Here is a 64,459-nt window from a genome sequence, read left to right as displayed (position 1 = left end):
GCGTTTAACAGACGTGCATTATTTCATTTAATCCTCAAAACAATCCTCTGGTTTCTTATCCCCATTTTACAGAGGAGGAAAACTGAAGTTCAGAGAGCTGAAGAAACTCATCCAGGAGTTTTGACCCCATTGCCTGTTGCTATTTTCTTCTTTATCACTGTGGAAATATCTGCCAAGGTTAACAGCTAGTTGTGGAAGGCTTTTGTAAGTTGGTGGAAGTTAATGTTACCAGTGTTTCCATAAGGTGGAACAACTTGGTAGGGAGGGAGGAGGCAAGAGTAACGGGGTTTTATCAATTGTAGAGTTGTTCTGTGCTTAAATGGCAAACGTTGTAACAGCCTATATTCCAAAAATGTCTGTGTTTATCCTAATTTTACAGAAAACGAAGGAAGGAAGTGGTTGGTGGCACAGAATGACTGAGTCACTGGCAGCATTCAGGGCTGAGCCCCAATTCCTTAGTCCTTAGATCATTTCTGTGCCCTCCCCAGGAAGAGATACCTGATTAAAGGGAAGAAAACTTTTCCTCTAATAACACACTGGCCTCACCTAACTCCCCGCATCTTTAATTAATGTGTACAAAGCACTTTAATCTACCAACATGCTAGTTAATTAGACAAGGATTATTATCCCCCTCTTTCTGAACCAAATGCAACAGAGAATCCATTCTGACCGTCTTAATTTTGGGTGAATAATAGCCCTATAAGCTTTCTGGTTATGTTCTTTTTTTTTAAAAAAAGAAACTTCTTAAATTTTTGTCTCATATTGTGTTAAATGTGAATGCATTTACCATGAAGTGACTTCATAGAAGTTAAACACCTCTGGGTGAAAAGTAATTTAGGCAACTCCTGTCTTTAAGGAATTCAGATCAAGAAAAAAATCCACTTTGATAAGTGCTTCCCAGAATTTGTTGTTCTTTTGGCTTGGTTAAGCTTTTATTGTGTATCTTCTCTTATAGGTGAAGAAGAAATAAGAAGGAAGCAATTGAAGGATGATGGGATTAAGAAAGAAGAGGAAAGAAAAAGGCCAAAAAAAAAAAAATTGGAAGGAATTGAACAGGGAAGAAAATGAGACTGAGAAAGTTTGTGCCAAGAGGCCGTCGGGAAATAACGCCAGCCCCCGCGAGCACGTAGCAAATCTTTGTGGGAATTGTGATCAGCTGGCTGTCCTGCGGGCTGGTGCAAACCTGGCCAGGGATCGGCTTAGCTACCGGAGCACAGGCTGGCTTCCTGTCCCCAATGTACCCCTTGCCTGGGCACCGTTGTGCCCACCGAACACACATAAAGGGACTAAAAGGTAAGGAAGGACACCAAGTGAGGTTTAAAAAGAAATGGTTTAGAAGGGAATCTAAAGACAGTTCTCATGAAAGTTCTTAGATCATGTCCAGAGACAAAAAAAAAAAGAAAAAAAAGAACAAAGAAATATCTGGAGGGCTTTGTACATGGTATTGTTATTGTTTTTCTATTTTTATTTTTTAGAGACAGGGTCTCCCTCTGTCACCCAGGCTAGAGTGCAGCGGCCTGGATCACAGCTCACTGTAACCTCAGACTCCTGGGTTCAAGCAATCCGCCAGCCTCTCAAAGTGCTGGGATTACAGGTGTGAGCCACCACACTTGGTTATTGCTGCTTTAAAAACCCATGGAATTTACAAAATTTCACTGCAAATTCACTTGATGTTTTGATAAATGTCTTCTGAGACTGGTCCTTACTAAGAAAATCCTGATACTACATGACCCCAAAATATTACACAAATGTCTTTGTGAGCTTTGTATAAGTTTATAAAGTAAGCTAAAAAGTTAAGCTAAACATATATTTTTATTTTATAAGGGAGCAGATTAATTACTGTATTAAAAGACTTCAGAAACTGTAATATCTGTGATGGCCACTAGAGGGAGGCAGACAGGAAAGGAGAAAGAATGGTCAGCTATTAATAAAAAATGTTTCGAGTTTTCTTTACTGAAAAATCATAGCAGTTTAGGTCTGAAAAGGGAGATGTAAAAGGCATGATTTTGATTTATGCCTCTTCCACTTAGGGGATGTGTTATCTTAAGCCAGTTGTCCCTTTTGAGTTTCAATTTCTCAGCTGTATAATGTGGCTGTTAAAAAAAATTATTTTAAAGTTTATCTGAAAAAGTAATGGATGAGAAGAGTTGAGAAAATTATGAAAATAAATAAAAATATGGGAAATTGCCCTATTATTGGAAAATAGTAGAAGGCTGTAATTATGAAGCATATCATAGTAGAACAATGTAACCCAGGAAAAGACACTGTGGACTGTATTTATTTTTATTTTTATTTTTTTATGCTTCTTACCGTAGAAGATGGAATCAAGACCGTGGACTTTAATATGTGATAAAGGAGTCATTGCAAGTGAGTGATAAAAGGATGGAGTGTCAGTAAACACACCTGAGGAAACCAGAAATTTGAAAAGATAATCAGCTCAAGCCCTTACCTTTCATCACATGCTGAAAGAAACTGCAGGTACGTTAAGGAATTTTAAAACTACAAGAAAATTGAGGCAAATATTTATGTGCAAATATTTATCTCAAGATGAGGAAAGAAAAGAAATGGAAAAATTAGGCAGGAAATGCCCGTTAGACCAGATTACATTAAATTTTAAAAATTCTCACAACGAAAAATATTATAAAAAAATACGAAAAGGTACACACACCAAAAATGCCAAGCTGTTAATACAAAACTATGCATAACAAAGCTGATGGTTAATATCCTTTTTATCACTTTATATCCAACATGCAATAAATATTTGGTAGATGGACTGAAGAAAGAGAAGGAGATTGATGCATTGCAAGGGGAACTTATTTGTGAAGTTTCTTGACTTAAAGAAAAGAGAAATAGTTATTGTATTTCTACAGGAGAGGAAATAAATTATGACCTGGAGGTTTTGGGTGACAAGTTTAGAGAAAGGCTATAAAAAGATAATGAAATCATTTCACACATCCAGCAAATGAATGATGTGCTATGTTGTCCGTATTCCCAGGTGATATTTTGAAGGAGAAACATATTTTTTGTTTCGTTTCATTGTGGAAGAAAACAGTAAGTGGTATCTAAGTTTAGTGATAGGAGTTTTGAAAGAGAAGCAAAACTCCAGAAGGTCTCTGGTGAAAAACAAGTGTTGCTTGTACAAAATTTAGGAACTGTTAAGTGACTGAAGTTCAAATAGGAACAGAGGGTGATGAAGGCCCATTCATCACTCTTCATTCAAAAATGATCTGTTGTCTGTTATGAGCCAGATATTACCGGGGGTAAGGTCTGGGGCAGGAGTGGGGAAACTTTTCATGTTGGAAGGCCACATGAATTTAGCTCTAATCAAATAAGGCCAAATTCGAGAAACTTTAATTAGATATACTAAAAAATGTACATTATTTTGTAAAAATCTAACTGCTATATACTCAATAATTTCAAAAGATGAAAACTGTGTTAATTTTAAAGTTAAACTTTTAATGACTTTGATGTGTCTGCTTTTTGTTGGAAAGCATTTGAATATTTGATTGCAGCATGGAGGTCCGTAGTTTAAGTTGATCCTCTAGATGGGTATCAGTCATTGTGACCTTAAGGGCGTCTTGATTTGGGTCAGGTTGGAGAATGTAGATTCACAGCAATGAGTGGCTGAAAAGCAAGAAAGCATTTTTTGGGCATGTTGCCGAAGGTGTGGATATTCTATTGTATTTTTCTCTATTTCCATTGGATCTTTCTTAGCATCAATGACTTTTACAATGTTATCTGCTGAGAGCTCAATCAATTCCATCTGTAGTAGGTGCGTTGGTGATATCAACTAGGTGAGGCCGAAATGCTAATTTGAGTGTGATGTTGTGATTCTCAAAGTCGGTGAACCTTTCATTGTATTCTCTAATTAATAGGTCTATAACAGCTGTGTATTCTTCAGATGATTTGCATATATCATCCTGCTCATCAGTGACCTTTGCTAACTAGGGAAAATGTTCATCCAAAATTTCCCTTTGAAGAAGTGTTTTGGAAAAAGATAGCTTTTTCGAAATGCTTGGCGTTCTTGCCTCATGTCATATATAGACTTAGTTTTACCTTGCAAAGAAATATTCAAGTCATTTTGATTTGACATGATATCACACAGAAATGCTGCATTCTTATAGAAATGTTCTTTCCATAATTCACATTGCTGATTCTGTTCTTCATAAAATTTAACTGTCTGTTCTCACAGAGATAAAATTTTGGCTAACACCTGTCCCTGCGATAGCCAACACACTTTAGAATGATATGGCGAATCCACACTGAATACCTACCTCACCATTCAAAGTTAGCACGTTATAAAACTGACGAAACTGAAGATGCCATGTTGCATTTGCAGGAATATAGTTAACAATACTTGTAACTTGCTGCAAAGTGTCACTTAAATAGTAGCTTTAGCACAGAGATTTTGCTGATGTAAGATACAATGAAAAGAAATAAGAACAGCTGGATCTGTTAATACATTTTTAATCTGTACAGTAAACCCTTCATGTTTTCCTGTCATGGAAGGTGCATCATCTGTACAAACACTCACTAAATTTACCAAATTTAGTCCAACTTCACGACATTTATCTTGAAAGCTGTTGAAGATATCAATTTCTGGTGTTCTGTTTGCAAGAGTTCCCAAAGCGAATAACTCTTTGTAGCAAAGAAAAGCTTCTGTTATGACCCTAATGAAGTATAAAATCTGCATCGAGTCAGTAGTATCAGCTGAGTCATCCAAAGCAATTGAATAATATATATTTTCCTTTTGAAGTATTGCATGAAGTTGTTCTATTAAGTCGAAGGCTAATGCATGCTGACAATCAGTTGTGGTTTTCCTTGAAAGAGGCAGTTCCTAATTTGAAATGTTATCAGGGTCTAAGCATCCTACAGCTTGGACAATGTATTCTTTCACTATTTCTACATCACTAAATGGCTTCCCTTTTTTTCCCAAATATATAAGCTACTTTATAAGTTGCTTCAGTGGCATTATTTCCAGGTCTTATTGCTGCTTGAAAGAATTGTCTTTGATTTTGCTTTTCACCTTCTAATTTCTCTAATACAACCTTTTGTGCCTCTCCCTCTAATTTAAAATATTTGTGGTCCTTACAAGTGTTATAATGCTGATGAGCATTGAATTTCTTTGACATTGATATTGCAGTATCACCAAGTAAGCAAATCATTTTATCTTTAGCAGAAACAAGATAATATTGCAATTCCTGATCCTCATGAAAAAATCTGTTTTCTTCCTTCAGCCTACTCTTGATCTTTTTCAACATGATGGGCTGTTAAGCAGCCAGAATTAAAAAATACTATTGAGCTGTGCAACTAGTCACAAAATCCACTGCAAAGGCAATCACAGTGCACTGTTGTCAAAAGCTGATAACACACTGGCGTATTCGATCCCCATAAACTCTCACCAACCAGCCTCATGCGCTAGTGGCGCCGGTCAGGCGGGGGAAGTTAGAACTACTCATGTTCTAATTGTGCTGGTCAATCTGGGAGGATTATTTAGTTCAAATTTATTTTATTCTTTGGTATTTTAAATATGTTCATTTTAAAAATAAAAATATAAAAAACAAACAAAGATGTAGTAATAAAAATGAAAGGATTTGTTCTGTAACATTCGGATTCAGGCAAAAGTCCACACTTAAGGACCTAGTCGGCCACATGTGGCCTTAAGGCTGCAGGTTCCCAACCCTGGTCTAGGAGATACAACCATGACCGGTGGAGATAAGGTCCCCCGTCTACCTGGAACTTATAGCTCAGAGGGGCTTGGGGCGGACACAGGCAAGAATCACATGATAAACCTGTTAATCGTCCATGTGTATTCTATCCACAGATAGAATACAAGTGATTCTGTAAATGAAATAACAGGTAGGGTGAACTGCATCCCCCCAGCGGTGAGCCTGAGGGGCAATTGGTGGTTAGCATTTGCCTGGAGGACAATGCTTTTTGCTTCTACTGATCTGTTTGGCTTTGGGTTTACAGATAAAGTATACAAAGCTTGCAGGATTTTGAAAATGGCCTGGGGACCCTGTGGTGTCTGGGGAGACAGGATAAGGCAGCTACTAAGAGAAAGAGGCTCTTAAAGGAGGACTTGGGGATATCATCATTTAACTTTCTATAGCTTCCGCCTCGCCTTCTGTAAAACCTACATTCCCCCTGGGTGCTTTGGAAGTAAAACTTGTGTTCAGGAGATTTAAATATGGGCTGAAACTGGCCTCAGGTGAGTGCCAGGTAAGAGCAGGGACCCAACAAGGCCCAGTCCTGTTTGAGGTCAGACATACAAGGTGCCACACAGGAAAGGGAAGAGGAGCGCGGTGGGTAGAGGAGGTGACACTTGTAGTTCGCGCTGCCGTTCTGGGAAGTTATATTGTTGTCAACTCATTTCAGTTAAAACATTTCATAATACCAGATTTCCAAGTCTGAGGGCTGACATTTTCTCATACAATTCAGTTGTGACTCAAGACGTAATCTCCTCTCCAATCTGGCCCTGAACTTAAGGGCGTTAGTTTCCTGAATTCTGAGTAAGCTCTTTCCCCCGTGTGCAGAGGTAGGATAGAAGAGTCAGGGCAGGATAGTTGACCGCTTAGTGTGACAGTGACACCCAGGTGTGCCCTTCAGCCTTACAGACCCAGCAACCAGGTTCCCGACGGGGTCCCTTAGATGCGACCAGCCTGCCACGCACTAGGTCTCCACTGTATTTCCAAGTTGCAATATGGGCAGAGAGGACGGTGGGGGACTCTTACTGACAATTCTTGGAGAAGCTTAACATATTTTATTTCAGTTTCCAAATTGGTAAATAGAATTTTTAGAGGACGGCAACTCTTCCTACAGAGATCACGACAGGAAAAGAGAGGGGAAATCGCACCAGATGCTACCGTGGGCTCCCGTTCACCGTCAGTAATGAAATGTTAGGTGGGGCCTTTCCTGTTGTCCTAAAATCGCAACAGGGGACTAAACCCAAGAGCCAAAGGTACTTACATCTCCTACATTCCAAGTTCAAGAAGTCACCAGGAGCCAACCACATCTCAGGGCTTGCTGACAGCCACAAGTCTGAACCGGCCCTTCCACCCAGCTACACCCCCGACCCCACCAGAACATCCTGAGCTTTGCAGGCAGCATTCAGGGCGGAGGCTACCCCCCCCCCCACCGCAACTCCCAGCAGGGGAAGGGAGGAGGATGCATTCCTTGTCCGGCTACCAGGATAAACTCCCTTCTGATTATCTCGAAGTCAGCCGATTAGGACTTGGCATCTGCATTTGCCCTGCTGCCCGCTGCTGTGACATGATCATGGAAGCGCTAGGCTATGACACGTACTCACAGGTTCCACCCACACTCCAGGGAGAGGATTATACAAGGGGGAGATGCTAGGGGCAGGAATCGTGGTGGCTGTTTTAGGATTCTGCCTGCCACAGAGAAGGGATTCCTTTAGTCCCTGAAGCCAAGTAAGGAGAAGAGTCCCCAAATGATCACTCACCCAGATTGGGTTTCAGCAAGTTGGGGATATTGGCATCACTCAGTAAGGTCCAGACCCCACAGATACCCTCGGGCCACACGGAGCCGAGCTGGGTAAGAGAGGTCACAGGGAACATTCTGGGAGCCAAGGAGGATGGTACCATATCTGATTCTGTCTCCTCCCTACTGAGGTTTGGGGACAGATTTGTAAGACCTGTGCCTGCTCCCAGGCTGTGATATCACAGGAGTGGTCCATCCCGTGGGGGTTTGAAGGGCTAGAAGCGCAGGAAGCCTGGGAAGAAGACAGGGCAGCTCCACCCACCCCGGTTCTCCAAGTCCCTCCCAGGGCATGGAAGAGGCCCTTTGGTTCCCAAGCCTCTGCATGGAGGGACAGAAAGTTATGGGGGTAGGGGGCAGAGGGGTGGGGGCTGATGGGCCGGGCAATTGAGTTTGACACGGAAATTTCCAAATGCCTACAGCCAAATCTTTAAAACAAATTTTTTTGCTGTAAATATGTATATATAACATAAAATTTACTCTTTTAACCACGTTTAACACATTAACTGCCATGTGAGTTGTATTTAACTCACGCTAGTTTCGAGCCTGGGGCCTCGTGAAGCATTTGTAACTCACACTGCACTTTAGCTCCAGCAACAGAGCCAGACCCTGTCTCAAAAAAAAAAAAAAAGCAAAAACAATTAGGACTAAATCTTAAATACAAAAATGAGAGTGGTCTATAATCAAAAATGTTGGAGAAATGACAAATCTGGCCAATCTGATCACTGATGTCCTGCCACCCTGTGGAAGATGGGAATTCAACAGAGAATCAGGGACAGATACTGACGCAATAAAATCATTTGATGTCTATACCCCCACTACGCTGAGAGTCCTGAATAAACCAGTTATTGGAATAAAGTAATACGTAAAAGGGAATTTTTTTCCCCTTGGCTTTTTCTTAAAATGCTCACTAACTTTGAAAACGATCCACGTGAGAAAGTAGCGGGGGCCAGATATATTTATTGCTTTCACCATCTCATCTTGTGTGTTCTCTAAAGTCCTGCCATCTGGGTTCTGTTCCCACCACTGATAGGACCCTGACACGAAGCCCGCAGTGGAAGCCACCACGCCTGGCTAATTTTTTTCTATGTATTTTTAGTTGTCCAGATAATTTCTTCCTATTTTTAGTAGAGACAGGGTCTCGCTCTTGCTCAGGCTGGTCTCAAACTCCTGACCTCAAGTGATCCTCCTGCCTTAGCCTCCCAGAGTGCTAGGATTACAGGCATGAGCCACCTTTCCCAGCCCCAACCTCCTTTCTTAAGCTCTTCAAAAGACCTGGAGACCCTCTGTCTCACATGTCAGGGGTATAATAATAATAGCAGCTTCTATCTTTATAGCATTTCATAGTCCACAAAACTCATTCACACACATTTAATCCTCACAACAGTTTTGGAAGGCATTTTTTTTAAACATTTATGTAACTTGCCCAAAGGAAGGTATTATTATTCCCATTGCACAGATGAGGAAACTGTGGCTGGAAAGGGTTCAATGACCGCTCAGGCTCACTCAGGTAGTGATCATGCTGAGCCTACTGCGCTCTCCTCTCCACCGTAGCCTGCCTTTCACGAGTCTGTGGTTACCTGGCACTGCGATGTCTTTTTTACCCATTTGCTCTCTAGAAAGCCACTTAAGGGATTTGTGCTCATACTGTTGACTATTTTCAAGGTTATTAAATTAGTATTGGGAAAAAGTATAACCTTTATGAGAGTTTAAGGAATAGTAATAAACATCAGAAATACGGAAATCTCATTAGAAATGTGGAAATCTCACCTTATTAAATATTCATCTGAGTCGAGACAGCTGAGGAGATGCTTAGGGGGAAGGCTACAGGGATGATAAAAAACAATAAAATAGAAGCTGCATCTCCGAGCTAAAGGTTGAGAACTACCTCAAAATCCATTACGATTTTGATGGAAAGCATCAAAATTTTTCTCAGGTGTTCCATAAAGAATTACTAAATGCCAAATACGAAGTACTGTTATAAACGTATGGAAAGATTCCGTGCTTCCATCTATCAAATGAATCCCAAACAGAATAATTCCCTGAGTGAAGCCAACATAGGTAAAGCATCACTTCTTCCCAAGACAGACTAAAACCCTGCGTTCAAACAAAGCCACCGAAGCAACAAAGAGATTGTGCTACAGGATTCGTACTACCCAGACATCATCAAAATCATTTTGCACGTCCTTCAGTTTTCTCTGGAAGCCCTTAGCCAGAACTGTCGGAAGTGACAAAAAAAGGTAGTTGAGGCCATGCAGGTGGGAGACAGAGCTGGCCCTGGAACGTGGGCTGCTTCTCTGTGACTCTTCCAGGCCGAGCAGATGCGCCATCCTTGGAGACCGTGTGTTAGGGCAGGGGAATAATTATCCTCAACAGAGTATTTGCCAATGCCCATTTGCAAGCAACTCTTTGAGGATATTGGGGATAATAGATAGACAAACATATTTTCGTAATAAGTTTGATGTCTTTCATCAGTTCCTTTCCTAAGTTTACTAAAAATAACAAAATTAACTCATTTAATTTTCATCGACTTTTCTTTTCTCCTTCCTCTCCTGGGAAGATGCATTTATGAGCTCCAAGGAGAAACAGGCCTGGATAGATTCATAAATTGAAGAGTTCAAACAAGATCTGATTCTAGAGCCCAATATGATACACTAACTAGCAAGAAGAAGTCGTCTAATTTAATAAGTGGGATGACAGAATCAAGAATAAGCTCTTCTAGCTTACATGGTGTTAAAAATTGTTTTAAGAAAACCCATATGTTTGAAACACTTTTAAGTGGGCAAAAATAATTTTTCATTTCATAAGTGCATTCATTAAAATGTACCTTTAAATAGCGAGCCCCTTGAGTGCATTGAGAAAATTCAGGTTGCACGTAAGTTTTGAAGGAATACTTCTTTCTGTTGTTTAAGATGAGCTATGTCTGGAGATCTGGACCTAGAGTATTTTTCACGCTTGGGTCTCAAAATGTTTTTCAGACCTTAATTCATTAACCAGAGAACGTTCTATATCCCACTTTCTGAAGGGGAAACTGAGGACCCCGGAGAACCAGGACAAAGTCGTGGTTTCTGATCCCAGCTTTCTTCAATAAAAGACATTTGCACATTTAGCAACACTGCCTGGCAGGTGGGGTGGCTATGAAAACTGTGTATTATTAAAACAAGACAGCGATACAGTAACATACTGTTTCTTTTTTTTAGTAAAATAGTTTTCATTTAATCGAAATGAGCCATCCACAATGGATTAGGGGGAAAAAGAGTATTTCAATACATATTTTAAATATATAAGGCTCCGTCTTCTTGCTCAGCGAAGAGATGCCGTGGGGCGGCATTGGCTGCATATCTTTAAATGAGTGAAAAAGTATCTCGTAACCGAAACAGGAGGATCAGGGCGCGCCAAGGTAGTGTGACATTTCAGCACCAGCCTGTGGCTGGCCACCTTTTCTGGGTCTGATCGCTATCCGCTGACAGCATTGTTTGCTATCTCAGGGCCTTCCACTCACGTCGCCCAGGCTTGACTTCCAGGAACAGCCAGTGCCATGCTCTGGGGAAGAAGCCTCCTTGGCAGCCACTTCCAGATGGTTCCACGATGACCCAGTTCTCATAAAAGTCAAACTGCGAGAGAACTGGTGATGAGGGGCTTGAGGTGAAATGCCCCAGGCCCCCTAAATACTGCACTTCAGAGAGGGGTAGAGAAATGACGAGAAATGACCATGAATGTTGCAGATGACACCACAGGACAAGGACATAACGGGAGATTCTGGAGAGAAACGCTAAGTTCTGAGTCACTGATGTACCGCGATGTTGCTCCTTCAGGGGGCCCACAGGAACTCAGGGGACACTCCAAGTGGCCCAGAGCACGCACATCTCAGAGGAGACAACCTATCAAATGGTGACTGCTCCCTAAATGCTGTCCCTTTCCCAGAACAGCTCAATCGTCATTTTAGCCAGGTGCTGAGGAGGGAGAAAGCCCGAGCGTCCAAGGCAGTCGTGACTAGCGGACATGGCTCATGGTCAGTCCCGGGGATGATCAGTGCCGCTCAGTCCACTCATCGGGGGACCGAGGGGACCAGAGGACAGCACACGCCCAAGAAGAAGTTTCTCTGGGGAGTCCCAAGTTCTCTAGCTCAAACAGATGAGCCTCGCGCATATTTTTAGGAGTTTCCAGAGAAGGAGATCTTACTGCTTTCCTTCCTGGGGAGTGGGAGAGTCAGGGGTGTGTCTGTGAAATACGGTAGCTCGCCGGAAGCTGTTTGGGGACCGCCCTCGGTCCTGCTTCTGCAGGTGTTGAGCAGTGAAGGCACACGCCCGTTTGCTGCAGCCACTGAGCGGAGGTGACAATATATAGAACGTACCTTGCATTAATACCTTCCGGACTCTGAGAAAAGTCCAGTGTCAAGGACGGTGGGCGAGGAATGGCGTGGGGTGTGGGGGGCAAGAAGCCCCCCTTTCCAGCATGAGGGTTGAGCTTTGTGGTCCCAGAGCCCGAGTGTAAGTCACACAGCTGGGGACGGACAGGCTGAGAGGCCTTGTGTTGCTCCTGAGTTGGGCCCCAGAGTGACGCACGCCATGAATACCCGCAGTGTGTGGGAGAGGACAGCCGTGAGTAACGCAGCACAAACCTGACTAAAGGCCATTCTTTCGGAAGGGGATGCAAGCTGGGTGATGAAACCTGACCTGGGACCTCCAGGATCAGCCTGTGGCTGCCGGCCTCGGGCTTCTGTAATTCCGTGACTCAGCCAGGAGAGGAAACAGGACTTTGGTTTTGATTTCTGCGGTGGTGTCCCTGTCTTCCTTTAATTCTGAGATGCTCGAATTGACAGCCACACGTTGGTGGCCTTGGATGGGAGGTCTCCAGCTGCTCAGGACATCACAGCGTGCCCAGCACCAGGGAGGGCCACCCCGGTTAAGGCTTCCCAGATGCAATTCACACTGCCCCACACGGAACTCAGTTCTAATTCTGACATGTGAACACACTCGCGAGTTAAATTTGGAGGCGTTGGCCTCCGAATTTAAATCCGCTGTGTCCTGCCTGATGTTTTCAGGAAGACTTCAAACTAGAAAATCCTGCCCCAGGCAACCCTGTCTTTGAATAAGGTAAATGAGAAACGGATTTAGGGACGGTGTTTCAGGAGAGGAGTTAGGACGTTAGAGGAGGCTCTTTCTAGCCAGGTGCTGTTATGGGCTGAATGGTGGCCCCCAAATTCATATGTCGGTGTCCTCACACCCGGTACCGGAGAGCGTGACTGTCCTTGGCGGGAGGGTCTTTAAAGAGGTAAGTTCAAATGAGGGCATGCGGGTGGCCCCGATCCAATCTGACTGCTGTCCTTACGAGAAGAGGAGATTCGGACACAGACACACACCCAGGGACAACCATGTGAAGACGCAAGGGGGGACAGTTGCCTGCAAGCCAAGGAGACAGGCTCTAGAAGAAGCCAACCCTGTGGACACCTTGACCTTGGACCTTCAGCCTTCAGAACTATGAGAAAGGGGAGTTCTGTCGTTTAAGCCACCGGTTTGTGGGACTTTGTCACAGCAGCCTGGGCAGACCCACGGTACAGGTGTTTCGGGGGCACCTGTCGGGGATCGGGGACTGGAGCAAGGGTGCTGAGGCTGAACGGTGCCCTGACACAGCCGGGGCTCACGCATCCTGTCCTTGGTTAGGGAAAAGGGCTCAGAGGGTGGGGAATTGGAGATGATCGTGAGGAAGGCTGGACTCGGGTGACATAGGAGCCACTGTGCCTCTCCTCCCTCCGCCTGGTCCCCTACCCTGCACGTCCTTCTCTATCTTTTCATCACTGCCGGACTCGTTTCTCAACAATCAGGGCTCCGGCTGCCGAAGATCTTATCACATCCCTCAGGAACACAGGCAGCTTATTAGGGCGACCTTGAAGACGGAAAAATACCCGTTCCTCTCCCAATAACCTCCGCCGCTGGAATCTCGTCGCGGTGGTGGGGAAAGGATGTAGGGTAAAGGCCTTTCCGAAGTGATTATATCACTTTGGGGACTGCCTGCTCTTTCTGCTCATAAGTGGCCTTGGAGAGGTGAAAGATTTAAACGGCCGAAAAAACAAAAATCACATGACCCCGAGTTTACAAATCGCACAGAATCCCCCCACATAGACTCATATGCCGGATGCAGTCCTGTCTCTTACTCGGTCTCAAATCTTGATTCCTCTCCTTCTTGTTTCTAAAACCTTGAAAGAATCAATGGCCCAATCTAATTTAAAGGTGGGCTAATCCCGGAAGTTCTGCTGTTCAGTGGACTCCGTGTCCCCTTAAGTGAGTTATTTTACTAGTTTGTGTCTTGATTTCTCCCAGTGCAAGACTATAATTATGCTGCCCGCTGCCTCCTTGCTCCAAATGCTGGCAGGAATATTTAAGGTAAAAAAAAGGTTCAGGTGGCCGGGCGCAGTGGCTCACGCCTGTAATCCTAGCACTCTGGGAGGCCGAGGCGGGAGGATCGCTTGAGCTCAGGAGTTTGAGACCAGCCTGAGAAAGAGCGAGACCCCGTCGCTACTAAAAATAGAAAGAAATTAGCTGGACAACTAAAAATATATAGAAAAAATTAGCCGGGCATGGTGGCGCACGCCTGTAGTCCCAGCTACTCGGGAGGCTGAGGCAGTAGGATCGCTTGAGCCCAGGAGTTTGAGGTTGCTGTGAGCTAGGCTGATGCATCCACGGCACTCTAGCCTGGTCAACAGAGTGAGACTCCGTCTCAAGAAAAAACAAAGGTTCAGGTTCTTAGTAAGTATTGGATGTGTATTTAGAGCCAACGTACTTCTTCCTGTAAGTGGGAAATACAACGACCTGAGATTTAAGTTCCCTTTTGACGTGTGAGGTTGGAAGAGACTACTTATTGCTTTTTATAAAAAACACTCCCTTTGCTCACTAAATTGTTACAATTTTCTTTTAGTAATAGGTCTGTAATAGGTAGAAATTCCCTGAAACCTTGGAAAGGATGGCTTCTCATTTCACTATAATTTTGATAATTATTGCCAACAGCAGCTGGGGCCGCACCAACCTTGTCTACAGCAGGAAGCACAGACCTGCACGCACAGCGCTGTTGCGTTTTGTCTATCTTCTCGAAGTCCCTAGGGCGGTGGGTCCTGCGCTCTGTGTCTGATGTCATTCCCCCCGCTGGGGGACTTGGGAGCTCATACACACAGCAGGAGTGCGGGGAGCAGGGGTGACAGCCTCTCTGTGACTGTGGCATGGGAGAGTCCTGCCCGGGGTGCTTGGTGATCTTGGCGACCGTGGCCTGTCCATCCTCTTGCTCTTCTTCTGCGCACAGGTGCCTGTGAGACACGTCTTTGCCTCATTGGGCTGCAGCTCTTGTAAAATGCTTTAATATAATTTTGCAGCAAACAGCACACGTGAATGTTCTAGGAGTTCAAATAAAAATGTTCTAGGAGGTCATTTTTCCTGGCTAAATTCCTTCTCCTCTTTCCAAAGGGGAAAGCACAGAGAAGGGGCCCACAGAGAATATTATTAACTCTTCCCATGATCTCTGGGGACTCTTCCCTTTGAGGGATTAAGCGTTCCCTCGAGGCAGCGAAATGTCCCCTTGTAGTTGTGTGTTCAAATTAACTAATGAGCTAAGCCTCCTGTTTCAGTTTCCTGTCTTTGGTTATAATTGCTGTTGCAGGCACACTAATCATTTCCTGCAGTTTTTCCTTTCTTGGCGATGATAAATATTGATGCCTTTAATTTGCCATTCCTCCTTTGGGCCTGGGAGTCCGGGGAGAGCGAGGTTTTCTTGTTCTCTCGTCTGCCTTTCTCAGTGTCGAACTATCTTTTGTTTTCTGTAACAGAGTTTTCTAGGTCTAGTTTTTAATTCACACCTTCCCCTTTTTTCCCTTTTGTTCTAAAACGCAGGAGAAGCCTACAGCCAGAGCCACATCCTAGAATTTGAAGTTCCTTGTGGTCTCTTTTGCATTGTTTTCTCCTGAGAGCCTCAACCTGGGCTTCAGAGGGGGCTGTCAACTCCCTGAGATGATCTGTGACATTTCCTTAGTATGGGAGGATGTGCCTTTTTTCCCAGATAAAATGTCATCACTTTCACTGGGTTTCCAAAACATTCTATAATACTATAATAAATGTAAAAACACTAAGGAACTTTGCTTAACACATCCTGGGGATTAGTCACTTTGGGCAACTCTGGGTGACCAAGCTCCCCTCGATGTGGTAATATCAAAGATCATCGTATCTTCTAGAGACTATATGTAGGAAAAAGATACCTCCTTCTCCCTAAGAACCACAGAACATTGGAACCCAAAATGATCTCCCCTTCCCCACCTCTTCCTTGTTCTGTCGATGCAGAAATTGATTGCTCAGTGTGGTGAATGATCTGCCCAAAGTCACGCAGATGTGTCTTTGCAGAGCTGGAACTGGAACCCCAGTCTTTTGCTGCTGGGTCCAGTATCCCCTTCACGATCCGCCTGTGACCAACAGCCAGGTGGCATCTGGCACTCCAGAACATGCAGCATCCCAAATTCTCTCCTTTTTGGGGTGCACCAATTTATTCTAACTGGAGCAATGTCATCACGTGTATCTAAGTGCCTAACTAATATTTAGTAGTTGAAAAGCAACCTTCTCAACTATTTAAAGCGTCTGTGTGTACAAGCCACCTGAGAAATCATTTCTTATTCTTCCTCACCTGCGAAGTGCTTTTTTTTTTTTTTTTTTTTTTGAGACAGAGTCTTGCTCTGTTGCCCAGGCTAGAGTGCTGTGGCATCAGCCTAGCTCACAGCAATCTCAAACTCCTGGGCTCAAGCGATCCTCCTGCCTCAGCTTCCCGAGTAGCTGGGACTACAGACATGAGCCACCATGCCTGGCTAATGTTTTCTATTTCTAGTAGAGACAGGGTTTCGTTCTTGCTCAGGCTGGTCTTGAACCCCTGACCTGACTCGATCCTCTGACCTCAGCCTCCCAGAGTGCTAGGATTACAGGTGTGAGCCACCCTGCCGACCTCAAGAGTTGTTGTGCCTATCGCACACACCGGGGGTTGCATCGTGAGGTGGTGAGTTACGGCTTTGTGTTCCTGTTCCTCATCCTCCCCACCCCCAAGACTTTAAAAGCCTTGAAGACAAGGCTCTTGTCATCAGTGCTTTTCTATCCAAGAGGATCTAGCACAAAGGACTTTGGGTAAGGCAGGTGTTTGCAGAAGGATTAACACTATTTACAAATTCCATTACACTTTTAGGACACTGTCTTGGCGCCACCCCTGTGGACCATGAATCATAAGCTTTCAAAAGCCTTCCAGGGCTAGGCAGGTAACGTACATGAATGAAACAAGACAAGCAAAGGCCCCCAGGGGTGGTGGACACAGTGGAAAACTGGGAAATTCATGCCCCATCATATTTAAAATATTTTACAGCCCTTCAGAGGCCAAACTTCCAGCTAGGGTGGCATGAAAACATCAGCAAGTCCTTCCCCCAAAAAACTAGGAAAAAATTGTCAATCAACAACCATTCTGGGCTCTGGGAACCAGCCAAAGGCAGACAACAAAGTGAGAAGCACTTACTGGAGAAAAAGATGTAGAGCTTCAGCCAAGGGCAGCAGGAGTCTGCGGGTTCCGTCTGGTCTGTTCCTACCCCTCCCTCTTGGTGTTATCAGCAAAGGGCTAGCAGGAAAATAGGGCAACGTTGTCGCCAAAGGGGGTAAATGGATCTTGGATGAAAACCTGCAGCGTTGACAGTAAAATAGAGAGCTCCACGGGGAACAAATGGGAGAAGCCACAGCTCCGCCAGTCTGAGGATGTGGCCCTGGGAGGGCCAGCCCAAAACTTAACAGAAACTTCTGGAAGGAGAGCGCCACCAAACGGCCAAAGTGGGCAATGTTCTGTTTAATGAAATCTCACTTAAAACCTCCCAACCACCCAAGAAGGACGTCATTCTGATCATCCTTTTTTTTTTTGTAGTATTGTCTTTCTTTTTTCTGTTTTTTTAAAAATTTTATTCTGATAGTTGTGGTGAAGTTTGCTAAAGAACTGAAATTCCAAATGTCCAAATTAGTTTTGAAGTTGAGCTGTTCTCTCGAGTGCCCTGAGCCACGGTAGGGGCCACAGACGGGCCCATCCGCTGGGCACCAAATTATTCCCCTGAAACGGGATGAAACACCCTTCGGCATCTCTAAATCATGTCACCGAACTTCAGTTGGGTGTGATCGGTCGTGCGGGGAAGCCTGGGCACGTGTGTGTTTGTGCCTGGATGTGTCGGGGTGACTGGCGGGGAGAGGGAATTCTCCGCCCAATTCATCCGACTTAATGAGCAGATCAGATGTCTACCTTGTGGGTTGAGAGACTCAGCATTTTATTGCCTTCCTAACCTTTAGTCCTACACGAACGCAGTGATGATATACCTGCAGGACCGGCTGCATAATTTGTGGGGCCCAGGGTTCAAAAATGACCGCATTCCAGACGGCCACAGCAGACCATTAAACCAAGCTCGAGGCCCCTGTGACTGCCTGGGTCACACCCCTGCCCGTGTGGCTGGCCCTCGGACCCCGCTGGTGTCCCTCCTGCGGTTAGACTGGAGAGGACCTCGCTCAGTTAATTATCATCCGCCTCCAGGAGGACTAACTAGTCTTCACGTGCGGAACCTCCCACTACCCAGCTCGAGTTGTCGCTAAGCCTTCTCTCAGCTGGCTTTGTCAGGAGCCTCCGTGCTGTCGGGACGAGCCGAGCCCAGGCTCCCTGGTTCTTCTTGTTGCCTTGCCCAGCGGGGGTGCAGGTGGGGCCTGGGTGAGCCACCGGAGCTGACACCTCTGCGTCACTTCTCCCACCTGGCTGCTCCTCTCTGAGGCCGACAGGCTTCCCGCCGCTGCTGGGGGTGGAGAAGTGGAAAGGCCTTTGGGATTTTGTCATTCCTGCAGCGGGAGGCAGAACGGCCGGCAAAGCCGGGAAGGCTTGCGGGAATTGCTGGCGTGCTTCGCCTCCAGTCAGTCCTTCCTGGCTGAGGGGGCTCGGAAGGACAGTCGGGGGTAACGGAGCTGCCACTTGACCGGGTGTCCGTCCTTCACCGTGGCCGTGAGTACCAGCCTGTGCACACCGTCCCAGACCCACGGACACTGTCAGCTCAGCCTGCTGCCCTCTTCCCATCTGGCTTCTGACCCCCACGGGCAGTGGCGTCTGCACCAGCCCTCGGGGGGTGTCCAGGGCCTCGTGGGTATCGGGGTGCTTCATCCCACCACACTCGGGGTCCCAGCAGGTGCACCAGGGGGTGAGCAGTGCCGTCTTCAGTCCTGGATGAAGCGTCTACCCCTGACCCTTCTCCGCGAGTCACCCACATGCTTCCCGACCCTGCGGCGCAAGCCCCTTCCTTCTGAGGACTTACGCCACATCGGGGTGGTTGGGGGGTACGCGGGGTGTGCACAATGCTGAACCGGCACTTGAGGAAATCCTCCGCTGCTGTCTCTGAGCCCCAGAAATGACTTCGAACCCTGAAAACCCCACGAGGACAAATGGGGCAGTGAGGACTTGAGAGCCGTAGGGACACCAGGGATGGGTGTTCGTGGACCGGCGTTCTGGTCCTGTGTGGCAGGCGGAATAACGGTCCCCCAAAGAGGTCCGTGTCCTAATTCCTGAAACCTGTGACTGCTGACTCACGTGGCAGCAGGAACGCTGCAGGTGCGATCAAGTTAAGGCTCGTGAGCGGGGAAACGGCCTGGATTACCCAGGTGGGTCCCATGTGATCACAGGGGTCTTTATACGAGGCAGGCGCGTCAGAGAACGAGACGTGTTGGAGGAAGCAGAAGGCGGAGTGACGCGGTTGCCGGCTGCAATCGCAAAGACGATTCCAAAAAACGTGACAGCCTTTCACAGATGGCAGAGACAAGGAGAAAGATCCTCCCTAGAGCTTCCAGAAGGAAGGCAGCCTCGCCAACGCCTGGGTTTTAGCCCCATGAGGCCCATTTTGGACTTCTGACCTCCAAACCTGTAAGGTAATAAACTTGAGTTGTCCTAAGCCACTGAGTTGTGGCAGTTTGCCATGACAGCAGTGGGAAGCCAACAAGTCTCACCTCTGTCGTGGGCGGGCTGTTCGACCCTTGGGCAGGCCATTCATTCTTCTGGGTCTAAGATACTTTACTGTAGGGAAGGTCAGACACAACGGCTTTCAGACACTTAAAATCTGAAGTAGGAGGATACTTCATCAGTGGAAATATTAATAGTCTGTGGAAGTCCAGGGCGAAACAGATGGACGCGGAGCCACCGTGGTGCAGTTGGGGCCGCTGGCAGAGCGGGGCCCCGGGACGTTGCTGTTGACTTTCCCTCTTGCGGGTAGGCACGTAGTCTGTATTTGACTGGTTGGCACCTTCTGACACAAGGCTGCTTGGAACTGGGTAGAACTGAAACGATTGTTATTACGAATGAGGCTTTATAGGTGTATTTAATTTGGGTTCTCATACGACTTATAAGAACAGACCTCGTCTGCAACACACTTCCGGTTCTTCCAAGATCCTTATTTCAAATGTCCTCTCTGGGAGCTTAGGGAGGTAATGTTCCTCCTCCTCCTCCTCAGAGGAACAGCCATTAACATCCCAATCTGGTTTTAACAACATCTAGGAGAGTCCAGACATTCTTGAATTTGACTTTTGTAGCCTCCTCGGGTCCTCAAAGTGTCCTTGGGGAAGGTCGTCTTCCCATGGCGATTCCCTTGTAATTTCCTTCTGTTGCTCTTGAAGTCTAGCGGGAGTCTAGTTGGGGACGTCCTAAGACACCATGCTTAGATCATCCCGGGGTAAAGTAAGGAAGGCAGCAGATGCCCACATTTTCTCATTGGCACTGAAATTCTCTGGGAGGCTGCCAAGGGCAACATAAACCCAGCCTGCCTGTGAAATCAAAGCATCATCTGAAAAACAAACAAGCGAGCTTGATGGGCTAGGATCACCACTCCCTTATTAAAAGCAACTTTTGGACCAGACAAAACAACCGCAAACTCGGAGGAGGATTACGTGAAGGGTGCTGCCCGGGAAAGCATTAACTTGCCCACTTCACGAAGGAATGCACAGAGCAAAATGAAGGCAGAGATACGTATCTTTTCCCCTTAGCGTTGCTATAATAAGCATCAACGGAGGAGCTTATTAAAAATACAGATTCCGGCCGGGCGCGGTGGCTCACGCCTGTAATCCTAGCACTCTGGGAGGCCGAGGCGGGCGGATTGTTTGAGCTCAGGAGTTCGAGACCAGCCTGAGTAAGAGCGAGACCCTGTCTCTACTAAAATTAGAAAGAAATTAATTGGACAACTAAAAATATATACAAAAATTAGACAGGCATGGTGGCGCATACCTATAGTCCCAGCTACTTTGGAGTCTGAGGCAGGAGGATCACTTGAGCCCAGGAGTTTGAGGTTGCTGTGAGCTAGGATGATGCCACGGCACTCTAGCCCGGGCAACACAGTGAGACTTCTCAAAAAAAAAAAAAAAAAAATGCAGATTCCTTCATTTCTCCAAACCTGGAGCGGCCGCTGCAGCAGGTCTGGCGTGAGACACTCCAGGTGGTTCTGACATGGATGGTCCCAGAGGGAAATTTTGACAAGCACGGAGGACGGTACCTGAGCTGCCAAAGGGGAGGCGGGGTAGCCCAGGGATTTAAATACAGTCTTGGAAACTCTTTAACGACAGCACCTTCCCCCCATACTTCTATTTCCTGTGATGCCTTTCCTCTACAAAATTTTATTAAGTGAATACACAATGGTTCGCTAATCAAAACAAAAGTAATTATTGTTGGTGTGTAGCTTCATGTAGTGTTGACTGTCAACATATCATAATCCAATTACATCGTTAGATTATTTCTGAAATGAATAAGCTCTCTGTTGTCTCTGCCCATTTAAGAATTACTTGAGGAGTTACAGGGTCAACGTCCCTCTGTTGCCAGCATGTGTGGGGTTTGAAGAGGCTGGAAGAACAGGTGAATCTATTCACTCACCTTTCTTCTCTCTCTGGGGACCTGATTCGCCCTTTCAACTTCCCCTGCCATGGTCCTAGGAGCCCGTGACATCCATAAAGACAACCCAGCCACTAAGATGTCACCCATAATCCTGACCTCCAGTGGCCTTCACGTCCATACCACTGCCCAGTTGCACCTGGGATCCCACCATCTCCTGGACCCTCTATTCCACCTGAGAATTTCAAACCAACCCCATCCTGCCCTGGGTCCCACAGTTCTACCACCCCATCCCTCCTGGGCCTAATGGATTAAAATAATACGTCATGGGGTGACCAGATGACTTTAGACAGGGTGACTAGGCAGGGCTGTCTCAAATTAAATATCTGAGCTTTGAATGCCAAGAAATCATTCCTGCTAACGTCAGAGGTGGGTAGCATCCAGGCAAGAGGGACATACATGCTCAGGGAATATAAATTTAAGATCAGACCAAACAACATACAATTAGTAGTATAATTCTGTGTCCCTATCAAATAAGTTTTCAAAAAGTCATATTTCTATCCTATCTCCATTAAAGTGGACTAGTCGAAGTCAGAGTCGACTGTAGAGAAATACATCGTGACAGCCACAGACAGCAGAGAGACGTCAAGCTGCTTAATGGAAGGGTTGGTTCAGAGTGAATTTCTCTCCTGGGCAAATTTGCCCCCTCGGGCAAATTCCCCTTGGGCAGAAATCCTTCCTTCCTCTTCCTATTTTCAGGGTAGGAAAGAAAGAGGGGCGGAAACCAAGAAACTGAACCAAACCCCAGATCTCCACCTTATCTCAAACAGAAGTACCCCCCGTTCATCACCTATTCCAGCAGTGAGAGGAGAGATTGCCACCGGGCCACCACGTCATCGTGTGCCACATTCGCTGAAGCAAAAGATCAGCGACGAGGTCAGGCTTTGGAAAGAACACTTGAGGAAACCCGCCCTTCCTCCTCGATTGTTCAGACCAGCCTTGCACTTCAAGACTAAAAATATGCCAGCTATAAATTGTTTGACCAACTCACCTGCCATGGACTGAGTTGTGTCCCCTTCAAAGTCATGCTGAAGCTGTCACCTTCCATGTGACTATCAGAAATGGGCCCTTAAGGAGGTGATGATGGTTAAATGGGGTCGTAAGAGTAAACTCTGATCTGATGGAACTAACTGGTGTCCTTGTAAGAAGAGGAAAAGACACCGGAGAACTCTCTCCAGCATGCGAGGACGCATGGAGAAGGCTGCCAGGCGCACTCCAGAAAGAGCCCTCCCCAGGACCCGACCATTGCTGGGACCTTGACCTTGGATTTCCAGCCACCAGGACTGTGAAAAGAAAAATTTCTGTTGTCCAAGTCACCCAGTCTGTGGTATTTTGTGGCAGCCTGAGCTAAGATGTCACCTTACCTTACACAGTGCAGTAAAATGAGTCCCGGAGCTTGACTTCCCCCCACTCCTGTCCCCCCCCCCCACCATCTAGTGTCGGAAAAGTAGTTCATGAGGTTGTGGTGGCTCAAGGTCTTAGTGTAGAATTAAAAAAAAACATTTTTCATGATTTAGAGTTAATGTATTTAAACCAAAAGTTTAACCACATATTTAAAATGTTTTAGATTTTCATTTATACCAGGCCATTTGAAATGTTTGAATACATGAATGTATGAAATTGATCCCATAATAGATAAGACCTGCACTTTTACGTTTTTTCACCCTGGTTTTCCCCTGGTATTGAGGTTAGCTTTATGTTTAACCAAGGGGGTGCGTATCGGCTATATTGTCACCAAAAAGACAGCACAGTTGTCAGGGCCAAAGGGTGACTTTAGTGGGCCCTAGGAACCTTCAAGGGCTCCTTCCTTCATGAAAAATATTAAGAATCATAGTTTTAAAATGGCCTTCTTGTGATTTGAAGAGAAATGCACATTTAAACATTTTCCTGTGCCCTTAGCTCTGTGCCCTGGGGCCTCATGGACAGCGGCTGATCAGAGGTCAGCCCCCTGCCCCATCACTTATTAGCTATGAGATTTGGGGACAGTCACTTGTTGGTGGGGAGCTTGTTTGAATCGGGAAATGCTTTGATAAGCACGTCCTTAGGACGGCTGCCTTGGGAGTGGTGCCGCTGAGCTGGGACCAAAGGTGACTTTGGTTTGTCCTGTCCACCCTCCCGCAGGGGGAGGCCTGGTGCAGGACTCTGGGGGTTAAGAGCAGAAATGTCCAAGGGAGAATCATGAGAAGGGGTCTCTCCTCCTCTGCTCTCAGGACATCTTTAGTGACACACGCCCACTTCTCCCTAAAGCTTTCTGAGAGTTGCATCTCCTGCGGAAAGCTTCAAGGTGCCAAGTTCCGCTTCAAGGTGGCCTTGGATCTAGAGTAGAAGCGACTGCATCTGAGTTAAGTGAGTTTAGTCCGGTGCCCAATAAACAGCCCAAAGCAGGATAAAGCGTGTTCCGGTGTCATTGCACCATCCATAGTATGTTTGATAAACTAAGCAGCCCAGGTAATCGTCTGGGGCAATGGTTCTCAACCTCGGGTGACTTCGCCTCCCTCTCCCAGAGGACAGTTGTCAATGTCTGGAGACGCTTTTGGTTGTCATAGCTGGGGGAGGAGGGTGCTACTGGCACCACTGGGTGGAGGCCAGGGACAGCCCCACAGCAGAGGATTGTCTGTCCTGGAGGTCCATCGTGCCAAGCTGAGAAACCCTGCCCTGGAGCCTCTGCTGTGATGGTCGTCCCAGGAGTGAAAAATCGGGGAGCAATATTTGCACCATGCTGTGATGTCAGCGGGCTCCATTATTTCAAAAAAATTAGAAAAGCAAACAACTCTATTTATAAGCTTCTTCCTCTTCGCTGCTTTGGCCAGACAGCTAACAAACTTTACTATATAACCTGCTAAATGAGTTACTTAGTTTCAGGACAGAAAAAGCAAAGGCAATTTTTGCAGTCAGAGTAACCAGCAGCAAGATTTCTGTCTAGAGCTCAACAACCACCGCCCTCTGCTGGAGAATGTTATAACTGCTGCGTTAAGTGCGGAGAAAAAGTGGATGCAGGTTGTTCTCATTTGACAAGTGTCTGGGGCCACTGACTTCTTTTGAACACGTGATTGCCTACGAGGGTGGGGAGTGTGTTTATATGACCCATTTCTTTCTTATGTAGTACCCTAAAAGTTTAGATATTATTTGATAATGATTAAATATTCCTGTTCCTTCCCTATAAGCACAGAATTAATTCATGAAACGTGATCAGCAGTTAATGACAGAAACAGCAGAAGCAGATTCTCTGAGGCTCCCGTTTGCAGATGGTCGATCAAGGGACTACGTCCAGGCAGTTTATTCCGGAAGGTGATCAGGGACGGGGGCAACAGGGGAAACAGGAGCAGGGAAAGGCGCGTTATTGAGTTGGTCACCGCTGTGGGCACCTGGAGCTTCGTCCTGATGGCGCTTTCCGGGGAGCTTAGTAGAAAGCACCCCTGAATGCTCTGAGAGACCACATGACGAGCTCTTACCCACTTGCTCCCATCCCCTGATGGCCAAGGCCTGCCTCGAGGGGCTGTGGGTCGCTTTCACGCACTTGATGAGCGTGTGTGGGTGGGCTGTCGCCGACGTCCCCACTCGGTGCTGTGCAGAGCGGTGGGGCGAGTCCAAGGGGGTGAGAGCGGCTGTCTTGGACAGATGGGCTCTCTGGCTTCTTTGTCTCCTCCTTTCCTGGCTGGTGTCTTTGTTTTGGGGGAGCTGTTTTCTAGTAGTTTCGTCAGGTTCAAAACATGGTATGATGGCAGAAGGCACAGTGATGGTGATCTCTTGAGCCACTCGGCGGCCAGCTGGACGGGTTCCCCTCTGTGCCCACTGTACACTTGTTTTCCTGCTTGTCACCACTGTCCTGGATTGCTTGTGCTTCCTGGCTGGGTTGGACACCCTGCTTTCTACCCTGTCCCTTCTTTTGGGTTTGCTCTGTTTTGGGGACGTCCTCCACTAGCGCTTCCTAAGAAAGGTACTTTAGAACTTGCATGCCAGGAAATGTCCATATTCTAGTCTCACAGCTTATTAAAAGGTTGGGAATCACATTCTTTTGCAGTTTTGGGAGGCATTACTTGATTTCCTAATTCTAGTGTCATTGCGAAGTCCAAAGCTGAAACTCTGATTCTTGAGTTTTTGAAGTGAACTGTTGTTTTTTTTTTTTCCTTATCCCACCATCCTCAACCCAAGCTTGAAGTATCTTCTCTTTGGTGTTCTGAAATTTCACAGTGATGTGACTTTGATGTTGATTTTTATCCACAGGCCGGGTGCAGTGGCTCACACCTGTAATCCCAGCACTCTGGGAGGCTGAGGCAGGAGGATTGCTTGAGCCCAGGAGTTTGAGACCAGCCTGAGCAAGAGCAAGACCCCATCTCTACTCTATTTATTTAGAAAAAGTTAGCCGGGCATGGTGGTGCACCTGTAGTCCCAGCTCCTCAGGAGGCTGAGACAGGAGGATCGCTTGAGCCCAGGAGTTTGAGGTTTGCCATGAGCTAGGATGACGCCACTGTACTCTAGCCCAAGCAACAGAGTGAGACTCTGTCTCAAATAAAAATAAATACTACTTTCCTATCATCAGTGTTTCTGTTGCATTTTCTAGGAGATTTTCCTCAATTTTAATCTAATTCCTTTATTGAGTTTATCATCGTGCTTATTTGCAAAGTGGAGTTACTTTCTAGGCTTGCATGATTGCAAGCAGGTTTTTCACCCACCTGAACGTGCAGTCCTATGGAATGTGGGACGCTTCTTTGGTTTACAGGACTGTTTCATGGTTTGCGAGACAGCTAATACTTCTGGCCCTTGAGAGCTCAGTGCCTGTAATGTTTCCAATTCTTTTTGACCATAAAAATGCTCTCACAAAGTTCCAAAATTGCCCCCTAACATTGGGATTCCCCCAGGGAGAATGCCGGTTATCATATCTGGTAGATAATGAGGAAGCCTACCTCCCTCTCTGCGCTGGCTGGCACAGAGTTCTGGTTGAATGTCACTGATGTGAATCTTTTTAGATAGAAAAGAGACAATGTCCCTCAAGGGAGAGAAGCCAGGATTAGATTGGGCCCACGGAACCAGTGTGGACGATATTATGACAATGTTTCTTGAGTAGAAAACAAACTGTCTTTGCTGAGAACTCTTTGTCCTGTATGTTAAGGGTCCTGAGTCTTCCACTTGCTGATTTATAAAACAAAACTTATTTGGATCTTTGGCAGAGGGAGTTCCCCAGATCCTTGGCCAAAATTGCTCCTAAAACAATGACATCATTTGACTGGCTCAACGGTCTAAACAGGCAACCCCTTTGGGGACCTGCGTTCTGGAAGAAACTTATTGTTGAGCTGTACTTGAGGAGTGGGCACGTGTTAGTACCCTACTTATAAAAATAAAATGTGATGTTGCATTCACTTCCAAACAGTCCAGGGTGTGGGGAGGCGTGTGTGGGTAGGGTAGATGAAGCAAGATTGGCCGTGAATTCATCATTGTTAAAGCCGGGTGGCGAATACATGGTGGTTTATCACACTTTCTCTTGACTTTTGTTTAAAATGGTTTAGATTAAGAACCATCTTTTAAAATGTGCCATTCTAGGTTAGAGTCCTGTGTCTGCTGGTAGGCAAGGTGGGGGACAGCATATTAAAGTTGATATTGATGCTAAAGAATGACAGAAACTCCAGGAATTGCCTCCAAATACTTTCCTATACCCTGTTTTAAGGTGGTGCGTTTGAGAGCTGAAATTAACAGCCCCTAAGGAAACCGGATACCTTCTTCCAACACCTGCTGGCTGCAGATCTTTCCAAGGCAGGCTTGTCATTGATCATAAGAATCTGTCATCTCTAAAAAGTGAGTCCCAGTCATTGCTTCCCCACCAGGTTCCCCATGATTTATTTTAAAAAACAGAAACAAACTTGAAATAGGTCTTTAAAGGAACGAAGCGACGTGATACCAGAGGACCCGCCATTCATTAGGGCCGGCGTCTGTCTGGATTCCGGTTCGTGCCCCGGGGCAGCTGTCGGTGCGGGAGGGGTATTGAAGTGGGATTATCTGAGCCTTTGCCGTTGCAAAGATGGATGGTTTCTCAGTGGAACCTCTTCTCCTCACGGTGACCAGGCATAATATTGAGTAAAATAATGGTCAGAAAGAACATCGCCGGGCCCCTAATGAGAAGCTGTTGACAGAAAAATTGCTCTAACATTCATCAAAAAGCCAATAAATGCCAAAGAAGGGACCGGAGCTGTAGTAGCTCATAAATTCCTTCTCTGGGGGCCTCTGGAAGGGAGTTTTGGGACAACACACCTGCTCTTCCTTCCCCGAATGCTGCTAAATAAATTTCCAGAAAGCCTAGAACACTGATGGGGTGGTTGGCCCTGTTAGTTTGGGGGGATGTCAACAGGAAGGCCACTCCGGCATTTGGTCAGAGGATCCTGTTTTGGGTCCCGGGACTGTCTGGGTCTGTATCTTTCTAGTCGTTTTCATGTGTGGAATGTCCCAATTCGTAAGTTAGAGCCGAGATCGCCTCCCGCTTGCAGAGCCAGAGCTTACGTGGCCGGTGCCATTTGCTCCCTGATGAGTCAAAGTGGACTCTCCCTTGCGATTCCTGCAGTACTTATGGCCGATGCTGTTCATGTAGCAACCAGTCCCGCTGCTTCATTGCAACACGCCTTGCGTTGCTAAAGCATGTGTGCGAACACCTCTGTGCTGTCAGGAACAGGGTGCTTATGCGTGCTCAGAACAAACCAGCTTCTGCACTCAGTTTGGGTCCCCCCAACGGCAGACACTGAATCGAGGACTTGCAGTTGTAGTCCCAACTGCTAGGGAGGCTGAGGCAGGAGGATGGCTTGAACACAGGAGTTTGGGGCTGCAGTGAGCTATGACCACACTACTGCACTCCAGCCTGGGCGACAGAGCGAGACCTCGTCTCTAGATTGCCAAGAAATAATCATCTTTAATAAAAAATGTTTAAAAAACTTAAAAATCCAATTATTCAACTGTTTCCCCAAATATAAGAACTACATTTGGTCTGGATTCTTTGGCGGAAGCTGAGCACAGTTTGGAAATGTGTCTGGGGGGGATGGTTCTTCATGGGTGGGACGTGTGTCCTACATCCCTCCCGCCTCTCCCCAGTGTTTTTATCCTCACATTCGGCCCGGAGTTCCAGATTTCACAGACGCTTGGATGGCAAGGAAACCCGTAACAGAAGCACCAGGCGCCCACTCTGTGGCTGTCAGCGTGGGCAAACAAAGACAGAGCTAACTGATTTTTTTTTTCCCTTAGCTTACGGTGTGGTTGGGAAGACAGAATTACCAGTCTCTATAAATATTTAATGTATTTAAATCACATAAGATTATTCCAAAGCCATAGGCATGATTTTTTTCTCTTTCAAATCAAGATTTTCGGCGTGGAGAGTATTGTGGAGATGTGAAATGTCTCACTTCTCTTGAGCGACCAGAATTAACTCCTCCTTGGAGGACATTTCTGAATAGGGTCAGGTCATCCTTTCTTGCCTCGACTGGGCAGTGGGACCCCCTGCTATGTGAGGGTGGCTGCTCACCTAAGGCGCTGGGAAGGACCCTCGTGCCCGGCCTTCTGCCCTGGGTGGCCTGCCTCGGGGGCTCACCAGCCTCCCGCCGAGTTGGCACCTCAGTTACTCTCCACTCATCCTCTCCCCATGAATTCATGGCTTTTAATATTATTAAAAGGACTATCATAAAGGACTGTCATAAAGGACTATTAATGTGAAACCAGTATTAATAAAAGCAGCCTGTCAGCTGTTGAGAGGCAGCGGCAGTGGCTGGGATGGGGAGGCAGGCGGTGGGCTCCGCGCCGGGGGTCCGTTCTCGCGGGCTCAGTGGGACCAGACGGGCCTCCTCTTCTGCAGGAAGGCCGTGATCCCCTCCTGCCCGTCCCGCAGGGCCAGGTTGTCCACCATGGCCTGGGAGGTCAGGCAGTAGGCCGTCTTCAGGTCCTGGGGCAGCTGCTTGTAGAAGGTGGCCTTGCCCAGGGACACCACGGGGCGGCTCAGGGAGGCGATCTTCGTCGCGATCCTCACGGTCTCTTCCTGCAGCTGCGGCTCGGGCACCACCTTGCTGAGCAGCCCGTGCAGCAGAGCGTCCTGCGCGGAGATGGGCTCCCCGGTGAAGAGCATCTCCAAGGCCACCTGGGGGGGAGGACACAGGTCATTAAGGCGCTCCCCTGCGACCCGCCCTCTCCACTTCACTCTGACCGCCCTGTTAAAACTGTGCAACAAACCCCAACACTGTGTCCCTTGCCGGCTAAATTTTTAACCTTTGCGCTTTCCCCCCATTTAACAAACTATATATTTTACATGTTTATTGTGTATCTCCTTTGCTTGCATGTAAACTCCAAAGGGGTAGGATTTTTTATTTTTTAAAGTCTTGTTCATTTCTGTACCTCCAGCACCAGAAGACTGTCTTGCACACAGTAAGCAACCTACTAAGTATTTACGAATGAATGAATGAGGCAAACAGCGCAGCACAGGCGACCCTTGGTTCCTCTGAGTCTAGGTCAAAAAGGTGGTGCAGCTTCCACCGGGCTCTCTCCTGAACCTGCAGCCGTGCTGTGAGAACTGGGGTGTTGAACCGTGTGCTCTCCAAGCTGCGTTTCTCAAACTCTGGCCACGTAAGTCACCGCCAAGATGCGGTCTGGGGCAGATCTGAGACTCAGCATGTCCCCCAGGGGCTCTGGGGTCTGCGCAGCAAGGCTTTAGCCCTCTCCAGCTTGGAAACCTGCTCTGTTCTCGTGAGACTCTTAGGCAATCAGATTCTACAGTCACACAAAGCTGCTATGGGTAAACCGGGAGGCGAGGCTTTCTACCTCGGAAAATGACTGGTGTGGGACGAAGGGGCTCTGATTTGTCACGTGCTGTCTGGTGAGGCCAGCTGCTTGGGGCCTGGCTGGGCCCGGGGAGGGGAGCAGCTGCACCAGGCCGCGTGCCCATGTGGCGCAAAGAAGATGCATTAGTTAACACGCCGGAGGAGAGGAGCAGTTTACAGACGGGGAAAATTATTCCCGTCCGGGCTAAGAGTGGTTGCAGCGCGCAGCTCCACCGCTCGCTTTCTGCACCCCGGGGACAGATCTCGGCTCTGGGTCTCTAGCGCAGCCGAGCAGGCAGGTCCCCGGGGCGACCAGCAGAGGGCGCCGGAGACCCACGCTTGTCGGCTCAGCAGGCGAGATGAGGGCGGCAGTTTCCGGTCCGGTCAGTTTGCAGAAGCACCTGCCGGGCTGCGCGTGGGACCCGCGCCCGTCGCCCCCGTGTGCCCCGTGCGTGGATGCGCTCCTACGCATGCGGTGACTCACAGGCGACTGGCAGGTGTTTTGGGTCGGGTTTAGATTTTTATGAATCCCAATTTTTCCTCTCCAAACAAGCCACGCAGGTCAGATCTGCAAATGCAGAAGCCCGGCAAAGGCCTTGAGTTCCAGCAGACTTTTCCTCCTGCAGAATTCCCTTTATCAGTAACTGAGGTTTCTGCGCGTTCGTGTGGACCCCAAACCGCATCCCTGGTTCATGGCCCCAAGTAGCCCAGCGCTAATGAGCCCGAGATGCAAAGCCGTGTATCGCCAGGGCCCTGACCCCCTTTCTGAAGTCTCAAGTTGAGCGATTCAGGGGCCTTCTGGGGGTCAGAACATGAGGAGCAGAGAGCAAGATAGTCCGGGACACTCTTTGTCCCGTGTTCTAAGAAGGCCTGGATCTTGCCAACACTGTCTTTGCGGGGGTGGGGGTGGGGTGGGGAGGAGGTAAAAGCTACTTTGTGTCTTACGACATCCTGCCCTTTAATCTGTGTCACCCGACAATTATGCAATGTGGTTTTCAGGACTGGGCGTCCTTGGAACTTAAGGCCTGTTTTTGTCCCATTTCCCCCTCTTTCTTCTCAAAAACTAATTTAAAATTTGATAAATATTTGGTGTTAAGTTTCTAGGAATCAATTCTAATAAGCCTTGATTTCAAAAGTTTGTTTTGAGAAAGAATGGATTCTTCTCCTGACAGCAGGGCTGATTTAAAGGTTTCAAATGCTGGACTGTGGAACCTTCCAGCGTGTCAGGTGTTCAGGAGGACAAACAGCTCTAGGCAGGCTAACGGAACCGGTATAGCCACCTTTCACTATACAAAGTCCTCACGATGTGATTTGCACAGTTATAAGATAGTTTATGAATAAGCCCTGACAATAGATTTGTATTATAACGTTTTCGTTTAATGTACTGGCACAACGTAGGGACTTGAGAAGTATTTACTGAATGAATATCTATACTTTTTGCTTATTTATTTATTTTTAGAGTCAGAGTTGCACTCTGTTGCCCAGGCTGGAGTGCAGCGGCACGTTCATAGCTCACCGTAACCTTGAACTCGGGGGCTCGAGTGATCTTCCAGTCTCTGCCCCCGCAAAGTGCTGGGGTTGCCTGTGTGAGACACTGCGCTCAGCCAAATATCTATACGTTTAAGGTAAATGTCTATCTTGACAGAATCAAAACACCCCTCAGTCTGAGACATTTTAGCAAGCTGTCACCTGTCTGTGCGGAGCCCTCTCCAGCCAGTTTTCCCAGGTGTGTGAGCTTGCAGGTGTACTGCCCTGAACCTCTCAGTCCTACTGCTGACGTCCCCTTGGGTCTCATTTCTTTTGTGCCTTGGGCATGTGAGCAACTGCCAGTTTTCACAGTTGATGCTAAAATAGACAATATATTCTAGAAAGCAATTTAGATTTCCTGCTTGGTGTGGTATATGACTCTGCCCCCCTTTTTACAGATTTCCAGCTGAGAACAAGAATGCACTTTTTCTAGAACAAGGGCACTGTTGGTTTATACTTAAGGGATGTCCTGTAAATATTATTTTGTGACGTTATAGAAGGAAGTAGGCTTTGTGATGAAAATGGACTTCACCGTAGTTAGCAATGACAAAACCACTTTGCAACGTGGCTCCTCCTTGGGCAGACTCGACATACCGTGCACAGGATATTCATGTTCCTGAAACGCAACTCTGCGTAAACCCAACACACTCAGTAAATCGGCTGCTTTAAGTCCTTTCCGGAACAAGACAGATGGTCGATGAATAGTAAGCCGGCGACACTACTATCCCAGCCTCTCGATGCTGGCGTTCTGTCAGCACGCTATCATATCTCACGGGCACCATTCAGGGCAACGAAACTGATTCTCAACGGCATTTCGTATAAGATTGCAAAAATATGTGCCTTTATGAAAACAAAACAAATTTAAAAACCTAAGTAGTTGTACCGAGGGGCATGCAAGATGGAAATGCAGTGGCTTTACAAATTAGTGTAAGAAGCTACAGGGGAACAGGCAGGCAGGTGGCCCTGCCTTCCCTGACAGTGGAAGGACCGTGGTGGCACATCCAACCGGATGTGCCTTGGGCGGCATACCCTGGTACGAATGGCACTTTAAACAAGCTAATTCTGAAAAGCCACACGAACTGGAGGACGGTCTCCAGAGAAGGATCCGGGGAGGTTAAATTACCTTTCTGGGCACTGCTCTCCCCAGGGCAACCGCGGGGGTGGAACAGAAGAGCCCGACGTTCACCCCAGGAGTGGCAAAAGAGGCCTTGTCGCTGGCCACGGCAATGTCACAGCTGGCCACCAGCTGACAGCCGGCAGCTGTGGCCAAGCCATTGACCATGGCAATGATGGGGACGGGGTGGTTCCGGATCAGCATCATGACCTGTGGGAGCAAACACACGCGTTCACTTCCATGCGGAGTGAGGCATGACGTTAGCACCCATCACTTTATGTAGGACTTTACTGTTTGCAGAGCACTTTTCGGATGTATTAGTTCATCAGATTCTATGAAAAAAGGCACAAAAAGCACCGACTCGTAATGAAATATCTACTCTGAACCAGACTGTATAATCTGTTCTTCCTGAGAACCCCATGAAGGAAGAACCCCATTTTGCAAAAAAGTCGCTAAGCTCTGAGGGGGACGTCACCTGCCTGAGGCCACCTGGCAGGACACGGGAAACTGGGGGATGCAGGGTCTGTGGCCCCAAGACTAGCTTTGCGAGGTGGCAACACACCCCCAACCCCACACCCTGGCTGCCTCCGGGCAACCCCACCGCAGAACAGTGTGGATTTTTATCTCTGGGGAACAAACAAAGCCCTTCACAAGCAGCTCAGTTCTCACCCTGCCTGTGTGTGGCTCTTGTGTTAAAAAGTCTGAAACTGGTATTTGGTGCTTCCTTGAAAAATGAAGGTGGAAAAGGGACTTGAAGGCAATTTCCTTAGTAATTACTTCTCAAATTAGCACCAAGAATACTCTTAATTCTGTTAAAATGGGGGTGGGGGGCAGGCCCTGCTGTCATCAAAATAAACAGAATTCCTAAAACAGAGCCGTTGGCACAGAGAGGTGAGACGAACATGTGCTCGTGTGACCCCGGCCCCCGCCACAAATCCCCAGAACTTTAACTTAGGTTTGCGGTTTGTTTTTTCATGACACTCTAAACAGATTGTGTTGCCATGGTAACTTCAATTTCTAAATTGGTGCTCTTTGAACCTCTGCAGGGAGGGAGGGAGGATAGGAACTAAATCTGGGTTTCTTTCCCCAAGGCAGCAATTGAAAGAAAAAATAACCTTCATTGATTTGAAGGTTTTGTCTAAGAAATAGATCTTTTATATTCGTAAGCATTTGATATTGTTAGCTTTATTCTCAAATAACCAGTTCTATATTGAAGGCTGTGGTGTCTTATTCTAGAGTGGTGGTTTTTGACTTTTTGCAGGGAGGGGTCACCTTTTGAGAATCTGATAAATGCTAATGACCCTCTCCCCTGTACTTACCTGTACACAAAACTGTGCGTGGATATAGGGGGTTCGGGCATCCTAAGTTGAGGTTGGGGACAGGTTGGTGATAGACTCGTTCCCAGTGAAATGGAATAACAAGGGGAGGGATTCACAAGAATTTCTAGTCTTGCTACAAAGAAAGATTTTTAGTTCTGAGTGTTGTCCATCCCTCAGAGAACTCAAGTGACTTAGGAAAAGCCTGCTGATTGGGATTAGAGTTGAACAGTCTCAGTGTCCTGTCTGCCATCCGTGGGCAGCTCGGAATTCACAAAACCCAGTAGAAAAATACTTAGGTAATGCAGTATATGTTCGACAACATTAAAAATGCTTACACCTTTGATCTAGGGAATCTACTTCTGAGAAATAATCTGAAATGGGTAAGAAGCTGTATGGTCAAAGATGCTTAGCAAATCATTGTTTTATAATAAAAAACTATAAATCATATAAATATACAGAAATAAGTAAATGGCCATGTAAACTAAACTATAGCCATTGAAGAACATGCTGTATTCTCATTAAAATGAAATTTTCCAAAGGAAATACTAGTATGGCAGTCTGAAGCTTGCTGCCTAACCCTGGATGAGTCACTTAGCCCCTCAGTTTTCACATCTGTAAAATGGGTATAATAATAGTACCAACCTTACAGGATATGACAGTCATGCACATTAATTGTGCCTAAAGTACTTAAAATGTCATCTGGCATATAATAAGCATTCAGTGCTATAATCATATTATACAAAATTCACACTATAATGCCTATATATGACTAGTCAGACAAATAAGTACATAGGAAAAAATGATTTAAAAGAAATGGGCTCAGATCTAGGCTTCCTAGAAAAAAGAAATATAAAATGTAGTTCTCTCTAGGTGGTATGATTATGGTATGGCATCAGTAATTTATTTCTCTTTTATTTTTCTAGATTTTCAAAATTTTTTTTACAATAAGTACTTATTACTTTCATAATTGAAAAAGTATTTTAAATAAAGTTAGAGAGTGGTTCAGAAGAGACAAAGTATAATAAATATAATAAACATTTATAATATAATAAACTAGGATAGTGAAACCTTAGACAGTAAAAAATTGGTTATATTTCCTATTTGCCCTTCCCGAATTAAGTGCCATTTTTGGTTCTGCTTACTCCAAAATATGACAATAAATTGAACTCTGCCCTCGCCTCCTTTAACAGCGTCACTGAGGATTCCAAGTTATTTCCAAAAGCGAAAGACCTTGTCCGATTGTCATTTTGTTTTTGGGGTGTAAGAAGTAAGAGAAGGATCGCTCCTGGACTTGAGTTTCCATCTCCAAACTTCAACAGGATATTAGGACAGAGACAAGGGACAAGTGTCTAGCAGAAGCCACCAAATCAGCCCCGCAGAAGATCACGTTCACTCTTCCACAACCAAGTTCTCATTCTTTTCGTTCTTAATCTGCCCTGCTCCTGATCTGTAAATAATTAACTATCATGCAGTCCTCGTGGTCTGTAACAAATCTGCTGTAGTTTTTAGATGCTGAGCTAATTCAGATACCTCTATCTGCCTTTCTAAAAATCAAATTTTCTCATGCATGAGCGGAGCGATGAAATATCTAGCTCATTCTGTTCCAATCTGCCTGTTGATTACGCTTGGAAATTGAAACCTTGCCCAAGTTCATGTTGCTTATATCTATCCAAGACAATCTGATTTTCTTAGAAACAGTATTAGAGAAATCAATACACCTTCACTCCTATCTTACCACTTTCGGGCCAGGGCCTGTTTATGCACTGAGTCTTTTTCTGGGAGCTTCCAAGGAATCTGGCCTTTATCCTCTGAAGCAGCCCTGGTTCCCCCGTGGCCCTCTGCTAACCCGTTTAGATCTCGGGTCTTGACGTTACCACGGCAGAGTGATAAAACCAGACCCTTGAGGGAGGATAGACGAGCTCTACTGGTTTTCCTTGATGCCTTTCTTTAGCCAAACATACTGCATGTCAGAAAAAAAAAAAAAAACTTTTAAAGCACCAAGCCTTGGCAAACCCAAGAGCAGAATGTCACATGAACATCACTGGCGTAGGAAACGGGAGAGCTAAGTCTCAGTTCCAGCTCACGTCCACCTCCACATGGAGCTTCAAGTAAATCACTGTCCTGTTTGTCTTTCTATGAAATGAGAAAAATATAACTGGATCTCTTTGCGGGTTTCTGGAAGGGCAAGGAAAACAAGTGGTGGTCAAGAGCGTATCTCAGTCACCTTTGCTTTGACCTCCCTCTTGGCTCACCTGTGTTGTCGGCAGAGCAGGGATCGTGACATATTTGGTGGATTAATGACCACGTGAATGGATAAGTCAATGAATGAATGAAAAGTTAGTTTAGGGTCAGGTTACAAAATTGCTTTGTTTGTCTCGTTTCCCTACTAGATTTCCAGGTTCAGTTTGGCAGCAAACTTTTTTAACTCTTATATTTTCCTCAATACCTGGCAAGTACCTGCATTATGTATCTCGTAGGTGTTCAATGCTCATTAAGAGAACAGTGTGTTGCTATTACGCAGGGTTGATCTGATGCATTTATAAACCAACCAAAACTTTTTGTACCTCTTTTTCCTCTGTGGCTGTTGGCAATTTTCCTCCTTAATGTGGCGAAAGAGGCAGAAAAGAAGCAAAAACGAAGAGGTTAATTTTCCTACTTGGAGGTGGTGATTATAAACGTTGGTTGAAAGATTTGAAAATAATTTTCAAAGCCACCATTGTTGTTCCATGTGTGAATGCTTTCTTTCCCGTTTAACGGAGTTGTTTTGGTTTAATAATTTTTAAAATGATCATGATCATAGGTTCTTCCTCTCTAAAGATATGCATTTGCACCTTTTACCTTTTACTGAAACTTGTGTACCAAGACACACCCCCACAGTGCTGGAGACAGCAACTATGAGTACATCGTATATTCTACTTTCTTTAGCACAAAACGAAATCAATAGCAAATTATGGTCACTTCTTAACAGTCTCAACCAAATAATTGCTTGGATGAGGGATCTGAGGACCACAGAGTTTTCAGCTGCTCTTGGGTGTTAGGGCTCGCAGATAAAATCTTACCCGTAAACCAGACGGCTAACCCGACATTAATACAGTGATCACTTTGAGGTTTGCAACATGGGCCGACACCCGGCTTACCTCGGAACACGTCTGAAACACTTCAGCATGGTAGTCTCGGCCTTGCTCACTGGTCAGTTCCTTCAGATCATGCCCAGAAGAAAAAACAGGCCCCTCGGCTGCGGATGTTTCCAATTGAGAAAAGAAAAGGAAAAGATATCAACGGCCAGAGGCGAGCAGTTCACTCACTTGTCTGCCGAATAAGGGCAGCAGACTTTCGTGGAGAGAAAGTTAATGGCTCCATTCTGATAAGACTAATTCCGGTGCACTTGAAATGTTACAGCCAGAATTTTGTTATGAAAAATGCAAGGTGAGGCACCTGTATCCTCAAAGTCTAGAATGAAAACTGATAAAAATATGCAATTGCACAAGAAGGCTCGGGAACCAAGGTGAAGGTATTTTTAATAGAGCTTTTGTGACTTGGTCTGGCCTGAGTGTATCAGCTCATGTGGGCCCATCAAACCCCCCCTATGCCATAGGCATTACTCCCATCATCTATCCCTGTGGTCTCCAACCCCTGGGCTGTGGACCAGTACTGGTTCGAGGCCTGTTAGGAACCGGGCCGCACAGCAGGAGGTGAGGGGCCGGTGAGCAAGCGAAGCTTCATCTGTGTTTACAGCTGCTCCCCATCACTCGCATCACCGCCTGAGCTCTGCCTTCTGTCAGATCAGTGGCAGCACTAGATTCTCATGAGCACAAACCCTCCTGTAAACTGCGCATGCGAGGGATCTAGGTTGTGCTCCTATGGGAATCTAATGCCTGATGATCTGAGGTGGAGCTGAGGACTGGGGAGCAGCCGCAAACACAGATTATCATTAGAGAGGTCTGACTGCACAGAGACTGTAATAAATCAATTGCTTGCAGGCTCATATCAAATGTTATACACTCGAATCATCCTGAAACTGTGCCCACCCCACCCCTGGTCCGTGGAAAAATTGTCTTCCATGAACCTGGTCCCTGGTGCCAAAACGGTTGGGGACCACTGATTTAGCCTACGGGCAGGAGCCAGCCATACGGGCTGAACTGGGAAGGTCGGAGTGTAAAGAGGTCTCTGGAGCCATCTGGCTCAAGCTCTTGATTTTACAGATGAGCGATCCATGGATGTGGCAGCTGTCATTGTCATCAACGACAACACAATGTCGTTCCACTCATGAACTGATAACACTTTCTCATATTTCCTTTTGTTGTGGTTATTTTGACAGGCAATACTATTCTCTATTTACAAGTGAGGAAATCTTCTAGTTAAAAAGCCAGTTGCCTTTGCTGTGTCCACGTAACATCCTACATGGCAGCTGAACTCTACTAGTTCTGATTTCTCTTTCCACCGCCATATAACACAACTGCGAATTTTAGTTTAGTAAACCCTTGATAACATTCTGAGTATCGGGTGCCAAAAGCACTGATCCTTATTTGCAAAATAAAGCATCACAGAACATCATCCACTATATTTTTCTGGTAAGAACAGAAATGAAAAACCAACCAAACACTCGAACGGTCAGGTCCTAGCTGACTAGCTAATCTACCAAAAGGACTAGTGATTAAACCCATTTTATAAAGTCCATGAAGAAATCAATTCTCTGATTTTGATGGGAAGACCAGCATAGCCAAGCACAAAAACGTTCAGTCTCTGACAGTATTTTCACTGAACAGGAATCTTTACTAATTTCTGCAGTTAGTAGTGTTAGGGCCAAGTCCCAACTACACAAGAGTTTTCCATAATTAATGCTCTTGTAAAGGAGCAACAATTCTCCAGTTAAGGGAAGACCCCAGTTAACCAAAGAATTGTGAGAAACCTCTTCTGGCCACTGCAGAACACTGAGGACGGATATCATTCTATACCTGAAATGACAATGACTTTCAGATCATTGCTTTCGGCTTCATGAAGAATGTCATTTTGCAGAGACTTCAGCATTGCAAGTGACAAGGCATTCCTCTTCTTCGGATTGCTCAAGACAATGTTCCTGTGAAGAACATTTTACAATCACTGGTCATGCACTAGTCAAAGCGAGTGAGGACCCCCGCAGTTCCTCTCTAATTCGGGAGCTATGTGTAAAAACCCAAGGAGAGTGAACGGCAGGCGCTTAGTGCCAAGGTGAGGGCTCTGTGGCTCTCTGGAGTTACCGCTAAGTCACAACAAGAAAAAGACGCCCTGAAATGCAGGCTGGTTTTTCTCCTTCCTCCCTTGATTTATCTCTTTGTCTCCACACTTGCTGTCAGAGACACGACTGCCACCTCCACAGAGAGGGCAAGTCACAGCGGTCCCCAAATCATCGCCACCTGTACCGAGAGGACGCGAGTTTTGTGTGACAGCAGCAGGAGTCGGGAAAATCGGACAAACAGTGGCTGCCGTCAGCTCACTCCTTTCCATCGTTCTTCAGAATAAGGTTGGGGAAGGAGGCAAGACTGAAAATACCCCCCAAGACTCCCCCGCCCCGCCCCAAAGAAAGGGCAGCTGAGGTATAGCCGCTGATAGGCTTATACGACATAATTTTTTCACCTTTTTTTAAATAGTGGCATCCTGTAATTCTGCAAAATAATTCGTGCTGAGGATGGGATGATACATGAAGAATAAAAAGACAAAGCCATACAGCTCACGAAAAGCTGGTATTCAAAGGGCCTGCTTGCTATTTTAGGGTATCCCATATGCCGAATAAAATAACCTGTATTGTCATGTGCTGTCTGTATACAGAAATGTCTTATTTTCGCTGTTATAAGAAATAGGCAATGAGTCACAGACCAGATTATTCTACACATTGTTTCCTATCAGTCTCCACTGCTGGTTTTCTGCCTTTTTCATTCTTTTTTGAGTCTGATACTCCTACTGCTATGTCGTCAACTCGGACCCTCCATAAATAACGTTCTGTTTCATGGTTTTCTGGAAGACACCTTTGATGACCGAATTCGTTTCAATGCCATGAGAGTAACCCCTTTCTTTGGAATACCGTTTCAATTTTGCAGCAGTCTTCAGGTGGCTGCGCTGTTCATCCTGTTGTTTCTCATAGACATGTTCTCTCTTAAGTACAAAAATTGCTTGCAGCTGATATGCTGATAGACTTCAAAACCTACCTTGGGGGAGGTGGTGAGAGAACTACTTATAAACCTTTCAATAAAATGATGAGTATGCCTGTTGCAGCAACTACAAAAAGCTTCCACCCCATCGGTGACATATGCTTAAATGAAATTCTAAGGCCTCAGGCAAATCGTGTAAAGGGACTCCAGCCCCCGACCACCCTTGCAGCATGGCAGTGTCTGTTCATGCGCGTCCCGTTAGTCCTCTGGCTCGCACATCACACGCACTGCCAGTGTTCCAAACTGCTAGTTCACCAGGCTTCTGTTCCTACCACGCCACCCAGACTGTTCTCACTTGTACTCTCCTAACTTGCAGATCCAAATCCACCCGCCATCTTGATCACGCTCTTCTTCTGGAAACAGGTTTCTTCTCTCCTGGTTGCTTTGTACTCCTCTGGCCAGTCCTTCTTGACTTCTTTCGTGGGCTCCCAGCTCTCTGCTAACCCCTAAATGTCAATGATCCCCAGAGTTTAATCCTTTGCCCTCTTCTCATTCCATACGCTCTTCCCGGGAGACTTGACCAATGGCCTTGATGTCAGCTGCCACCTCTATGCTGAGCCCCAGGCCTACGTGTCCACTCCAATGTCTGCTGGACTCCACCTACGTGTTCCTTGGGCATCTCCCCACAGCCCCAAACTTGCCCCTGTCCTCTTTGCCTTACCTCAGCGCTACCACTCAGTTGCCCAAGCCAGAAACTGAAAGTCATTCTAGGTCTCCATCCCTTCCTTATTCAACTGCTCGTCAAACCCTGTTGATAATGCCTCCTAAAAATCTCACTAGTCTGAACTCTCCCAATGGCTATCTTGGTTCAAAACACACAATGCCCTGCGTAGAGAGCTCCACAAACACTACCTATCAGAAGAGGAAACCTCTTTAGGAATGAAGTCACTGTGAGTGTAGGTAGGAAAGTAAGACAGGAGCAGAGGAAGCACAAAATGGGTAGTGTGAACAAAGGGGACACTGAGTAAGAGAACATACTGTCACAACAAGATAAGGGTAACCACAAGTGTCACCAGAAACGTAACAGAAACAACCCAGGGCACGTTGTATGACATTACAGTTTGCTCACCCACCCACAGTGGGCTCTGGGTGCCATGACACATCTGGGCCTAACCATATAAGATGAAAAACTCCCCTGCCCGACAACAGGAAGATGACAACATCCCCATTGGTCAAAAACGAAAAAGGTGGTGGGGTGGGAAGAGACAATGTCATGTAGGAAGAGAGGCCAGAAGAAAGAAAAGAAGAAACCTAAAGAAACCTGAGTGCTACTGTCTGCGGGGACATGTGCCCACTCCTACCCCTTTTGGAGTGTACTGTCGCTTGCCGATTAAGCTTTGTGCCTGCTTACACAAATTGCCATGTCCCTCACTTTCGTGCTTCGATGACAGGGAGACAAGAACCGAGGTGTTCACGTCAACAGCTGGTAACAGTCACCACCGGGGGATGTGATAAAAGTCTTGTGGCAAGAGATGGTCCCTACAAATGCCCCAGGAGCTGTCTGAAGATCGATGTAAACCATGATAAGGTCCTCGAAGTGAGGGACTGCCAGGTTCACACACAAAGACGCTCAATATCTGCTGACTGAATGACAAAAACCAGCATTTCTGTTTTTCACAGCCAATTCTACTGATTGCAGTGGACTGACCCCACATCCAGGTTTTCACCATCTCTTCTACACCCAAGTGGTGAGTACTAAGATGGCAACGCAGGAATAACTTTGGGGGCAGAGGGACCTCTCTCTGATTCCTGGGGATCCTGCCTTCTGGCTGAGTGCCTTGAACAGGCTGTCACCTCTCTGAACTTGTGTCCTTGCTGTAAAGCGGGGATAATATCTATCTTGCAGGCTGTTGTTAGACTTAGGCACTCTGCATGCATTACCCCTAACACAGTACCCAGCTCAGAGCTGGCCCTGCCTATAAGACAGCAGCATTCCTGGGAGGAACAGCTTTGAAAAGGGACATTTGAAGAGCCACCGAATTGCTCAAGCTCTCCTGCTTAGCGCCTGACATAGTACTGCTTAAATGCTTGAGTCAGGGGTTTCCTTCTACTAAAGATTCCTAACAGTTATGATAGATCGTTCCAGTCACCTCCCTTTCTGGTTCCTGTTTAACTCTGAGGAACTCATCTGGCCTCCTTCTGTCATCTGTGCCCAGAAGGCAGGCTTCTGACCAGATGTAACTAGATTTACAGAAGAAGAACTACCTTTAAAAATGGACAAGAAGGACCCTGTGTGGGCCCTGCACTTTGGAGCCCAGCTCTGGCCTTCTTCCCGCGGGGCCTGTCCCTATAGACGAGCGAGGAGTCCACAGGGAATGGAATCATCCCCCTTCCAAACTCTGCTGCAGTTACCCAGACCCCGGAATTCCCTGCCCCTGCAGTGGGCACCCCTAGGCCCAAGGGTGGCCAAGGGCAGTGGGTGAAGGGACAGACAGAATTTGGACATGCTGGATGGGGTGTCTGCAGGCCTGTAGGCCAAGCCTCTTGCAGAGCAGCAGGAAGAAAAGGAAAGTGAGAAGAAAAGGTAAGAGCTGCCTCCATCGGCTGACTCTCCGCCCCTTCTGAGGAACACGTAGGATTATGAATTCTGAATTCAAACATGGCCTTCCAGGTCTCAGGACCGTATATTTGTCAGGGTAGGAGAATAACACCTCCTGTTTGACAGCTTGATTCGTAATTCTTAAACACTGGCTCATGCTATGGAGGCGGCCTTTTGCACCCCTGCCCTGGCCAGGCAAAGGTTAGGGTCAGGCCTGGATGGTGCCAGGGGCGCCCCAACCTTTATTACTCCATCGTCCAGTTGGTGCACTGGTGCGTTTTTAAGGGTTTTAGGCCTGTTGCCCACAGGACGGAGCTCAGGACGCTGTGTCCTTCGTCCTATTTATCGACCCGCCCATCCCTGCGCTCCTGGGTGAGCGCCAAGGAGCAGCCCGGCCAAGCCTACACTTGCCTGGAGCCGGGGCCGGCTCTGGGGGGCACAGAGAAGGGCCCACACCCAGCGCCACGTCCGGCAGCGGCTCGGCTCCCTGACGGTTTGGGGGATGCTGGGGGGGCGGTCCAAGGAGGCCCAGGGCTCCCGTGCCAGGCAAGGGGCCTCCGCGCGGGTCCGCGGGGACTCCCCACCCAGGGGCCTGAGCTCTGGGTACCCGCAGGTGGGTGCGGCGACAGGGACTCGACCACCAGCCCGGCCTCTGCCGCCCCTCCCGGCCCGCGGGCTGACCTGATGCCGTCCCGCTGCTGCGTGCGGGTGAGCGGCGCCTCGGACTCCGGCCGCCCCTCCCCGGCCGGCCCCCGGCTGCAGAAGCGCGCGGGGAGCCGGACGCTCGGGCCGCGCCGGAGCCAGCAGGGCCCCTTCGCCACCAGGGCCCGCGCGGCCGCCATGGCAGCGGACACAAGCCACCCAATCGCGACGGCCGCAGGCGCTCGGCGCTCCGAGGGCGCCGCAGTGGGCCGGGTGGCGAGCGATGGCCGGACCCAACTGCTAGGCCGGAACCAATTGCCGGGCAGGACCCAGGCCCCTCGGGGACGCTCCTCCCAGGCCGGACCACGCCGCGCCCCCGAACGCCCCGCCCCCGAACGCCCCGCCCCCGAACGCCCCGCCCCCGAACGCCCCGCCCCCGAACGCCCCGCCCGAGGTGAACGACCCCCACTCCAAAGCCGCAGACCGGACCGCGGTCGGTCTGGCTCAGCGAGGCCTGGGAAGCAGTGTAAGGGAGGCAGGAGCGGGGCGGCTGTTCCTTTTTGCATCGGCACCGGAACGTGGTGGTCTAGAGTCGTCAGGCGGGCAGAGGCCGCGCTGTGGCGCTGTGACTCCTCAGGATCCGCGGCGCCGCCGGCCGGGCGACCGCGGGTCGCAGGGGACGCTGACCGTGGCCTGCTCGGGTCCTGTCATCGAGGCCCGCGGGACCCACGTTTTGGATTAGGTTTCTGCCACCAAGCCGCATGGGGGTTTGAAATGGGAAGTAAGTTCATGTATAAAGCTGAACTTCCAGAACATTCGAGTCTGTGCACTGGGATTTGTATCTGCCCTCCTGGTCACGCCAAGTGCCACAGGCGGTGCAGAGCGCGCGGGATGACAAGCCCGATCAAAATGACCGCCTTCGCGGGCCAGAGTCCTCCTGGGAGGACATCTGTCACCTTACACCTGTCAGCTTCGCTGGGGGGCGCGGTTTGGTTGGGAGGAGGCGGAGCGACTGCCCGACACAGGAGTGTGAGAGGACAGGTGTGTGGGGTTTTGCGAAAAGGAAGGACCTGGGGGGACACCCAGAACCTGGGAGCCACAGATGAAAATGGAAAGTTTCAGAGACAGCTTCACCTGCGTCTCAGTTTTATTGAGTACTAATAACAACAGTGGCTCTTTGTGGAGCCCCGAGCTCTGTGCCTGTGCGTATGTCGTCTCTTTTAACTTCGGGATAACCCGTAGGCCGGCGTCATCATCCCGGCCCACCTGTTCACACCAGGCGCAGCGGCGGCGAGAGCCGGCTGGGCAGCAGGCCAGATGCTGGATGGTGCTGTGGGTGGAGGGTTTGGTCCTCATCTGAATTCCCCACCTGCTCTCCCATTCCTGTCCTGTCCTGTTCCTCCCCTAATGTCTTTCAGAGCTCGTGGCCTGGTTTGGGTTTGAGATCGGTGAACCGCAGAGGGAGGTGGAGCTGGGTGGCGTCACATCCCCAGGCAGGACACCGCCAGCCCTTCCCTAAGCAGCGCAAACTCTTTTCAAATTCAGCCTGCTTCTCCTGGCCTCCTCTGCCTCTCATTAATTTTTGCAGGGCTGCTTGCCTTTCTTCTCTCTTGTTCGGTGCCCTTCTAATCTATTTTCCACGCGGGCCTTCTCCCTGACACAATTTGATTGCTGGGTTGCTAGCAGGCTTCTCCCTGGCTTTGATTTATGTGCTGCTGTCCTGTGCCACATGTCTCTGCCGCACAGATGTGTCTCTGCTACCCTTTCACATTTCCTTTAAAGACCCGCAGATGCTTGGCAGAACGTTGCCGAAATCATGCAGAATGAAAAGACAGTTCCAGGGAGGCTGGGGTCTCAGGCTTCATGTAGGAATGCAGGGAGATTTAGACCTCCTCGGGGTGCAGAGAAGGAAAAGTGAAGTACAGGTTTTCAGCTTCTTAAGGTGTTTGAACTTTCTTTTTTTATATATATGGATTTCAGGCCCTTCTAAGACAGGCGTGTAATGACACGGTGCAGAGGTGCAGTGGGCAAGACGGAGGGGTTTATGTTCAGTGCAGATGCACGTAACTGACTCATGTTCTCACCTTCATCTTCCTCCCCACATCACCCTGCACCCACCCCCTAAAGCCATAGCAGAGTTGAGCACCCATTAACCAGAAAGCTTTCAGACTTTCATCGTTTCATACAGCCGAAGAGGCTCGGCAGCGTCCCGGTTTTATTATTTTATATTTTATTTGTGATCCACCAGCCATTACCCACATGCCTTTTGCAAACTTAAATTTCTTCCCAAGGACCCAGGCCTCAAGTTTGGTGAAATTAACATAGAAACCAAATGAGGGTTGGGGTGAAATTAACTTTCTTTTATCCCCACTTAGCATAGATCTTGAGTTCGCTCATGCGTCTTAAACAAAACAAACTCAGTCACTTCAGGTAAGGGATGGGTGGAAGTGTAATATAAACTGATAAGAGAGACGTGTTTCATGGCATCGTAGTTACAGATAACATTTGGATGAGCTTGAAAAGTCGAAGGCTCTTAATAGTGGCAGCGACAGAGACCTTCTGGAGGGCAAGACATCATTTGGCAGAGGATCGCTTAACTCTGGCTTCATTACCTGATGTTAAAGAAGGACAGCTGTGCGGAGGCCAGAGACATGTCACCAGTCGCCATTCACAGACCCTTGATGAGGAAGGGGCAAGAGACCAATGATGGAGCCAAGTCCCAAAGCCACGGCAGGGCTCGTTCCTATCCTCCACACCTGCAGCTGCATCTTAGTGACAGGCACCACGTCTCACCATAGTTATAAACCTGTGACACAAAGGGAAGGTTCAATTATGTTTCAATGATTCAAGACGAGAGGGAAAGCAGTTGGCATTCTGGCATTGATCAGGTTAACCTGCAGCTAAATGGAATATTCCACTGTGCAGAAGAGCCCAGGTAGTGGTGGGGGGAGGGGAGGAGGGAGGGGTGACTTCCTGCTTGGTCAGTGGGAGGAAGGGATGGGCAGGCTCAGCTCTTGGCAGTGTCTAGATGACTAGGTTGATGACCTTAGCACGTTCCCTCTGAGCCTGTCTCCTCATCCCCTCGATGCCCACAGAGGTCAAGTTATTTTAGGGACTCCTTTGCCTTCTTGTGTTTCCCTCTTAGTCGGAGCTGCCTAGGGCTCTGGGTGTCTTGCCTGCCTTTCCTCTCCTCCATCCCCACCTCAGGTAACCCTCGATCCTTCCACGCACCCCACCTCCTAGGGCATCTTTTCTGCCATTTCCCCCAAAACTCAGTTAAAAGTTGGAGAATCACGGTGTAATGAAACGCCCGCTGCTGCCTCTATCTGGGTCTCATCCCGGCTCCCCAGGGTTGACAGTGCCCAATCCCAGCCCATCCTCTGCCCTCTTTCCACCATGCTTCTTCCTTTGATTCAGCCAGTGGCCCTCCTTTCGTGAAAGCCATGCAGGCTCAAAGCTTTCCTGTCCCCTGGAGCGCCCTCTGACCCGTGCCTTCTCCCTCGAGGGGCCCTTCCATCCCGGGAGTTGGGTGAGGTCCTTTCCACACTGGGTCCTGGCCTTCCTTTCCTCTCAAGCCTGTGTCCCATTCCTGTATTCCACGGGACCATCGCAATCGCCTCCTGCTTTGGCCTCCTTGCCCCCAGCCTCCCCCCGGATGAACCTTCCAGCAGCAATTCTCTCCACCCCGTGGACACCTGCCCGGCTGCAGCCACCACGGTCTCACCTGGCAGCTGCAGGAGGCTCCTAACCGGTGTCCCAGAGCTGCCCATGTCTCCTTCCCGTGCATTCTCCGCTCGGTGCCCAGCGATGTTTCTAAATTGTAGACAGGATCCAGTTGCTCCTCACGGCACTTAAAACCCAGGCTCATTGTGGTGTGCGTGAGGCCAGCGTGGGCTATTGTCCCTTTCTCTCTGGACTCCCCTGCCACCTCCAGCTTCGCTCCTCCCCTCCTCTCACACCAGGCTTCTGCCTGTCCCCATAACCTCTCCGTGTCCCTCCTTTTCAGCTGTATTGGCATATGATTGACAAATAACAATCGTGCATAATCAAAGTGCACAATGTGATGTTTTGATATACACTGTGACACGATTACCCCAATCAGGCTAATGAACGAACCCACCGCCTCACAGAGTTGCCGCTGTTTGTGTGTTATGAGAACACTTAAGACCTAGTCTCATACATATTTCAAATATGTAATACACTATTATTAACTAGAGTCACCGGGCTGCGCAGATCTCCAGAACTCATTTGTCCTGCGTTACTGAAATTCTGTGCCCTTTGACCAACCTCTCCCCAGTCCCCCAGCCCCGTGCCCCGGCAGCCACTATTCCAGTCCTTTGACCTCCGCAAACTCCTTCCTTCTTCAGGGCCCTTGAAGGGGCGTGGAATTTTCACCTCCCAAATCTTCACGTGGGCATCGCCCATGTATCCTTCAGGCCCCAGGTCTGATGTCATTGCCTTAGGCCTTCCCTGACCCCCAATCTCAACTAAGTCCCAGCCCCTCATTATTCTCAAATAGGATCCTGTTTTTTCTTCATCTGCCTAATCATCATGTTAACCATGCATTTATTTGTATGTGTAATACATATATTTCTTTTCTTTTTTTTTGAAACAGAGTCTCACTCTGTTGCCCGGGCTAGAGTGCCGTGGCGTCAGCCCAGCTCACAGCAAATTCCTGGGCTCAAGCGATCCTCCTGCCTCAGCCTCCCAAGTAGCTGGGACTACAGGTATGTGCCACCACACTTGGCTTATTTTTTATGTATATTTTTTTAGTTGTCCAGCTTATTTCTTTCTATTTTTAGTAGAGACGGGGTCTCGCTCTTGTTCAGGCTGGTCTCGAACTCCTGAGCTCAAACGATCCACGCGCCTCGGCCTCCCAGAGAGCTAGGATTACAGGCGTGAGCCACCGCACCCGGCCTTGTGTATTTCTTTATCGTCTCTCTCCTGACTGCGCTGTGAGTTGTGAGAGCGGAGCAGGTGTGTGTTTTCTCACCACTGTATACCCAACGCCTCACACCTGGCGCGGATAAACACGCTGATATTTGTTGAACGAGATTGTTGGATACATCAAAAATATAAATGAGCATCACTCTCTGTTTACATACCTTTGCTGGCTCCTCCTGTATCGCCCAGAGAAGTGCAAGTTTACAGTTTGACACACAAGACCCCGTTCAAATCCTAACTCATGTTTTTCTCCTTCTCGAATCCATGCTTCGGACACCCTAACCCCCTTGCTAGTCCTCCCCTAGGCCCTGCCCTTTTCTGCCTTGCTAATTTGACCTTGCTGCTGCTTAAAATATTTCGTGGGTGAGTGAATGCACGAATGGCCCTAAATTATGCCCAGTTTTCAAGGTTCATGTCGAACGCCACCTGCACGAAGCCGGTTCGGAGACCCCCCAGCTGGAATCAATTTTGTCTTCTTCCCGCCTTCATAGCACGTTTGCTGTCGGCAGTGAAAGGCGTTTGTTGCCTTCTACCTCTTCAGAGTTTCTTGCTGCATGTGTGCTCTTCCCTATCAAGCGAAAGTTTCTTGAAGAGAAGATCCGTGTCCTAACGCTTTCGTGTCTGCCACCATGACGCGTCGGACGGAGCAGGCCCTCAAGGTAAGCAGACAAAAAGATTACGCGTCCTTGAGTCAAAGCGCTGGGGACGTTTCCGAGAACTTAGGTGGTAGTTCCCGCCAGAGACACACGGGGGCGTCCTAACCCAGCAAAGCTGCGCGGGCGATACCGATGGAGTCGTTTCTAGGGTGTTTTAAAGATGAAGGGGCCCCTCGTCAATTCTGTCTCACTGATCGTACCGACCAGCTTTGGGGGACACGGGAAAGAAATGTAAAGGACGATCGAATGGGCCAAATGCGGGAGTTGGTAGATCAAATCCAAAGACGGCACCTGTTCAGCAAGACACACCTGCTGCCTCTGAACAAGGGCCCTGCGACCGCAGCTGCCGGTGTCACGTTGATTACATTGACGTCCTGGGTTCCCCGGTGAGGAAGGAAGGGCTGGGCCCTGCGGGGCAGGGGCTGCCGCTCCCTTTCGCGGAGAAAGAGCTGTTTAGATGAGAAAATGCTGAAGCCCAAGCTGGGGACAGAAACAGGATTTCAGTTCCCCCGTCGGATCTTCTGATTTTTGTTTTCTTAGAGCGTGCGTGGCGTCTCGAAGACCTTTCTTCTGTGTAGTGAAAAGCACCGCCGTTCTCTTCTTTCAGTAACAGGTGTGTGGGTGGGAAATCTTTCTCATTAGTTCATTTGGACCAGAGTTTTATTTCTGTTTCTGAATGTAATCCTTCCATTCTTAACGGTGGGACATTGTGAGGGAAATGGGTTGTGACAGCTCTGTCACCTGGGCTACATTGATTGTTTTTACCGTTGGTCTAAATGTGCAGAGCATTAAATATAATTAATACAGGGATGTCTGTGCAACAATAACCACATATACTGCTACCTGGGTCACTCTGACATGCCTGGATTTCTTACTTTAAATTAAAAAAAAATTTTCTTTTTGGAGATAGGGTCTTGCTCTGTTGCCCCGGCTAGAGTACAGTGGCACTATCATAACTCACTGCAACCTCAAACTCTTGGGCTCAAGGGATTCTCCTGCCTCAGCCTCCAGAGTAGCTGGGCCTACAGGGGCACACAACCATGCTTGGCTAGTTTTTCTATCTTTTGTAGAGACAGGGTCTCACCATGTTGCTCAGGCTGGTCTTGAACTCCTGCCCTCAAGTGATTTCCGCCCCCCTTCGGCCTCCCAAAGTGCTAGGATTACAGGTGTGAGCCATCATGCCAGGCTGCGCGGATTTCGATGACACTATTGCTTTCCTGACACCTCTTTGCTTTTCCTGGCTACTATAAGACCTTTACAGTTTTTAATTTCCGTGCTTATTTATTTGAACAAACTGAATTGCATATTGAATAAACCAAACTTGAATAAAGTGAAGAAATTGGCAGAATTTAAAAGCATGTAGTGGACAAGTGTAAGATGCAATTTAAAGTGGTTTACAAGGTTGAAATATAAATTTGTCCTTCTTTTTCTCCACCCCTCCACCCACCCAAATGCTCTGTGCTGTGTGTGTGTATGTGTGTGTCTGTGTATCGTTATGTATTTGTATACATTAAGATGGGGCTGAGTTTCACGTCTTGAACAACGTGGTACAGCCATAATAACATAAGTATCTTCTCCTTCATCCCCCTACATAGGTCTCATAGAAGTCTCAGGAAAGGCTTTGAACTTCCACAATCCATGGAATTGAGGAGGGACTGAACCAATTGTAACTAGATATTGAGCAATAGGGAGGTCCCAGTTTACTTCTAAGTTATATATATTTTCTAAATGTATGTAGTTTATAACATACAATATAAACTGGAAATAATGTAGTGGGGTGTTTTGTAACTTGCTTTTCCCCCTAATATATTATAAACACTTCCATGACACTAAACATTTTCCTACAAAAGACCTTAACAGCATCAGGCTATTTTATCATGTAGCTTTACCATAATGTATCCAACCAGTTTGTCTCTTGACAAGCATTTAAATTGTTCCTGATTTTTAATATTATGTATAACATCACAATGAATGAGCTTTTGTATAAATCTCTCTGAACGTCTCCGATATTTCTCTTGCATGAATTTCTAGACGTGGAGTTTCTAGGTTGAAGGATAGAAACATATAAAAGTCCTCTGGTCCTTGTTGCCAAATTGTCTCCAGGAACATTGTTCCTCCTGCTCCCAGGTGTGTTTAAGAGATAGGGTGTGGCCTTGGATCAGGCTTAGAAATCACCTACTGATGTGGCTGAATTTGCTCCACAAAGAGGACAATACCCACTGGATGCCTTACACTGCACGTGTGCACATGTACATACAGTCTTGTAGAATGAACAGTTTTTCAGGCATTTTAAAGACGTCCTCTGCATTTGCAACAACAACTAAGGGAAATGTGGCCATAGTAGTCAGGGTTCTCCAGAGAAAGAGAACCAATGGAAGTTTGTATAAAAATATATAAGGAGATTTATGAAGAGGAATTGGTTCACATAATTAGGAAACTGAGAAATCCCACAACTTGCCATCTGCAAGCTGGAGACCCAGGAAAGCTGGTGGTGTCATTTGGTCTGAGTCCCAAAGCCCGAGGGAGTCAATGGTGCAAATCCCAGTTAGAGGGGAGGAGAAGATGAGATGAGGTGTCCCAGCTCAAAGAGTGAGATAGGAACAAAGGGGATTTCTCCTTCTTCCACTTTTTGTTCTATTCAGGCCTTCAATGGACTGGATCAGGCCCACCCACCCTGAGAAGGGCCATCTGCTTACTCAGTCCCCAAATTCAAATGCTAATCTCTTCCAGAAACACACTCATAGACACGCCCAGAAATAAGGTTTAATCTGGGCACCCTGTAGCCCAGTCAAGTTGACACGTGAAATGACCCATCACAGCGGCAGAAGGGGAACAGGGAAATCCCAGAATCACTACAACATTACTGTATCGACTTAACCATTCTGGACATTTCACAGATCTATCAGGAAAAACTCCAGAGAAAGACCCAAACATTCCAACACTGAAGTTAGATTACCAGTGATTTAAGAAACAGCATTTTCCAAAATGCCTAGTTCAGAATTAGCCGATCTCAAGTTAATTTGAGCCCCTTTGTAACATAAGAGTTGTGGTCTTCTTGTCCAAGGAACCGAAGCAGAATGTAGCGTCATCTTCCCTCTCCCAAGTCAGAAGAAAGAGGTCTCTCTCCTTTTGATCCCTTGTATATGAAGAAACTGCCTCTGACCTCCTTCAGTCAGAAATGCTTGATTTTTTCCCCCCAAAATGTCACTCAGTTCCTTCTTTTGCATTCTGTCTGTCTTGTCCCTGCTGGCCTGCTATGCCACCACCATTACGGCTACTAACACACCATTATCAACTGCTCCCGCCATCCTTGGCATGGCAGAAAGGGGGGTGAGCTGGGCCTGAAATCATGACACCCAGGTTGGCAATCGAATCACTCTGGACAATGAAAAGAAATGAGAACATCTGGATCTGTTAATACTTTTTTAGTCTGTGCAATAAATCCCTCATGTTTTCCTGTCATGGAAGGTGCACCATCGGTACAAACGCTCACTAAATTTACCAAATTCAGTCCAAGTTCATGACATTTATCTTGAAAGTTGTTGACAATGTCTATTCCCTGTGTTCTGTTTGCAAGAGTGCCCAAAGCCAGTAACTCTTTGTAGCAAAGAAAATCTTCTGTTATGACCCTAATGAAGTATAAAACCTGTGCCAGGTCAGTGGTATCAGTTGATTCATCCAAAGCAATTGAATAATATATGTTTTCCTTTTGAAGTATTGCATGAAGTCTTTCTGTTAAGTGGAAGGCTAATTCATGCTGCTGATCAGTTATGTTTCTCCTTGAAAGAGGCAGTTGCTTGTACTTTGAAATGTTGTTGGGATCTAAGCATCCTACAGCTTGGACAATGCATTTGTTCACAGTTTCTACATCACTGAATGGCTTCCCTTTTTTCCCAAGTACATAAGCTACTTTATAAGTTGCTTCAGTGGCATTATTTCCAGGTCTTATTGCTGCTTGAAAGAATTGTCTTGGGTTTGCTTTTCATCTTTTAATTTACGCAATATAACCTTTTGCGCCTCTCCCTTTAATTCAAAATATTCGTGGTCCTCGTGGGTGTCATAATTCTGATGAGCACTGAATTTCTTTAATGTTGATATTGCAGTATCTCAAAGCAAGCAAATCATCTTATCTTTAGCAGAAACAAGATAATATTGCAATTCCCAATCTTCATGAAAAAAATGTTTTCTTCCTTTAGTGTTCTCTTGGTTTTCTTTGACGTGATGGGCTGTTAAGCAGACAGAATTAAAAAACACTGTCGAGCTGTGCAACTATTCACAAAGTCCACTTCAAACAGAAACACAGCGCATCACTGTCAAAAGCTGATAACAGACTGGCTCACTCGACCCCCATAAACTCTCGCCAACCAGCCTTGTGGGGTAGTGGCGCCGGTCAGGCGGGGGAAGTTAGAACTAAATCATGAGCGTAGCAGCCGTCAGTTTAGCCCTTATGGTTTACTAATGTTCTAATTGTGCTGGTCAATCTGGGAGGATTATTTTGTTGAAACTTATTTTATTCTTTGGTATTTTAAAATATGTTCATTTTAAAAATACAATAAAAATATAAAAGATGAACAAAAATATATGAATAAAAATAAAAGGATTTGTTGTGTAACATTTGGATTCAGTCAAAAGGCCACACTTAAGGACCTAAAAGGCCACATGTGGTCTTAAGGCCGCAGGTTCCCCTCCCCTGGATTAACCCCTTTGTTACTGCAGTGCCCAAACGTCATCGACAGGTGAGGTCGCATATACGTTCATACCTGTGCTGCAATATGGCTGTGTGGTCATCTTGCTTGACTATAAGAAATGCTTTCCTAGGGTCTCCTCTTGAGCATTTCTGGGACTCCCCGAGAATGCCAGTGTGTCCCACACACCCTTCCTGGCTGTTGCTCTGCCGCTGCTGCTGGGCTTCACTCCAGAACCCCGCCGTGTGCCTTGGCCACCGCCAGCCACGGCTCCCTCCCCTTCCCGTGGAAGTGCCTCCTGCAGTTTCTGGAACAAGAAATTCCAGGGCTTTCATCCAAGTGTGGACACAGCTCAGGTCAGATGGTAACTTTCAGCAAGACTTTGTTTTTAAGAGAGCATAACTCAGAGAATAACATCAGGACAGAGACTGGCTCTGAGCTGGCGCTGGATAAATATTTGCTGAATAAATGAACTTTGCTCTCGGCCCACGGGTCTAGACTGAATGCCTCCTTGTCTGTCCCGGCTCTATGTGGCGGGAACCAACTTGGCCTTGAACCGCTCTGACCTCGGGCTCATGGTCCAGGCCCAACTTTCTCACCTCGAGGGCACCAGAGGGAGGAAGTCGTTTCTCCCTTTCTTGGGTCTCCCTCCCTGCCCTGGTTTCCTAGGGCCAGCATGGATCTCTTCCAGGATGGGGGACAGTGGGAAGGTCCACCCCTTACTCCTGCCCAGGGGTCCTGCCAAGCAGCCTCCAGCAGGATTCAGTGGTCCACACCTGGCTCGTTCCAAGTCGTTCAGCCGTGCCCAGCACTGCGGCACCTGCTGGGCATGAGCTTCTGCAGGGAGCAGGACGGGCCCATCCTCCCTGCAGAGAGAATCAACACTTCCCACAACAAACAACAGCAACAAACAAAAACAACCCTCCGACACACACTCATCGCCGAAAGAATGAGTGTGGGTTCCTGCTGCAATCCCAGGCAGAGGAAAGAAGCCTGGAGTCTCAGAATCACAGCCTCAGAGGCCCCCAGAGGTGTCCCCAAAGTTAGACCAGCACGCCGCACGATCAGCTGCTCGGCGAACAGCATCCTCAAACGAGGAGGCTGGTTTTAGCTCTACACTGCGAACGCCAGCTGGCACAGGGTGGTTGTCCCTAAACAGAGGGCAGATCTGCCCGGGAGGCGGATTTCTGAGTCTGTGGCAGCTTCTCAGTGGCGATTTTGCCCTCCCCCCGGCTGGCTCCCTCCTCCTCCTCTCTCCCAGCTCCGGGGGGCATTTTCCTTCTGTCTTGGTAAGGCGGGGTCCAGACACGCTGTGGACACAGGCTGACGGGTCCTCCACGCTGTGTCCCCTGCCCCTGACGCTCCTCTCGCATCCAGCTGGGCCTTTGCAGGCTCAGGTGTCAGCCACCTCCCCTTCCCTGACCCAGGCGACATCCACGACCACGAGTTGCCCTCCAGGCACCATTCGTGGGTTCCAACCACTCTCCTAAACCAGGTGGAGAGAAGAAAAAAGCTATTCCCAGTGTATTTTCCCTTTTCTGCCCATTCTTCCCTGCCCGTGGTCTGTGCTTCTCTGAGACGGGACACGCGGTTTCAGGCAGCCTTGATTCTTCTGTTGTGTCGTGATGGAGAGAGCGAGTTTGGAGGGGTCAAGGTCTTGAGCCGTCTTTCCTTCTGTCACCTCCTAGGGAGGGGAGGTCAGGGGCCCTGACGCAAGGACGGCCCCTCTGTCCCGCAGGTGCCCTCAGACCGCTGGCCAGTGGGGCAGCAGCACAGACATGGCTCTTTGTCCCCGGTGCCAGCTGGACCTGCACGCCCCACACCCGCCACGCCAGCCCCGTTCATGAAAGGACGGCTCTTTATTCCGGGCCAAGTGGAGCCTCCACTCCACCCGTCCTCAGTGGCTCTGCTTCGTCTAGGGCGTGCCTGTGCTGCAAAGTCACCCCCTGTGGTTTGGGGTGGATTTCCAGGCGAGTCTGCATGGGGCACCGGGAACCGAGGCCGGGTTTCTGCTCGGCTTTTGTCCTTTGACTGACAGACAGTCAGTTTGCAGCCGGAACTCGGCGCTGGGTAGGGCCGGCCTCACCGGCCCCTCTGTCTGGGCCCCCTGAGAAGGCGGAAGGGACTTCTCTGCTGTCATGTCAGAGGAAAAGATCCGCCACGCACCATTCAGATCCCGGGACATGAGGCGCCTGTTTTGTCAGCCTTTGGCTCTCTAGAACTCCTCCCTGCTGAACGGCCCCCTCCAAACCCAGCAGGGACGTTCTCCAACCATGATCTTAAAGTCTTTCAGAGACATCCGTATCCTCTTTTTTTTTTTGAGACAGAGTCCCACTCTGTTGCCTGCGCTGGAGTGCAGTGGCATCACTGTAGCTCACAGCAACCTCAAACTCCTGGGCTCAAGCGATCCTCCTGCCTCAGCCTCCTGAGTAGCTGGGACTACAGGTGTGCACCACCACATCGGGCTAATTTTTCTATTTTTAGTAGAGACGGGGTCTCACTCTTGCTCAGGCTGGTCTCGATCTCCTGGGCTCAAGTGATCCTCCCACCTCGGCCTCCCAGAGTGCTGGGATTACAGGCGTGAGCCACCACGCCTGCCCTGTCCATACGCTCTTTCTCCACCACATCCAAGAGTAGATGTGTAATGAATTCTGTGACTTTGACACAGGTTCCTAAGGAGGGTAAGGGAAGTCCGGAAGGTTACAAACAGGCGTGGGGTGCCCGAGCCTCATTCCAGGCTAACGCCCCTGACTACCTGGGCTTCCTTCTCCTCGGGTGTGGCTGGAGTCAGGCAGATTCTTCGCAGCACGTGTGTGATTGCTGGTGCACCTGAATGTGTGGGCGTCCTTTCATCCGATTGCCATGGCTACCCCGGTTTCCTTACACCAGTGTTTGCACACTCGAGGGGATGAGAGTTCAAACACATCCACTCCTGGCCTAGGCTTCCCGCAAACTCCACTGCTGCTCCTTGTGATTTTGCACAAGTGAGGCACATACCTGGCTCTTCCTGCCTCGACACACAGACCCCTTCCCCGCAGTAGACATCGCAGGGGGCTGCAACAGAGGGAAAAGCCAGGGCCACCGGGTGCCCGGGGATGCCTGAAGTCACAGATGCTCTTCACAGTCGACAGATACAGCAGGGATTGTATGAGTTTAAGGGGTCTTTTCGTGATGAAAGAAAACATAAGTTGATGTTTATTGCAGTGATTCGATGCCAGGCATGCCTCCATGCCACATGAAAAGAATGCCCAGGCACAGTGGGGTCCCACGTGTCCTTGGAGGGAGGCCAAAGTGGTGGAGAAAGTGACAGGCCGCCCAGGAGAGCCAGGGTACGGACTAGGATTCGGAAATAGGGTCTTTGCAGATGTAACTAAGCTATGGAGCTTGCGATGGGAACATTCTGTATTTGGGGTGGGCTCTAGATTCAATGACCGATGTCCTTATAAGAGAAGGGGAAGGGAGATTTGAGATACACAGACAAAGACACGGGGATGAAGGCCACGTGCGACAGAGGGGAGCTATGCTGCCCTAAGCTACAGGACACCACGATCTACCAGAAGCTGGAAGAGGAAAGGACCCTCCCCTAGAGCCTTTGGCGGGAGCGTGGCCCTGCCGACACCTGATTTCCGACTTCCTGCCTCCAGAGCTGTGAGAGCATAAACTTCTGTTGTTCTAAGCCACCCAATTTGTGAAAATTTGTTATGGCAGCCTTAGCAAGGGAATACAGCTAGTTAGCTAAAAACCTCCTCTCTCGTGACCAAGGCGGAGGTCACCACTGTACCTCCTCCCGCCATCCCTCTCACCGCATCTTTGCCGTCCCTCCGTGGGCATCTGGTGTCTTCAAGTGGTCATCGTCACTTAAAACATCTGCCTTTCTGCCACACAAAGATCGAGAGTCTGGCCCTGCCCTGGCGGTGAACATCTCACGGTCAACGCTAATGTCACTTGCTGCGGAAAAAAATTCCGCCCTCTTTGGAAGAGCTGCAGATCGAGTCACTGAAGACCCCGCTCTTGGCTGCTGCAGGAACCCAGTGATGATCTTTCTGGTTGTAGAGTCCTCACGCTGCAGATCTGTGGGACCCGACAGGCAAGGATGGGGGGGACGGCCACGCATTCTGCGGCTTGAACTTGTTTCCATCTTTAACACAAAAGCCGCGGGCAGCTCTCTCTGGTCGCACAGTTTTTGTTTTTGCTATTGTTTATTTTGGCAGCCTGTGGATGGCCCTGCCCCTAGGATAGATTTCCCAAAGTGTGTCCTTGTTGTGTGGATAGATCTCATTCCTGGGATTGTTTCTCAAGGACGGTGTTCCATGGTCCCATGCGTCTGGGAAGTGCTAGATGAAGGCAAGGTTAGATAGGCCTCTTTATTGCAGAACTTCTTGGCGTCCTTCATGTGCTAATTCAGCTCTCAGATCAGCCCGTATTGCTGGGCTGCCTGCTTGTGCGTGGTACCTGCGATGACTGACTACCCGCTAACGATGCGCTTATACACGCTGCAAAGGCGAAAAGCAGGGGGTTGAGGGAGCATTCACCGTCGTGTCCCCATCGAGTGTGGGGCATCAGAAGTGGCTTTTCTGGGGAAATGGTGTTCAAGTTCAGATCTGAAGAAGAAAAAGGTGTTTCCTAGGCGAAAGGGCATGGGTGTGAAGCATTTTAGGCTGGCGACAGTGTATGCAAAGGCCTTGAATAGGAAAAAGCTTGGAGTCTCTGCCACACTGTGAAAACAAGTCTGCTCAGGAAACCCCCTCCCCAGGCCCCGGTGTCGTGGGACTGGAGTCTGGCTTTGGTGTCCTAGAAGGATCCTGGAGACTCCGGCTGTGGTTGCCACACTGTCACCAGTCATCTGGGGCACCATGGACCTAACTTCTTTGAGCCTCGTTTTTCTTACCAATAAAATGAGGGGAGACGACAGTAAGATCCCTTCCGGCGGTGGCGTGCTAGAATGTCATGGGATCACGCTTCTATTTCTTGGGGTAGAGAGAGAAGAAAATAGAACCGACTGTGAAGAGGGGAATTTTTAGGCTGGAAGGAAAATGGTTCAGGTCTGTGGAGGGTGAGAGACGAAAGGGCAGGTGGTTGTCGTCCTAAAGCTTAGGTGACCCGCTTAGGAAGCCGTGTGCTCACTGGGGCCTCCCGTTAGCTGCTACCGGCCCTGAGTCTGGCGGGAAAGCTGGGGACAGCGCCCACTCTTGCAGCTCTCTTCTTTCAAAGGCAGGATGTCCAGGCTGTGCAGCCTCAGGGACTCTGTCGTGGGGACCACGGGCTATCACGGTCACCGGAGAGGCCAGAAGGCTGCCCGTTCATTCGGTGGCTGGCACCACTTCCCGCCACACTGAGTGGCCTGGCGTCTTGGAGAACCCAGAGGACACTTGCTCAGATATGAAAGACTTTGAGGCACATTTATTTAAAAAAGTAACACGCTCGTTCCGAATGCCAGCAGAGTCCTATTTTTGAAACTCCCACAAGCAGAGAAGAGCAGAGCACCCCCGACAGCACCAGCTGGGAAGTCGGGAACAAATAATGAAAACTATTATCTCCCGGGGTTCCCGGGTTCTCCCTTTTTTTGACTTTTAATCTCTCTCTCTCTCCTACCTTTTTGGTCCCTCGGCTGAGATCCTTTTGTTCTGTTGCTCACTCTCTGCCCCAGAAAACAGACGCTGTGTCACCCGGGCTGGTCTTTCTGCTGTTCTCAGATTACTTCGCTCTGAGAACTTGGTGTGTGGAAGCCGCGTCCCCTCCGGGCTGAAATCCAGGCATCGGCTGGGTGGGCTCTCGTCTGGAGGCTCACTGAGATTGTTGGCAGAATTCAGCTCCATTCGACTGTGGAACCGCAGCCCCTATCTTGGTTGCTGTCAGCCGAGGGCCACCCTGTGCACACACAGGCCACCAGCGTCCCTTCTCTGTAGCCCTCTCCATCCTCAAGCTAGCAGTGGTACATCGGGTCCTTCTTGGACTTCAGATTTCTCTGACTTCCTCTTCTGCCTCTGTATGTAAGGGCTCACGTGATTATATTGGGCCCACCCTGAGCCCAAACGTCTGTGTCAGGCTGCCTTGGTGGCCCCATCCGTGTGAAGCAGCCACATGGTTCGGGTGGAGTGGATATTCTGCCACCACCCTCCAGCTCCAGAAATGGGTCCTCGCTTTTCTGAGCCATTTAAGGTTGTCCCACCCTATCCCCAGCCACACTAAAATTCAGAGGTCGACATGGGACCACAGATGGCCCATAGCGGAGGGATGCTTGGGACTTCTGAACCAGTTGGGGGAGGGATATGCTCTATTACAGGATAAAGGCAGCTTAACCTATAAGATACTAGTGCCATATTGTAACCAAAGGGCAGAGAGAACCCTTGGATGAAACCAATACCAGGAAAACTAGGACAAGTGATGGAGAGAAAGGTGAGTTCTTAATGGCATTGCTGAAACTGCTAGATCAACCCTTGCCTAAAGCCCACCCCACCTTTGGGCTTTTCATTTATGTGAACCAATACATTCCTCTTATTGTTGCAGCCACTTCGAGTTAGATTTGCTCTTGCCTGCCGTTGAAAGCACCCCGACAGACAGAACTTGTTTCCCAAGCCGGTGATTTAACAGGGCAGAGTCATGGCTGGGGCCACAAAGACAGGTGTGGTCTGCCCTGTTGTCACCTTCCTTTCTGCAAAGGCGTCTAAAAAAGTAGCCATGTTACACCAGGGGGCCTTTAGCCCGGGGGTTCCTCTGAGCTGTGGTCGACAGTGGAGGGAGGAACAGGCAGTGGGGAGTAGTGGTCAGAGAGGCCCTCAGGATGGTGTGGGCCAGCCCAGCATCCCTTCCCAGGTACACTGAAGAGAGGTGACACTAAGATGCTTGATGGATATACGGGAAACGCAGAACAGTGCCTGGCACAGGGTGGCCAGGGCACTGCTGCTTGCTCGGGGACCTTCGAAGTGGGATCGGGCACTAGAGTAGGGTGAGTCACCAGACAGAGAGGAAACTTGTGCTTTTTCTCTTCTTCAGCAAGGACTGTGCTTGACGGTCACTGTCACTCGTTGTTATGGACTGAGCTCCATCCCCCGAATCCATACGTTGAAGTCCTCACCTGCCTCGGAGTGTAACTGCACGTGGAGACAGGCAGGGCCTTGAGAGGGGGTGAAGTTAAAACGAGGTCCTTAGGGTGGGCCCTGGCCCCGCAGGACTGGTGTCCTTGTAAGAAGAGGACACTTAGGTGCACAGGGGACCCGAGGATGTGCAGGCAGAGGAAAGGCCACGTGAGGCGCAGCGAGAGGGTGACCGTCTGCAAGGCAAGGAGAGAGGCCGGGGACGGCACCAAACCTGGCGACACCTTGACCATGGACTTTCAGCCCCGGAACTGTGAACAAGCTAAGTGCCGTTGAAGCGCCCAGTCGGTGGTACTTGGTTCCGGCAGCCCGAGCGGACTCAGACACTGGGGTGTAGGGTGCCCCCTGACGGTGTCCACCAGCACCTGTGAGTGTTGCCTGATTTGGGAAAAGTATCTTTGCAGATGTAATGACGTCTAGGGGCTGGAGATGAGAACATTCCGGATTAACTGGGTGAGCCCTAAACTCGATGACAACTGTCCTTACATGACACAGAAGAGGAGAAACAGCGAAGACCACATGAAGAAGGCGGCGGGAATTGGGATTATAGCTGGAGAATGGCAGGGATTCGGGGACAGGCACGGAACAGATTGTCCCTCAGAGCCTCCAGAAAGAACCGGCCCTGCCCGCACCTTGGTTTCACACTTCTGACCCCAAAACCGTGAGACAATAGACTTCTGTTGTCTTAAACCGCCAGGTTTGTGGTGCTTTATCATGGCAGCCATGGACACTAAGCGCACCCGGGAACTCAGGTTGGGGGCGCCCAGGCTGGAGTTAGTACCGAGGGAGTGGCCGTCACTCCAGCTCCAAAATCCCGAGCAACCTGCGCAGGGCACCAGCTTGGGAATTCTGTGCTGAAAATAAAAGTCACTACTATTTTTAAAGCAGAGATGGAGCACCCTGCCCCGACGCTCCCTCCCTGCAAAGCCCCGAGCCCTGCACAGGACACGTGCAGAGCGGGGTGGCTCCGTGGTGCTGGCAGGAGGAGGACACAGGCACACTTGGGGCTGGCAGGCGGGGATCTCCGGCAGACGGCGGCGGGTTTGCCAGCTGCGGCTCTCCTCGCCAGCCTCCGGCTCCAAGAGGCAGCGGTGCCTGGCTCTGCTCTGCAAATCCATCCTTGGCGGTCCCTGCACCTGTCTCCAATTTGGGAAGATGCGATAAGGCGCCAAGAGGGGGCCCTGGGGTTCCACAGAGGTCGGCACTGACCTGCTTTCCCACAGGGCGTCACACGTTAGGGGGTGCAGAATTTTGAAATAAAGATTTTAAAAGACTGTACAAAGTTGTCAACTGGTAACTCCCGAGCAAGTACCCTACATGCCCCTCCCCTCTCCCGTGCCCACCCTGGCGGGAACGGTCTGGCCGGGTGACAAGGGGACCCCGTCCCGAATCAGCCGCCTTGGGCGCCAGGGTGCATGCAGGGGACTTTGCTCATGCAGGGCTCACCCTCCCCTCGCTTCGCTAAAGATGTTCCCCACGGACTCAAGCAACGCTGGCGGTTACTGCTTTGGGAAAAGATTCTCTCCTGGCAACACAGACCCCAGAGAGCCTGAGAAGGGAACAGCAGAGGGGTCAGGGAATGCAGATCCCTGACAAGGTCGTGCAGAGGTGACGGCCAGCGAAGTCATCCCTTTGGGCTGAGTGTGAGTGGAGAGATTAGTGTTGAGGGCGGAGGCTTCTGTTATGTGAGAAACGGAAGGATTTCTTTCCTCGGGAGTCAGTCCAGTTGAGAGCATTTGCCTGTCTCCTGGGGCCCAAGCCCATCTCCAGGTGGAGGAAGAGAGGCTGGTGCAGGGCTGGGCCACTCGCTCTTCTAGAACCACAGGACAACCCTGCAGCCTGCGCTGTTGGATTCCCTCCTCGGCTGCCCACACCCTGCCGGGGGAACACCTGTATTTTCTCAAGAATAAATAAAGCCAGACCATGACTCTCTCTCTCCAAAGCCTAACGAAATCAACAAAACATGGTCCTGTCCAGAAAAAAAAATCACCATTGGCGACCAGACGTGGACACAAGTACAAGCCCACACTATAAACGTTGAAAAGTGGTTGCCAGGGAGAGAAATGTGATTCTGGCACAATCCAAAGAAGCTCCTAACTCTACTTTGACACCCCTTTCCTCCACAAAAGCAGGGCTACAAAAAGGAAGGTTAATCGATAAGATTTCAAAGAATCTCATGGAGCCGCCCGGACCACACCGATGGCGAATCTCAGAAGATAAATGCTCCGATGTCGCCCCAGATGCACGGGAGCTTAGCCCCTTTGCAGAGGTCCACAAAGCTTGGTGGAATGACTGGAAGACTCGAGGTGTCCGTATGATGGTGAGAAGGCTCTAGCGAGATCTGGAACAAGACGCTTCCCAAAGTCTCAGAAGGGAAGGCAGGTTGCGGCTTTTCCAGCAAAGGCAACACAAACTCCCAGCAGAAACTCTCCCTTGCCCCGTGTCCTCCCTGGCAAATTACCAGGTACGGGAAGGTGGCCATATGCAAAGCCCCTGTCCCCAAACTGTTGTTCAAAAGGGCAGACGCAAACGCAATTGGGTCAGGAGGGACGTATGTCCAGGAGAAGTCAGCCACCGTCTGCGACAGAGAAGCAGCAGGTTGGGACGGCAGAGCAAACATGATAGAGGAAGAAAGGAACACCTGTGCCGACGACAGGTGAAGAAACCTGTCTGGGAAGAAACCTACTCGAAGGACCAGAAGTCAATTCCGATTCCCTAGGGTGTTCCACGCGGTGACAGATGCAATCGGCGGCCCCCTTGGACAGGCAGTGTGGGCTACTGACAGCTCTCAGCTGCCCCCTTGCCCGGGAGGCTGGGCGGCCACCCCACTGCCAGGGCGGTCTGCAGCCCAGGATGCCCGATGACACATCCCTGTCCTCCTGCCTGCAGGTGGGACCGACCCTTCGGTGTGGGTCAGGTCCCAGGTGCTAGTCTGCGGGAGGAACAAGTTGGTGAGCAATGCTGCAGGAAGACGGGAAGAGACTGTTCGTGCCATGTGAGTCACAGCTCATCTATTTCTCGACGAACACAGATCTCGTTCTGTCCCCGCCCAGGAGGAAATATTTCAAAGGCCTTGGTGTGGCTGTGAAGGGAGGCTTTTCCTGGGCCTGCCATTCAAGCAGCCGCACATGGCCGGCAGGCGGAACTGGTTCTCCGGGCAAGGGTGGTGATGAGCCATCCTCCTACGTGTCGCCATGGCAGGAGCCCAGAACACCTGCATGCGTGGGCCCAATCGGATGTCGCCGATGATGCCATTTTCTGTTCCCAGATACTTCCCTCAACCCTGCGTATGGGACCCCCTTTGGAGGGGAGGCTTCTCTTCTGGGAGTCAGAGCCCCCTCTCTCCAACCTAGGGCACCTCAGAGGCCCCGCCAGAAGAGCCAGCGGTGGTCGGGTCACTGTTGTCCACTAGAGTAGTTGATCCAAGGAGGTTAAGGAGAAGGATCTGTAACATTGAGCACTGGTTTCTCCTGAACAACTGGTCTTGTGTGTGGCTCAAGGTGGTGGCACCTCCTTGGTGTGACTTCACG

The 64,459-nt window shown here is 48.5% G+C and overlaps 1 protein-coding gene across 1 annotated transcript; it reads right to left on the bottom strand.

Annotated features, from left to right (window-relative positions):
* Window positions 1-28,325: 28,325 nt before the first annotated feature.
* ECHDC3 (enoyl CoA hydratase domain containing 3) lies at window positions 28,326-43,865 on the bottom strand. Its single transcript, XM_012642205.1, has 5 exons — window positions 43,590-43,865; window positions 39,140-39,261; window positions 37,322-37,419; window positions 32,875-33,075; window positions 28,326-29,548 (listed from the first exon to the last, which is right to left on the bottom strand). Exons 1-5 carry the CDS (start codon window positions 43,748-43,750, stop codon window positions 29,237-29,239), a joined length of 894 nt encoding a protein of 297 aa, XP_012497659.1. The 5' UTR covers window positions 43,751-43,865; the 3' UTR covers window positions 28,326-29,236.
* Window positions 43,866-64,459: the final 20,594 nt, after the last annotated feature.

Source organism: Propithecus coquereli, unplaced genomic scaffold (assembly GCF_000956105.1).
Source record: "Propithecus coquereli isolate 6110/MARCELLA unplaced genomic scaffold, Pcoq_1.0 Scaffold177, whole genome shotgun sequence".
Taxonomy (NCBI): Eukaryota; Metazoa; Chordata; class Mammalia; order Primates; family Indriidae; genus Propithecus; species Propithecus coquereli.
This window is presented reverse-complemented; position numbering and strand designations above follow the sequence as displayed.

Coding starts and splice junctions, on each gene's coding strand:
- ECHDC3 (XM_012642205.1), bottom strand. CDS start 43,750: ATGGCGGCCGCGCGGGCCCTGGTGGCGAAGGGGCCCTGCTGGCTCCGG. Junction 37,420..39,139: donor GAAAGTCATTGTCATTTCAG/GTATAGAATGAT, acceptor AAACATCCGCAG/CCGAGGGGCCTGTTTTTTCT. Junction 29,549..32,874: donor GGAGAGCAGTGCCCAGAAAG/GTAATTTAACCT, acceptor CCTCCCCCCCAG/GTGGCCTTGGAGATGCTCTT.